This window comes from Rutidosis leptorrhynchoides, chromosome 1, assembly GCF_046630445.1.
Source record: "Rutidosis leptorrhynchoides isolate AG116_Rl617_1_P2 chromosome 1, CSIRO_AGI_Rlap_v1, whole genome shotgun sequence".
NCBI lineage: Eukaryota > Viridiplantae > Streptophyta > Magnoliopsida > Asterales > Asteraceae > Rutidosis > Rutidosis leptorrhynchoides.
The window spans coordinates 193,362,714-193,434,802 of NC_092333.1; positions in this window are offsets into that span (position 1 = coordinate 193,362,714).

Here is a 72,089-nt window from a genome sequence, read left to right on the forward strand (position 1 = left end):
ATCAAGCGAACCATTTGATTAAAACAAAGTGGTGGGATGATGTAGGGTCTGTAAATAAAAACTAATTGGATTGATGAGCTGTAAAGGCCCAAAAGAAGATAATAACCGAAAATATTAAAGAACAAGTTGTTGATTTATTGTTCTTCCTCTATATTGGCCGACACTTTGAAATTATGAGAACCCCATTTGATTTATGCGTGGTATAGTATGATTGCTTGAAAACGTGGACCTCTTTTCTGCACAGGAAACCGTAAAACTGCATATAATGATAGGAAGACAGTGATTTGTTTATGATAATGGTTGGTGAGGTATGGATGATGAAATAGTGAGGTGTGCAGGTTTTTCTTGCTAATTATTATTATTCCTGTTCGCAAATCGTGTTATTAGGTCAACCATAGGCCACGTATTATTTCTGTTGGACTACCTTATGTATTTCTGTTCGGCCAATTACTTAAATGGGTTGGCAAATAAACTTTATCCCTTGGGCCTTCTAAACCTAGGTTGGGCCAATATATAGATGGCCGAATGAGAGGGTGGCGAGGTTACATGAGGCGATGATTAGAATGATATACATGAATGTATGATCATGTTACCCGAATGATGACGAGGTTATGATTATGGTTATGATTGTGTTTATGATAAAAGAAAACAATAATGATGATGAGAGTAGATGGTGACGGGATATGATAACATAACAAATATAGTTATGAGTATGTTATTGGTGATGACGATTGATCACGATAATGATACATGATAATGATGATTAAGAATACCTGATTTATATTTAAGATGGTAAAAATTGATGATGAAGATTAAGGATGATATTACGATTAGGGTTATTAGGATTATGATTTTATGTGAGCTATGAAGAAGAAGGCAGCAGGTTTACTTGAGTTAAAATGATTTAGAGTAGTAATTATTTCAAAAAAGAAACAACAGATCAATGGTTTAGGTATGTTCGGGTTAGCGGGATGTCGCGGGTTCAAACCCGGACTTGGGCATTTTTCTTTTAAGGGCTACTTCTTTGAGGTAGTTTACTTATTACTCATTATTATTATATATATTATTATTATTATTATTATTATTATTATTATTATTATTATTATTATTATTATTATTATTATTATTATTATTATTATTATTATTATTATTATTGTTAGATTATTTATTATTATTAACAAAATTATATCATAATTATTATTAGTATCATTAAACGTTATTAGTATTATCATTACAAACAATTTTTTTATTATTAGTACTATCTTTATCATTAATATTAACACCATCATTTTTATTGTTATTAGAATTATCATAATTATTATTTTTATCATTATTATTATTATTACTATTAATATATCAAATGAAGATTTCTATATAAATATATATTTAAGATATAAAACCTAACCATATTAATACTTTTGTAATAAATATCTATATGAAGATAAATATATCTAATTAAGTTATTAATAAAACACATGATATAAAATAACAAATAAAATCACTAATAATATATATATATATATATATATATATATATATATATATATATATATATATATATATATATATATATATATATATATATATATATATGTGATGACCCAGAAATTTTCGACCAAATTTAAACTTAACCTTTATATGTTTCCGACACGATAAGCAGAATTTGTAATGTTGAATCTCAAAAAGTTTGGAACTACATTCATGTAATCAATTACCCTTTGACCGTGTTCGACGATTCATGAACAATTATGAGTATATAGATATGTATATATAATATATAATATTAACTGAAAATATTAACAAAGTATTAGATATATGATACTTTACATGAACGTATTTGTTTCGATATATTTATCGACAGAATTAAGAGATAATATCAAATGATTGAATTATCAGATACATTATGATATGATTACGGGCCTATGTTATGAGGTCCACTGTGATTTAAGAAATCTATTCTTTTTGACAACATTCGAAAAATGGTAAAGTGATTTATAAGTAAGAACAAGTGTGTCAATTAACGGAAACTAGACAAGGGTTAGTGGAAATTCCTGTTTAATTTACAAGGCATGTTTTATAATATTTTTCTCGTGACCTTGATAAGATAACTATGTTAACTTTCATTTTATTTAATATGAAAATAAGAACGTGGAGTGTAAATAACTTAGATGTTGGATATCGACAAGTTAAGTAACTCGACATTTTTCATTAAGATGATTTCATACGTTTATTTAACCTTTGGACTTTACCCCATGCTTCACCAACAGACTGTAATTTAAAAACTTGAAACCTATTATGAATATATATAATTCTACTTTTCTAAAATGTTTTATGATATAATGATTTCTATTATTTTAACCTTTTAACAAAATAATTCTTAAATATATTTAGTTTTGGAAAACAAAATTATCATATTTATTTGATTTAGTTTCAAAAGTACAAAAAACGTTTTCAGTTTAAAAAGAACTTTATTATTAAAACGTATATATCTTTTATAAATATCTAGAACTACTTTTGACAACTCATTACTTAACCAGTATGATAAAGATAACGATATTTATATTTTATTTTATTAAATATATATAACGATTTAAATTAATATTATATATATTTATACGCGTATTATACGTACATAGTTTTATACTTTTACTATATAATTTAACTTTACATTTACTTACTTTTACTTTACATTAACTTTAATAATTTATACTTTAATAATTTACTTTAATAATTCATACTTTAATAATTCACTTTAATAATTCATATTTTAATAATTCACTTTAATAATTCATACTTTAATAATTCACTTTAATAATTCATACTTTAATAATTCACTTTAATAATTTATACGTTAATAATTCACTTTAATAATTTAAAAATGTATTATAAATAGAATTCAATAGTTTTCATTATTTCATAGAAACTTGAAAATATATTTCTCTAAACTCTCTTAATCGAATTACATATATATATATTTTCTTTGTATTATTTCAAGATATTATTAGTATACATAAAATACTACGACGGAGTTATATTCAGACGATTTCAAAATAAGTTTTCAAACGGGATAGAGCTAAGGAAATTATGGTTTATAGCTATGGAGGTTATGGGTATTGATCGAGGGTATTGCTCGTGAGGTCAACCTAACGTTTATCATTTTTGTTGCGTCTACGTACTTTCCTGCAATATTGAATCATAATATTGATACGTTCGTGAATCCGAGACAAACCCTGCATTTGTTCAGTGCCGTGATATACATAATTGCTAGGAAATACAGTATTGTGAGTTTCATTTGCTCCCTTTTTAATTGCTTTTGCAATATATATATTTTTGGGCTGAGAATACATGCGCTGTTTTATAAATGTTTTACGAAATAGGCACAAGTACTAAAACTAACTCTATGTGGGTTTAAACGAGAAATATACCCTTAGCTTGGTAACATTAAACTACTTGTCTATGTACGGTAGGCGCGAATCCTAAAGATAGATCTATTGGGCCTGACAAACCCCATCCTGACTATGGGATGCTTTAGTACTTCGAGGTTATTTTAAACACACCTGATCTGGTGTACTTCAGAGGGTAAAACATGAACGTTAAGGCTTGTTACCGGGTGCCTACAACTTATAGAATACTTTTATACACTTGCGAGTGTACATATGTTTATAAATGGAAATCTTGTGGTCTATTAAAATATTGAAATGATTGTTATGATAAACCTGTGAACTCACCAACCTTTTGGTTGACACTTTTAAGCATGTTTATTCTCAGGTATGAAAGAAATCTTCCGCTGTGCATTAGCTCATTTTAAGGATATTACCTGGAGTCATTCATGACATACTTTGAAAGACGTTGCATTCGAGTCGTTGAGTTCATCAAGATTAATATTAAGTCAATTATAGTTGGATGTAATATGAAATGGTATGCATGCCGTCAATTTTTGATGTAAAGAAACTTTGTCTTTTAAGAACTAATGCAATGTTTGTAAAACGTATCATATAGAGGTCAAATACCTCGCGATGTAATCAACTATTGTGAATCGTTTATAATGTATATGAACAGGTCTTTTCAGTTGGTATCAGAGCGGTGGTCTTAGCGAACCAGGTCTTCCATTAGTGTGTATAACTGATAGTTGTTAAGATGCATTAGTGAGTCTGGACTTCGATCGTGTCTGCATGTCAAAAGTTTTTCTTATCGTTTTTAGTCGAAAATCATCTACTTACCATCCTTAGGAAATTATCTGCTTATCATTCTTAAGTCTAGACGCGTTTTCCTATATTTATTGCATAATAGTGTATAGACGAATTCTTATCTTAGCATATCTGTTACTGTGAACTTTGACTGACATCTTTCAAAGATTCCTCCGTAATTTATGGGATTTTGGTATTATATATACATATGTAAATTATGTATTGAAGAATACCAAATCTAAATTCTACAATCTATTTCATACAAAAAAATTCTTTCCCTGATCATACAAGATGCATCCCTCAACCAGTTCTAGTTCCTCGGATTCCGACAGCTATGTCAATATGGATTTCCACATGAGCTCCGAAAGCAGCGTGACCGGAATGGATCAACCAATTAGCCATCATCTATTCTGGATGAATTGGGGATGGGTTCGTAATCTACTTAACCATTGGAGACAAGAAGAAGGTGATCCCTTTCATCCACCACATTGCCCTCTTAGCAATGAACTTGAAGCACTTACCGGCGAACCTGTCCGAAACACCATTTTCTCTCTCATTTCCAGAGTATCTCGTCATGATTATATACTACACAAAATTCTAGATCTTATTTATCCGCTCGTCCGAACCGACAATCACCCCGGTGTAATAGAAGAAGTCAACGAGCTTCGCGCTCGGGTAGTGGGTTTGGAGAATATGGTGCAAAGGTTACAAACACCAGCAGCAGCACCAGCAGCATAACCAGTACCACCAGCAACAACATCAACAGTACCATTACCACCACCAACAACAACCGCATCGCAAACCTCAACTTCACAATCTGTCCCACGAGCATCGACGTCATACGCCATGTAGATACCAAGGAATACCACAACGATGAAGTATTGATTCGTAACTTCATTGGGGAAATATTCTACGACGATTATGTAATTTCTAAAGTTTAGAAATGATCTATCCTAGCCTTAACCATAAATCAAATGAGTTTAATTTAATATTAACTCATTAAATCTATATTACATCTGAAGAAATATACACATATATATTTCCATAAAGACTGTAATAAAATTCTTTTGTACAAAATATTAATTGTGAAATTTTTTTAACGGGTAGGTAATACCCGAGAGATATATAAACTCACAATTAATTTGTTACATTCTTCGAATCTGATTCAGCAAGTCATCCATTATACTCCCTACTTTCACAACAATATACATTCTTTTATAGAAATCAAAACAACCATACTCATTCAAAATCTAATTACATATTTTGATTTTGAAATCTCAGAATTTAATTCAAGATATAACCGAAATCATCACTCTTAGATTCTTACATCTTTCAAAACTATACTTTGACTTCAAAACTGTCCTAGAACCTCATTTCTATTCATGGAAGTCACAAAAATATTTGTATCATTCAAAATCTTAGAACATCATGTGTATATTAACAATTACAATATGTGTTCAAACACTTCGAAATTCCTAAAGACATACGAGATGATGATCCAACCACACATTACCCAATGCCGTGCACCTGAAAAGCTCTCGAAACCAAAGTTATAGTTTAACACGTATCCGTGTCAGATCCTTTGATATTTATTACCAAATATAATTTTTCAATCTCTTTTCAAAATAGACAGTTTTGTCATAGCTCCAGCAAATCACCTTCATTTGTTTATACGAATAAACCCTTCATCATGGTTACCGGGGAACCTTTCATATCTCGCCACATTAGCAGTAAACTTATCAACAACTTCATTAACCTTCGACTTAAGCCTCTCCGAAAAGCCACTATACTTATTCATTAAAACCCCATCATGTACTCACCTACATCCTGTAACAATAATTGTCACACCAATTACTGGGAATTAGCAATCAGTATTTTGAATTTCGCGACAATTTTACGTCAAAAGTTATATGTATACATATAACGTCTATCTCCTAGACTTACATACTTCGAATGTGAATTTTATGAAAAACATCCCAAACTATGAACTAGTTCTCCGAAATTGGAAAAATGCTAATGAAGCAGCAAAAACTGTAAACGACTTCAACAGTCAAAAGTTTGATGATAAAGAATAGTATGGTGGTAAAGCTGAGAAAAGGAGAAGGTTTGAAACTAGAAAATGGATTGAGCAGACCAAGAAGGAGGCTGTGGACAAATCACAAAGACTAAACCTGCCTTCAAAAGATCCAAATGATTCAGTGTCTACTGAAATCGTTAGCAAACACCTTACTTCTTATTCTAAACCTTCACAGACAAATCTTCTTCATCATCCATCTATGTTAAGAATTCTAAGATATTATCGTATCTTTTATTATAAATATCTTCGATATTCCTGAAGATATTTTCACAACTATTCTTATCCGAAATCTTTTATCTCTTCGCAATATCTGCGTTACAACATAAAAAGAAACTGTGTTAGTTTCTAAATTCTGAAGAAAAAAAATTCGAATTTAAAATAGGAATGTTTTTAAAGTAGTGTTGGGGACTGAAGCATGAGTTAGTATAATATAATGACACATGATCAACGTGATTATATTACAGTAAGTCATGGTGAGTTTCTAATGAAACGTGATGATTCACAGAACATACCGTCATCATGTACTATTTACACGACTCTTACATTCTACCCAATTTCCAAACATATTAAGAACATATCATCTTGATAGCTCTATATTTTCGGATATTCTGGTAATTTGCCAAATCAAGATCGTGCCATTATGATTTTCTTCTTGGAACATTAACTATGTTCATCCAAAAATTCATATCTACGAATTCTGGACCATTATCCGCTTAACATAAGGCCGGGAAGAGAAAACGAAAGCATGAAGCTCCGAAATATAATGGAGAATATAAAGCCCGATAACAACCCCAAAATTACAAACCGTGTATATCAATGCGTATAGCAATATAAAGACACGGGAGAATGAAAAACACAATAACCCCAAGGTAATGGTAGAAGAAAATAACTTCCTCTGGTGGTAGATGAAAAAGAAGAATGACAGATATGAAAGTTAAGAGTATATCAAGAATCAATATTGGATGAAGCATATTAACGAATGCTTTAAAGTATGAATTGGGGAGAAAGACTAGAAGGTGTGAGCTGTGGAAATAAAGAAACGAAGGGGGTGAATTTATAGTAAAATATCAGACAGAGAAATCGAGACAGATTATCGCATTTAATCAAAGAAGATCATGATTTCCTTAATCGCCGAAGAACCAAATCTTATTGCAAAGATTTTCTTTAAATCCCATGAATTCCGGAAATCAATCATAACTACGTCATCGGTTAAAACAAATATACGTTTACTCATTTCACTCTCTTGCGATAGCTTCACTTATACTCTTCGCGTAATAAAATTGTTTTATCTATATTACTCAATGATGATAAAACTCTATTTATCAACTCATATTTGTCATGAAAACATTTTTATAGGTAGCCATGACGACCTCGATCAAATTTTGGGACGAAATTTCTTTAACGGGTAGATACTGTGACGACCCGGAAATTTTCGACCAAATTTAAACTTAACCTTTATATGTTTCCGACACGATAAGCAGAATTTGTAATGTTGAATCTCAAAAAGTTTGGAACTACATTCATGTAATCAATTACCCTTTGACCGTGTTCGACGATTCACGAACAATTATGAGTATATAGATATGTATATATAATATATAATATTAACTAAAAACACTAACAAAGTATTAGATATATGATACTTTACATGAACGTATTTGTTTCGATATATTTATCGACAGAATTAAGAGATAATATCAAATGATTGAATTATCAGATACATTATGATATGATTACGGGCCTATGTTATGAGGTCCACTGTGATTTAAGAAATCTATTCTTTTTGACAACATTCGAAAAATGGTAAAGTGATTTATAAGTAAGAACAAATGTGTCAATTAACGGAAACTAGACAAGGGTTAGTGGAAATTCCTGTTTAATTTACAAGGCATGTTTTATAATATTTTTCTCGTGACCTTGATAAGATAACTATGTTAACTTTCATTTTATTTAATATGAAAATAAGAACGTGGAGTGTAAATAACTTAGATGTTGGATATCGACAAGTTAAGTAACTCGACATTTTTCATTAAAATGATTTCATACGTTTATTTAACCTTTGGACTTTACCCCATGCTTCACCAACAGACTGTAATTTAAAAACTTGAAACCTATTATGAATATATATAATTCTACTTTTCTAAAATGTTTTATGATATAACGATTTCTATTATTTTAACCTTTTAACAAAATGATTCTTAAATATATTTAGTTTTGGAAAACAAAATTATCATATTTATTTGATTTAGTTTCAAAAGTACAAAAAACGTTTTCAGTTTAAAAAGAACTTTATTATTAAAACGTATATATCTTTTATAAATATCTAGAACTACTTTTGACAACTCATTACTTAACCAGTATGATAAAGATAACGATATTTATATTTTATTTTATTAAATATATATAACGATTTAAATTAATATTATATATATTTATACGCGTATTATACGTACATAGTTTTATACTTTTACTATATACTTTAACTTTACATTTACTTACTTTTACTTTACATTAACTTTAATAATTTATACTTTAATAATTTACTTTAATAATTCATACTTTAATAATTCACTTTAATAATTCATACTTTAATAATTCACTTTAATAATTCATACTTTAATAATTCACTTTAATAATTTATACGTTAATAATTCACTTTAATAATTCAAAAATGTATTATAAATAGAATTCAATAGTTTTCATTATTTCATAGAAACTTGAAAATATATTTCTCTAAACTCTCTTAATTGAATTACATATATATATTTTCTTTGTATTATTTCAAGATATTATTAGTATACATAAAATACTACGACAGAGTTATATTCAGACAATTTCAAAATAAGTTTTCAAACGGGATAGAGCTAAGGAAATTATGGTTTATAGCTATGGAGGTTATGGGTATTGATCGAGGGTATTGCTCGTGAGGTCAACCTAACGTTTATCATTTTCGTTGCGTCTACGTACTTTCCTGCAATATTGAATCACAATATTGATACGTTCGTGAATCCGAGACAAACCCTGCATTTGTTCAGTGCCGTGATATACATAATTGCTACGAAATACAGTATTGTGAGTTTCATTTGCTCCCTTTTTAATTGCTTTTGCAATATATATATATTTTTGGGCTGAGAATACATGCGCTGTTTTATAAATGTTTTACGAAATAGGCACAAGTACTAAAACTAACTCTATGTGGGTTTAAACCAGAAATATACCCTTAGCTTGGTAACATTAAACTACTTGTCTATGTACGGTAGGCGCGAATCCTAAAGATAGATCTATTGAGCCTGACAAACCCCATCCTGACTATGGGATGCTTTAGTACTTCGAGGTTATTTTAAACACACCTGATCTGGTGTACTTCAGAGGGTAAAACATGAACGTTAAGGCTTGTTACCGGGTGCCTACAACTTATAGAATACTTTTATACACTTGCGAGTGTACATATGTTTATAAATGGAAATCTTGTGGTCTATTAAAATATTGAAATGATTGTTATGATAAACCTGTGAACTCACCAACCTTTTGGTTGACACTTTTAAGCATGTTTATTCTCAGGTATGAAAGAAATCTTTCGCTGTGCATTAGCTCATTTTAAGGATATTACCTGGAGTCATTCATGACATACTTTGAAAGACGTTGCATTCGAGTCGTTGAGTTCATCAAGATTAATATTAAGTCAATTATAGTTGGATGTAATATGAAATGGTATGCATGCCGTCAATTTTTGATGTAAATAAAGTTTGTCTTTTAAGAACGAATGCAATGTTTGTAAAACGTATCATATAGAGGTCAAATACCTCGCGATGTAATCAACTATTGTGAATCGTTTATAATGTATATGTACGGGTCCTTTCAATATATATATATATATATATATATATATATATATATACACACACACACACACACACACACACACACACATATATATATATATATATATATATATATATATATATATATATATATATATATATATATATATATATATATATATTTGTTCGATTACCATTACATATATTAATATACATGATTGAATAATAGGTTCGTGAATCCGAGGCCAACCTTGCATTGTTTAGTTTCGTCGTATGAATATTTTTGCTACAAAATATTGTAGTGTGAGTTCATTTGCTCCCTTTTACTCTTTACATTTTTGGGACTGAGAATACATGCGCTACTTTTACAAATGCTTTATTAAATGTTTTTGAAATACATTTTGAACTGCGAATACATGAAATGCTTTTATAAATGTTTGACGAGATAGACACAAGCAAAACATTCTTCGAATGAATTATGTGGACGTGATAATTGCCACCATTGATTTATGTGGACGTGATAATTGCCACAATTGATATGAATATTTTTCCTCTGATTATTATTGCTTGGTAACCTAAGAATTAGGGAACATCACTAATTTTGAGAATTAGTGCACGCCTAATTGATGAGAATCCAAAAGGTAGCTACCGGGTTTAACACCCCCACCCAGAATGTTCACTAGACGGAAGGGCTAGTGGGCGTGGTGTTTAGTACTTCGAAGTTTATTATTATTATACAGACGAGATGTTTTGTTTTGGGGATATTATTATGCACATTTGTAACAACCCAAACCATCCAACGACAAAACCACGTGAAAACAGCAAAATAAAAAAACAATTTCCTGAACAGCATGTTGCGCGGCGCGCCAAAGTGGACTGTCCAAAAAGTTCTTAAATGCGAAAATGTTTGACTAGTTCCCGACATTTTTAGCCAAAACGCTTTCAACCATGAATTCATATATATAAAACTAGCACGTTTAATTAATAAAATTAAGTTTACGGAGTGGGTCCGACATCGACCCATATTACCACCTTAAGTACCAAAAATACAATTTTCGACTTTAAGATTTTAATACAAAACAAAGCCGAGCATGGCGATCGGGAATACACTACCCAATCCTAAACAATCCAAAAGCAAGTCACTAAAGCAACTATGCAAGTCTTCTAGTCCTCGCTCTTACCCGAGCCACCATCCGCATGCAATCTATAAAAAGAGTCAACAACGAGAGGGTAAGCTAATGCTTAGTGAATGATAATATACTACATACATATATATGTATAAAATGAATACGCCACACAAAACAAATACCGCATACCGAAGCATCCAAGTATAAAGCATCTACACTAAGCATACCGTACGATCTAAGCAACGAGCTAAAGATACAACACAAAAGATAGTCCACCAACGACAAAGTAAACATCGCCAAATAGCTACACCCGGAGGGTTAGCTACAACACAACAACACATTAATATAATACAATAATAATAATACACAAGGTTAACCCCTTAACCTCAATCACACGAACATTGGCCGAACAACCCGAGCCTTGTGAATTCGCACAACCCGAAATTCACTTCTCAACCATAAGATGACCGAACAACCCGAGTCATCGTGAATCCGCACTACCCAAGATCCACTACCTCAATAAGGTGACCGAACAACCCGAGTCACCATGAATCCGCACTACCCGAGATTCATTTCTCATTACTAAAGCCCACGGTCACGGGATTATAAAATCCACCACATCGGGGTCATCCACAACACAACCATATCAACCCTTCGCCATTAGGGTTATAACAACCAAATCACAACCATGTGTGATAATGTGCACACAAAATGTGCACCTCGCCAAAGATGGTCAACCAAAACGCACAACCGTGCCAATTGGACTTATACACAAGTCCATCAAGTCCACCTATATGTGAAGTGAACTCTATAACCGAGAATCACTTCACCCGACCCGCACCCATCCTACACATACATATGCACATAGGATATTATCACTCACCTTGAAGTCTTGAAGAAAGCTTCCAAGTAATCCGCAACTCGTCAATGGAAAGTACTTATTCCATTATCACAAATATCACAACACAATTAGGATGGATTTACAAACCACCCAATTCGACCCTTAGTGCAATTTCGACCCAAATGCACTTCCAAGCACAAACCGTATCCGAACTAACCAATAATCACTAACACAAGTGAGAATGGTCATAATATGCTAAATAAACCCGAACTCAAGTGTTAAACACGTGTCATACCTATTTTGACACTTAAACCCTAATTTTGACCCATAAAGGTCAAAATCTCATCCTTTACAAGTTTGACACCAAAACACATTTAACTCGGTTTAATACTTCAACTTAATCCATTTTAAGTTTATAAACCTCATTAATTCGCCAATCGGGTCATAATTACCACCAAAACCTAATTTGACCCAAAGTCACAATTAGTCACCCAAATTACCCTAAATGGGTTCCAATACTTCCATAATCACTAATCCAAGTGATTAAACTCCAAACCAAAGCCTAATCAAGGCCAAAACGTCATCCAACCCAAAACCCGCCAAGTGACAAGAATAACTAGTCACCATAAACCCATTTCATCACCTAAGTGGGTTACTCAACAAATTAACTCAAAACCCTAAATTGAATATCAAGTTAAACAAATGAAATTCGGAGTTTGAGCTTACCAATACCACCACAACGTAGCTAGGAACTAGGAGAACAACTTTAAAACCCGAGACTTTGAACGATTCGAGCTTCTTCCTCACCAAAACCTTCAATCTCTCTCTAAGCCTCTCTCTCTCTCTCTCTAAGAATGGATGAAGATGATGAGTGGATGTGAATGGGATCCAAAACTGATCCAAACTAGCTCATAAGCCTCACAAATCCGGCCCCATGTGATTTTACCCTTTTACCCCTCATTAAAGCAATTAAAAATAAAGAGGGTTCTGTCAGCAGCAATCGGCGCGCCGCGCCAGAAGGTGGAGCGCCGCTCCAAATAACTGGAAATTGTGGTCGAGCCCAAAACAAGTTTCAGCAACTTGTTTTGGCCATAACTTTTCGACCGTAACTCCGTTTTTGATGAATCAAATATCGTTGGAAACGTAATAAGATATTCTATCCAATGGTAAGGCTTTGAAACATCAACTCAAACTTTATTTGGGGTTGAAAAGATACGTACACACCTTGTCACTTCGGACAACGTCCAGTTTCCTTCGACGTTCGAGCAAGCAACACGTACACTTCATACACGCATCATACACCATAAATACATTATGTAAAATCTATATTTGGGTCTTACAACTCTCCCCCACTTAAACTCGATCACGTCCTCGTGATCTTCTCCACTTAACCAATTCGGAACTACTCAACGGTCCTCAATTATAAGTCCCAATCCGACTTTTCAAAGCAATTCTTCCCAACGAATCGCCTTCCACAACTAAATTGTCACCCGCGATTTATCAAATCCACAATCCGAGCACTAACACCATGCTCATTCCCTAACACTGGGAAAAAACCCAACCAATCTCATACCGAGATATTAATTCCTTAGTGTACTATTACCGAGTACAACGCTAAAAGCAACCAAGTCTCAACCTAAAGTCAACAATCCGAAACGATGAAGACCGAACCAAACGAATCCTTGCGGATAACACCAATCACTAGACATCCTTTGTAGTGCGCTATACGACCAATACGCCACTACTGTAACATCATAATCCAACGGTTAGAAACCGATAGCGTCCAAAACGACTATGGCAACGCTAAACCCGAAGGTGTACAAAATCAACTCTCGTCACACCCGTGACAACATGTGAGCGAAACATGGCTATCGCATCACTAATCACACAACATGGTCCTCACGACCCCACTACCGGCGTATAAAACAACCAATAGATCAAACCACACGGTCCTCATGACCCCACCATCGGTGTATAAAACAACCAATAGATCACAACTCAACATGGCCGAAACAACCCGAGCCAAAACACATATGGAGGATGGTCGAAACAACCCGAACCTTAGTGAATTCGCACAACCCGAAATCCACCAACCCAATCCATATATCTCACAACAGAATGACCGCACAACCCGAGTCATCGTGAATACGCGCAAACCGATATTCACTACCACTGCCACATAGTGTAACCGAGGATGGCCGTACAACCCGAGCCTTAGTGAATCCGAACTACCCGACATTCACTACCTCAAACTATGAGACCAACCAACAGGGACAATCGTACTACCCGAAATATTGTGAATACGAACAACCCGATATTCACATCCCACAACACAACTCTCTTGATGAAGTCAGCGGAACCCGAAGGTCATGCTCCACCAATCTCAATACCGGATGAAGTCAGCGGACCCGAAGATCATGCTTCACCGATCTCAACACCACGCTCATGACGAAGTCAGCGGACCCTAAAGATCATGCTCCATCAATCACGTACTCCCATGATGAAGTCAGCGGACCCTAAAGATCATGCTCCATCAATCAACCATACCATAATGAAGTCAGCGGACCCGAAGATCATGCTTCATTAATCGTCAATCCCATGATGAAGTCAGCGGACTCCGAAAGTCATGCTTCATCAATCACATACCATAATCGAGCAAGAACCACCTATATCAAGCATAGGTACCGAACAAGAATTCTCCAAAAGAGAACCCGACACACACCTTCCTTAACCGAAGGATTTCACCTTGCTCACCAAACACGTCCATTATCTCTCAACGAGATTTACCACATTACCACCTCGGTGGTAATTCCAATCTAAACCATAAGTACAATTTATCCGAAATCGTACCCTACCACAAATCGACCAAAACTAGGTCTCGACAAAAATTTCCGGATCTACCAAAAGCATCATCCGAAATATCACACTAAAACTTCCTCGTGCGGGAGTGCGACTCCCCCACTTGGAACCACGTTCCTATCTCACAACTCGTACAACCGTACAATGATAACAAAGGTAGACTTTACCGACGATTGGGTACACACGACCCATCACTACACCTTGCTCCAACCTTGAGCATACAAAGGATTTCAATCAATCCTTAAACACTTCAAACGAAAAGTGTAGCACGATTACACAAACCATACCCTCGCAATTATCCAATTGCTTTAGTTTGTCAAGTTTCACTTAGTCACTCATGTACCTAAGGGTTTCTCCCGGGACCCTAAGTACAATGTAACCACAACACAATCGGAGTCGACACCACGCTAGTAGGTATAAAAGAGGCACCTAATGTCGCGTCATAAAGACTCCATTACCAACATACGTCAAGATTTTAAACACTCGATCTCAAAGGTTCCAATCACCCGACGAACCCCATGGTTCATCACTTCAACACAGAAGCGAACACGCGCTTAACAATCGAACACCAAATCCATTTCCGTGGCTTGGTAGTAACATTTCCCAAATACTAAGGAATGCTTGGTTGCACCAAGTCTTACGCCCTTCGTCCCAAAAATAAAACATCGTCACAGGGTACTTCCATTAGGAACGTCACTCTTAACAATAACATGCACAACACAATGCATCTAACAAATCCGAACCTAAACGCCACATAAATAAATATTTAAAAGACATATTTATTAAAACGAAACGTACCTCAACGTCTCCTTGCGGCATTCGCCGCCGCCAACTCGGGACAATCCGGCTTGCGATGTCCCTCTTTATGACAATAGTAGCACATTCCGTCATCACTTCTCGGCATTGTGCATTCCCACAACTTGTGACCCCTAACGCCACAATTGAAACACCTAGGCGCACGAGAATCCACCGCGCCCTTTACCACATTACTCGTACTCGCACTCGGACCCTTAGTCCTCTTACTCGGAGCACCATAAGAAATAACCCTTCTCTCACTTGAAGGTTCGGCCTTTTTCGATCGCGTATAAGACTCAAAACCTCTAGCCACCGCAAATAACTCCGCAAACGACTTCGCGTAACCCCAGCTAATTTTGCTTTTCAAGTCATCGCTCAAAGTTCGATAGAAATCCTCCATCAACAAACGATCGTTCCCCAAATATTCCGGGCAAAAACGAGCCTTCGACATAAAAGTCGTCTTTAAAGTATTCAAGTCCATAGAACCCTGTTGCAAATTTCGCAACTCACAACGCAATTCCGATAAATCGGCTGAAGTTCGGAACTCCTCGAAGAATTCCTCCTTAAATTCGTCCCATGATAATGCCATAAACGTCTCACCACCGACAAGATCAATCTTGCCATCCAACCAATCCTTCGCTCTACCTCGCAACAAACTAGTAGCGAGTCTCGTCTTTTTCTCGGGTGGGCATTCCATAGTACGAAAACACCCTTCGACATCCGAAACCCAAGTCGTACTCACCAAAGGATCCGGTTTCCCATCATACATAGGGGGTTTAGTCCTCATGAAGCTCTTAAGACAACGCTCCATTTCACCCCTATTTTGGAATTCGGAATACTTCCCATCCATTTCTTCTCGAAACGCCCTCATTTGCTCCGCAACGGCGGCCGTAACTCTAGCGTTAAATTCCGTGTCGTTCGTCTCGGTCTCGTTTCGCGTCGTCATTCTAAAGAATGCAAAACGATTAGTCCACGCACGTATAAAACGACACGCACAACACCCTCCCATCTTGCTAAACACTCGTCGTACATCACTTGTTAGACACGATTTGCACCCATAATAAGGTCTGCAAGTTCTTATTACGCACGCACGCCGCATCGACTCGTTAGTACAACGACCGCCTTGCTCGATGCTATAAACAAACACAAACAAAATTCTACGCGATAGAAGCACACGCGAGAATTACACCACAACACAAATAATATATTAATAATATCCAGATTACTAATATAAACGTTAGTCGACCTATAAACAAGGCACTAACTAAACCCGTTCCTGACCCGTAATCCTACAAGTCCCGCAACAAATTACGCGCACACAAAAGTCTAAGTCTAGGCACCTATCTCAAGTCACCTAAATCCCTTAGACCATGCTCTGATACCACTTGTAACAACCCAAACCATCCAACGACAAAACCACGTGAAAACAGCAAAATAAAAAAACAATTTCCTGAACAGCATGTTGCGCGGCGCGCCATATAGGCCGCGCGGCGCGCCAAAGTGGACTGTCCAAAAAGTTCTTAAATGCGAAAATGTTTGACTAGTTCCCGACATTTTTAGCCAAAACGCTTTTAACCGCATGTTCAATATATGAAAACTAGCACGTTTAATTAATAAAATTAAGTTTACGGAGTGGGTCCGACATCGACCCATATTACCACCTTAAGTACCAAAAATACAATTTTCGACTTTAAGATTTTAATACAAAACAAAGCCGAGCATGGCGATCGGGAATACACTACCCAATCCTAAACAATCCAAAAGCAAGTCACTAAAGCAACTATGCAAGTCTTCTAGTCCTCGCGCTTACCCGAGCCACCATCCGCATGCAATCTATAAAAAGAGTCAACAACGAGAGGGTAAGCTAATGCTTAGTGAATGATAATATACTACATACATATATATGTATAAAATGAATACGCCACACAAAACAAATACCGCATACCGAAGCATCCAAGTATAAAGCATCTACACTAAGCATACCGTACGATCTAAGCAACGAGCTAAAGATACAACACAAAAGATAGTCCACCAACGACAAAGTAAACATCGCCAAATAGCTACACCCGGAGGGTTAGCTACAACACAACAACACATTAATATAATACAATAATAATAATACACAAGGTTAACCCCTTAACCTCAATCACACGAACATTGGCCGAACAACCCGAGCCTTGTGAATTCGCACAACCCGAAATTCACTTCTCAACCATAAGATGACCGAACAACCCGAGTCATCGTGAATCCGCACTACCCGAGATCCACTACCTCAATAAGGTGACCGAACAACCCGAGTCACCATGAATCCGCACTACCCGAGATTCATTTCTCATTACTAAAGCCCACGGTCACGGGATTATAAAATCCACCACATCAGGGTCATCCACAACACAACCATATCAACCCTTCGCCATTAGGGTTATAACAACCAAATCACAACCATGTGTGATAATGTGCACACAAAATGTGCACCTCGCCAAAGATGGTCAACCAAAACGCACAACCGTGCCAATTGGACTTATACACAAGTCCATCAAGTCCACCTATATGTGAAGTGAGCTCTATAACCGAGAATCACTTCACCCAACCCGGACCCATCCTACACATACATATGCACATAGGATATTATCACTCACCTTGAAGTCTTGAAAAAAGCTTCCAAGTAATCCGCAACTCGTCAATGGAAAGTACCTATTCCATTATCACAAATATCACAACAAAATTAGGATGGATTTACAAACCACCCAATTCGACCCTTAGTGCAATTTCGACCCAAATGCACTTCCAAGCACAAACCGTATCCGAACTAACCAATAATCACTAACACAAGTGAGAATGGTCATAATATACTAAATAAACCCGAACTCAAGTGTTAAACACGTGTCATACCCATTTTGACACTTAAACCCTAATTTTGACCCATAAAGGTCAAAATCTCATCCTTTACAAGTTTGACACCAAAACACATTTAACTCGGTTTAATACTTCAACTTAATCCATTTTAAGTTTATAAACCTCATTAATTCGCCAATCGGGTCATAATTACCACCAAAACCTAATTTGACCCAAAGTCACAATTAGTCACCCAAATTACCCTAAATGGGTTCCAATACTTCCATAATCACTAATCCAAGTGATTAAACTCCAAACCAAAGCCTAATCAAGGCCAAAACGTCATCCAACCCAAAACCCGCCAAGTGACAAGAATAACTAGTCACCATAAACCCATTTCATCACCTAAGTGGGTTACTCAACAAATTAACTCAAAACCCTAAATTGAATATCAAGTTAAACAAATGAAATTCGGAGTTTGAGCTTACCAATACCACCACAACGTAGCTAGGAACGAGGAGAACAACTTTAAAACCCGAGACTTTGAACGATTCGAGCTTCTTCCTCACCAAAACCTTCAATCTCTCTCTAAGCCTCTCTCTCTCTCTCTAAGAATGGATGAAGATGATGAGTGGATGTGAATGGGATCCAAAACTGATCCAAACTAGCTCATAAGCCTCACAAATCCGGCCCCATGTGATTTTACTCTTTTACCCCTCATTAAAGCAATTAAAAATAAAGAGGGTTCTGTCAGCAGCAATCGGCGCGCCGCGCTAGAAGGTGGAGCGCCGCTCCAAATAACTGGAAATTGTGGTCGAGCCCAAAACAGGTTTCAGCAACTTGTTTTGGCCATAACTTTTCGACCGTAACTCCGTTTTTGATGAATCAAATATCGTTGGAAACGTAATAAGATATTCTATCCAATGGTAAGGCTTTGAAACATCAACTCAAACTTTATTTGGGGTTGAAAAGATACGTACACACCTTGTCACTTCGGACAACGTCCAGTTTCCTTCGACGTTCGAGCAAGCAACACGTACACTTCATACACGCATCATACACCATAAATACATTATGTACAATCTATATTTGGGTCTTACAACTCTCCCCCACTTAAACTCGATCACGTCCTCGTGATCTTCTCCAATTAACCAATTCGGAACTACTCAACGGTCCTCAATTATAAGTCCCAATCCGACTTTTCTAAGCAATTCTTCCCAACGAATCGCCTTCCACAACTAAATTGTCACCCGCGATTTATCAAATCCACAATCCGAGCACTAACACCATGCTCATTCCCTAACACTGGGAAAAAACCCAACCAATCTCATACCGAGATATTAATTCCTTAGTGTACTATTACCGAGTACAACGCTAAAAGCAACCAAGTCTCAACCTAAAGTCAACAATCCGAAACGATGAAGACCAAACCAAACGAATCCTTGCGGATAACACCAATCACTAGACATCCTTTGTAGTGCACTATACGACCAATACGCCACTACTGTAACATCATAATCCAACGGTTAGAAACCGATAGCGTCCAAAACGACTATGGCAACGCTAAACCCGAAGGTGTACAAAATCAACTCTCGTCACACCCGTGACAACATGTGAGCGAAACACGGCTATCGCATCACTAATCACACAACATGGTCCTCACGACCCCACTACCGGCGTATAAAACAACCAATAGATCAAACCACACGGTCCTCATGACCCCACCATCGGTGTATAAAACAACCAATAGATCACAACTCAACATGGCCGAAACAACCCGAGCCAAAACACATATGGAGGATGGTCGAAACAACCCGAACGTTAGTGAATTCGCACAACCCGAAATCCACCAACCCAATCCATATATCTCACAACAGAATGACCGCACAACCCGAGTCATCGTGAATACGCGCAAACCGATATTCACTACCACTGCCACATAGTGTAACCGAGGATGGCCGTACAACCCGAGCCTTAGTGAATCCGAACTACCCGACATTCACTACCTCAAACTATGAGCCCAACCAACAGGGACAATCGTACTACCCGAAATATTGTGAATACGAACAACCCGATATTCACGTCCCACAACACAACTCTCTTGATGAAGTCAGCGGACCCCGAAGGTCATGCTCCACCAATCTCAATACCGGATGAAGTCAGCAGACCCGAAGATCATGCTTCACCGATCTCAACACCACGCTCATGACGAAGTCAGCGGACCCTAAAGATCATGCTCCATCAATCACGTACTCCCATGATGAAGTTAGCGGACCCTAAAGATCATGCTCCATCAATCAACCATACCATAATGAAGTCAGCGGACCCGAAGATCATGCTTCATTAATCGTCAATCCCATGATGAAGTCAGCGGACTCCGAAAGTCATGCTTCATCAATCACATACCATAATCGAGCAAGAACCACCTATATCAAGCATAGGTACCGAACAAGAATTCTCCAAAAGAGAACCCGACACACACCTTCCTTAACCGAAGGATTTCACCTTGCTCACCAAACACGTCCATTATCTCTCAACGAGATTTACCACATTACCACCTCGGTGGTAATTCCAATCCAAACCATAAGTACAATTTATCCGAAATCGTACCCTACCACAAATCGACCAAAACTAGGTCTCGACAAAAATTTCCGGATCTACCAAAAGCATCATCCGAAATATCACACTAAAACTTCCTCGTGCGGGAGTGCGACTCCCCCACTTGGAACCACGTTCCTATCTCACAACTCGTACAACCGTACAATGCTAACAAAGGTAGACTTTACCGACGATTGGGTACACACGACCCATCACTACACCTTGCTCCAACCTTGAGCATACAAAGGATTTCAATCAATCCTTAAACACTTCGAACGAAAAGTGTAGCACGATTACACAAACCATACCCTCGCAATTATCCAATTGCTTTAGTTTGTCAAGTTTCACTTAGTCACTCATGTACCTAAGGGTTTCTCCCGGGACCCTAAGTACAATGTAACCACAACACAATCGGAGTCGACACCACGCTAGTAGGTATAAAAGAGGCACCTAATGTCGCGTCATAAAGACTCCATTACCAACATACGTCAAGATTTTAAACACTCGATCTCAAAGGTTCCAATCACCCGACGAACCCCATGGTTCATCACTTCAACACAGAAGCGAACACGCGCTTAACAATCGAACACCAAATCCATTTCCGTGGCTTGGTAGTAACATTTCCCAAATACTAAGGAATGCTTGGTTGCACCAAGTCTTACGCCCTTCGTCCCAAAAATAAAACATCGTCACAGGGTACTTCCATTAGGAACGTCACTCTTAACAATAACATGCACAACACAATGCATCTAACAAATCCGAACCTAAACGCCACATAAATAAATATTTAAAAGACATATTTATTAAAACGAAACGTACCTCAACGTCTCCTTGCGGCATTCGCCGCCGCCAACTCGGGACAATCCGGCTTGCGATGTCCCTCTTTATGACAATAGTAGCACATTCCGTCATCACTTCTCGGCATTGTGCATTCCCACAACTTGTGACCCCTAACGCCACAATTGAAACACCTAGGCGCACGAGAATCCACCGCGCCCTTTACCACATTACTCGTACTCGCACTCGGACCCTTAGTCCTCTTACTCGGAGCACCATAAGAAATAACCCTTCTCTCACTTGAAGGTTCGGCCTTTTTCGATCGCGTATAAGACTCGAAGCCTCTAGCCACCGCAAATAACTCCGCAAACGACTTCGCGTAACCCCGGCTAATTTTGCTTTTCAAGTCATCGCTCAAAGTTCGATAGAAATCCTCCATCAACAAACGATCGTTCCCCAAATATTCCGGGCAAAAACGAGCCTTCGACATAAAAGTCGTCTTTAAAGTATTCAAGTCCATAGAACCCTGTTGCAAATTTCGCAACTCACAACGCAATTCCGATAAATCGGCTGAAGTTCGGAACTCCTCGAAGAATTCCTCCTTAAATTCGTCCCATGATAATGCCATAAACGTCTCACCACCGATAAGATCAATCTTGCCATCCAACCAATCCTTCGCTCTACCTCGCAACAAACTAGTAGCGAGTCTCGTCTTTTTCTCGGGTGGGCATTCCATAGTACGAAAACACCCTTCGACATCCGAAACCCAAGTCGTACTCACCAAAGGATCCGGTTTCCCATCATACATAGGGGGTTTAGTCCTCATGAAGCTCTTAAGACAACGCTCCATTTCACCCCTATTTTGGAATTCGGAATACTTCCCATCCATTTCTTCTCGAAACGCCCTCATTTGCTCCGCAACGGCGGCCGTAACTCTAGCGTTAAATTCCGTGTCGTTCGTCTCGGTCTCGTTTCGCGTCGTCATTCTAAAGAATGCAAAACGATTAGTCCACGCACGTATAAAACGACACGCACAACACCCTCCCATCTTGCTAAACACTCGTCGTACATCACTTGTTAGACACGATTTGCACCCGTAATAAGGTCTGCAAGTTCTTATTACGCACGCACGCCGCATCGACTCGTTAGTACAATGACCGCCTCGCTCGATGCTATAAACAAACACAAACAAAATTCTACGCGATAGAAGCACACGCGAGAATTACACCACAACACAAATAATATATTAATAATATCCGCATTACTAATATAAACGTTAGTCGACCTATAAACAAGGCACTAACTAAACCCGTTCCTGACCCGTAATCCTACAAGTCCCGCAACAAATTACGCGCACACAAAAGTCTAAGTCTAGGCACCTATCTCAAGTCACCTAAATCCCTTAGACCATGCTCTGATACCACTTGTAACAACCCAAACCATCCAACGACAAAACCACGTGAAAACAGCAAAATAAAAAAACAATTTCCTGAACAGCATGTTGCGCGGCGCGCCATATAGGCCGCGCGGCGCGCCAAAGTGGACTGTCCAAAAAGTTCTTAAATGCGAAAATGTTTGACTAGTTCCCGACATTTTTAGCCAAAACGCTTTTAACCGCATGTTCAATATATGAAAACTAGCACGTTTAATTAATAAAATTAAGTTTACGGAGTGGGTCCGACATCGACCCATATTACCACCTTAAGTACCAAAAATACAATTTTCGACTTTAAGATTTTAATACAAAACAAAGCCGAGCATGGCGATCGGGAATACACTACCCAATCCTAAACAATCCAAAAGCAAGTCACTAAAGCAACTATGCAAGTCTTCTAGTCCTCGCGCTTACCCGAGCCACCATCCGCATGCAATCTATAAAAAGAGTCAACAACGAGAGGGTAAGCTAATGCTTAGTGAATGATAATATACTACATACATATATATGTATAAAATGAATACGCCACACAAAACAAATACCGCATACCGAAGCATCCAAGTATAAAGCATCTACACTAAGCATACCGTACGATCTAAGCAACGAGCTAAAGATACAACACAAAAGATAGTCCACCAACGACAAAGTAAACATCGCCAAATTGCTACACCCGGAGGGTTAGCTACAACACAACAACACATTAATATAATACAATAATAATAATAATACACAAGGTTAACCCCTTAACCTCAATCACACGAACATTGGCCGAACAACCCGAGCCTTGTGAATTCGCACAACCCGAAATTCACTTCTCAACCATAAGATGACCGAACAACCCGAGTCATCGTGAATCCACACTACCCGAGATCCACTACCTCAATAAGGTGACCGAACAACCCGAGTCACCATGAATCCGCACTACCCGAGATACATTTCTCATTACTAAAGCCCACGGTCACGGGATTATAAAATCCACCACATCAGGGTCATCCACAACACAACCATATCAACCCTTCGCCATTAGGGTTATAACAACCAAATCACAACCATGTGTGATAATGTGCACACAAAATGTGCACCTCGCCAAAGATGGTCAACCAAAACGCACAACCGTGCCAATTGGACTTATACACAAGTCCATCAAGTCCACCTATATGTGAAGTGAGCTCTATAACCGAGAATCACTTCACCCGACCCGCACCCATCCTACACATACATATGCACATAGGATATTATCACTCACCTTGAAGTCTTGAAGAAAGCTTCCAAGTAATCCGCAACTCGTCAATCGAAAGTACCTATTCCATTATCACAAATATCACAACACAATTAGGATGGATTTACAAACCACCCAATTTGACCCTTAGTGCAATTTCGACCCAAATGCACTTCCAAGCACAAACCGTATCCGAACTAACCAATAATCACTAACACAAGTGAGAACGGTCATAATATGCTAAATAAACCCGAACTCAAGTGTTAAACACGTGTCATACCCATTTTGACACTTAAACCCTAATTTTGACCCATAAAGGTCAAAATCTCATCCTTTACAAGTTTGACACCAAAACACATTTAACTCGGTTTAATACTTCAACTTAATCCATTTTAAGTTTATAAACCTCATTAATTCGCCAATCGGGTCATAATTACCACCAAAACCTAATTTGACCCAAAGTCACAATTAGTCACCCAAATTACCCTAAATGGGTTCCAATACTTCCATAATCACTAATCCAAGTGATTAAACTCCAAACCAAAGCCTAATCAAGGCCAAAACGTCATCCAACCCAAAACCCGCCAAGTGACAAGAATAACTAGTCACCATAAACCCATTTCATCACCTAAGTGGGTTACTCAACAAATTAACTCAAAACCCTAAATTGAATATCAAGTTAAACAAATGAAATTCGGAGTTTGAGCTTACCAATACTACCACAACGTAGCTAGGAACGAGGAGAACAACTTTAAAACCCGAGACTTTGAACGATTCGAGCTTCTTCCTCACCAAAACCTTCAATCTCTCTCTAAGCCTCTCTCTCTCTCTAAGAATGGATGAAGATGATGAGTGGATGTGAATGGGATCCAAAACTGATCCAAACTAGCTCATAAGCCTCACAAATCCGGCCCCATGTGATTTTACCCTTTTACCCCTCATTAAAGCAATTAAAAATAAAGAGGATTCTGTCAGCAGCAATCGGCGCGCCACGCCAGAAGGTGGAGCGCCGCTCCAAATAACTGGAAATTGTGGTCGAGCCCAAAACAGGTTTCAGCAACTTGTTTTGGCCATAACTTTTCGACCGTAACTCCGTTTTTGATGAATCAAATATCGTTGGAAACGTAATAAGATATTCTATCCAATGGTAAGGCTTTGAAACATCAACTCAAACTTTATTTGGGGTTGAAAAGATACGTACACACCTTGTCACTTCGGACAACGTCCAGTTTCCTTCGACGTTCGAGCAAGCAACACGTACACTTCATACACGCATCATACACCATAAATACATTATGTACAATCTATATTTGGGTCTTACAACATTATATGTTAAGGTCGGTTACCAAGCCAAACAATGAATGAAAAGTAAATGTTATGTATTGAGAGAATGATTTTATACACAGGTTATGTGTATGATATTTTTGTACATGAGATATGTGTACGGTTACTAAGATTTATGAAAATGGTTTTGTACACGAGATAGGTGTACTGTATTTAAATCTTGTGGTCTATCAAAATGATGAATTTTATTGTTTACGATAAACTTATGAACTCACCAACCTTTTGGTTGACACTTTAAAGCATGTTTATTCTCAGGTATGAAAGAAATCTTCCGCTGTGCATTTGCTCATATTACATAGAGTCGTTCATGGCATATAGAGGTCAGAACCTCGCAATGGGACCAACTGTTGAAGACTTCGTACAGATGGATTAGGACGGGTCACTACACAACATATATGATTTAGGGTTTTCTGCTTCATTCTCTCAATTGTTAATCATCTTGAGTTAGCATTTAGATTGATTCTGTATTGTCTTCATCTTCATAAACATTCTGTTTATTGAAGATTTGTGTGTTGATTTGTGAGAGTTTTCTGTATTATTCTGTAATCGATTATTAATGTTGAAGATTGATTAAATCTGATTATTATTAGTTGATTGATTCGTTTATATTCTTGTGAATCTGTGTTTCTTTACATGATATCAGAGCGGCAAGGTGTTATTTCGTTCGATCTGGTATCCGATTGATTTAACTTCTCAGATCTGCAAAATTAGGGTTTCTGGTCTTCCATTGATTCTTTCAAGATTTGTTGAAAGATCTGTTGTTTCTACTATGTTTGGGTTCAAATACATCGTTTGGATTCTGTTTTGGGCTGGATTTGTGGTTATACAGAAGAACTCGTTAAGAAACTCAAAATTAGGGTTTCTTCTTCTTGTCTTCCACTGCAATCTTGTGTTCAAAGGGGAGTCTCGTGTTTATTCGTGTTTTTATTTACTCTGACTTGATCTCTACGCCCAACTCTTGATCTAGATCCTTGAGATCTATGAAAACCTGATTTGTTTACTTTTCTTTACAGGTGTCTGAACCGTGGATTTGTTGCGTTGTTGTGTGCTATTTGTTTAAGTTTATTATTCTAACTGCTTTATCTGTGTATTTGAATCTTATTTTCTGTGATTATTATTCTTTGTGTTTTCTGTGCTATTTGATTGTTTTTAATCATGTTTGGATATGATATTGATGTACTACATCTAAAACACTGATTAACAAGCTTGATTTTAATGATCCCTTGTATCTTCATTCAAGTGACACCACAATTGGAACACATTTTATTTCTATTAAACTAAAAGGAGCAGAAACTATAACATCTGGAGTAGATCCATGTTATTGACTTTGTGAGCAAAAAATAAAAATGGTTTTATAGATGGAACAGTTAAAAAAGATGAAGAAGATGAAGTCTTGGCTAATCAGTGGGATAGATGTAACAATGTTGTTTTGTCATGGATCCTTAGTTCCATGTCAGAAGAACTTTATAGTGGACAAATTTTTTCAACTATGCTTATGTTGTTTGGAAAGAATTACAAGAGACATATGATAAAATTGATGGGTCTATTGTGTTTAATCTGCATAATAAAATAACTACAATAAAACAAAACGGACAATCAATTTCTGACTATTATCATACATTAAACTCTTTATGGAAACAATATGATGCATTAGTTAAGTTACCTAAGTGTATATGTGATGCTGCTGCAGAATTTTCACAAAATAATAAACTGCAAAAACTTATGCAGTTTCTAATGGGTCTTGATGAAGCTTATATGTCTACTAGAAGTAATATTCTGTCTAAAGAACTGTTCCTGATGTTAAAGGGGCTTATGCTATTATTTCTAGAGAAGAGTCTCTTAGGGAGTGTCCTATTAAAGAATCTGGTAAAGGAAATGTGTCTGCTTTTGTTGCTCAAACTGGAAAGAATTATAATAACAAATAACAATAGCAACACTAGGTTTGGTAATTACAACAACAGATTTAATAATCAATCTAATAAATTTCCTTTACCAGGTAATAAGATTGGACATATTATTGATAGATGTTTTGAAATTGTTGGATATCCCCTGGATATAAAAGACCTTCTAATTCTAATCCTGGTACTAATTCTGGCTCTTCGAGAAATTTCTCTTCAAATAATTCTATTTCAGATAAATCTACTTCAACACCTAGTTCTTATGGTTTAGCTCCTTTCAGTCTCACAAATGAACAAATGGTCAAGTTAATGAGCTTGTTAAGTGATAATAATTCTACTGGTCAACCTGAGGTGCAGTCATGTATGGCTGGTAGGTTTTATAATTATAATGTGTTTTTTAATAAGAATTTTAAGAGAATTTTTAATTTCAATAGTGATGTTAATTCCAATCAAGGTTGGATTATTGATTCTTGAGCAAATCATCATATGACTGTGTCTGAAAAAGTTTTACATGATATTGTTGACATTTCTAATCTAAATTTAGAAGTTTATCACCCTAATGGTACTGAAGCAAGAATTAATAAAGTTGGAAATTTAAATTTAACTGATACTGTAACTTTGTATGATGTTCTTATTGTCCCAGGATATTGTGTTAGTCTTTTATCTATTAGTAGACTTGCCAAGGATAATAAAGTTAAGGTTACTTTTGATAACTCTAAATGCTATATAAAGGATTACAATGTAAAGATGATAAAGGGACTGGTAGTGAAAGTGGTGGTCTGTGTTTGTTTGATTTACCTAAAGGTGATTATGTATTTAGTTGTTATAGTGCTATCTCTAATGAGTCTTTTGTTATTTGGCATAATAGACTAGGTCATCCTTCTGATCCCATTTTACATGTTTTGACAAATAAATTAAATATAGGGAATGCTGTTGATGACCTACCACATGAAACATGCCATAAGACAAAGCAAATTAGAGAACCTTTTCCTCTAAGTAAACATAAAAGTCAAAGTGTTGGTGATCTTGTTCAGTTGGATCTTTGGGGTCCTTATAGAGTTACAAGTAAGGATGGCTATAGATATTTCCTTACTGTTGTAGATGATTAAAACCAAAGATCAGGTCATAGATCAGATTAAAATTTTCACAAATATGTTAAAACTCAGTTTAACAAAGTTGTAAAAGGTTTTAGAAGTGACAATAGAACAGAATTTGTTAATAATCAAATGCATATCTTGTGTTCTGAAAATGGTATTGTTCATCAAACTTCATGTGCATACACACCTCAACAAAATGGAATTGTTGAGAGGAAAGATAGATATCTTTTAGATGTTGCAAGATCCCTTATATTTCAGGGAGGGATACCTTTATATATGTGGGTTGAATGTGTTCTAACTGCTACTTATATTATTAATAGATTACCAACTAAGGTGTTAGTAGGAATGTATCCATATGAAATTTTTTTTGGTGTTGAGCCAAATTTCTCCCATTTTAAGAGCTTTGGGTGTTTATGTTTTGCAAAGATTTTAAATGTTATTGATAAATTTTCTGAAAGATCTAAAAAATGTGTTTTTATGGGATATTCAAATGAGAAAAAAGGTTATAAGTTGTGGAGTTTGGACAGTAAAGTTATGTTTTTCTCAAGAGATGTTAGATTTTATGAAGATATTTTTCCTTTTAAACTTTTAAACAAACAAAATACAATTAACTCAGATTTAAACCAAACAAACCTTTTTGATCTATTTTATCCTGAAAATTCTAATGCTCAAAGTTCTTCAAGTCCCAATGATGAAGGGAGATCTCTTAATCCCAGTGTTCATGATGTTGCGATATCATCTCCACAAAATCATTCTCCTTTGAGAAGTGATACAAGTGTTGACGATGATGGAACTCATGATGCATCTGGTAATGGTGATATCAGTCATCAAATCTCTGAGGGCAATTCTCAAAATGAAAATTCTATTTTTGAACCTTCTTCAGCAAGTAGACATGTTCCTGTTGACACAATTTCTCTTAGAAGATCTGAAAGATACTGTTCTGCCCAAGAAGTTTAATGATTTTGTTATGAATTCTAAGGTTAAATATAGTTTGCATAATGTGGTTAATTATTCATATTTGTCTAAAGATAATTTTTTTTTCACATCTAGTTTAGATAAAAGTGTAGAACCTAAACTCTTTCATGAGGCTGCACAAGATCGTAGATGGGTTAGCGCAATGAATGATGAAATGGAAGCTTCGCTTAGGAATAATACTTGGATACCGACTGATCTTCCTGAAGGGAGAAATCCTATTGGTTGTAGGTGGATTTATAAAATCAAATATAAGTCTATTGGAGAGATCGAAAGATTTAAGGCTAGGTTAGTGGCTAAAGGTTATAGTCAGAGAGAAGGAATTGACTTTGATGAGACTTTTTCTCCTGTTGTGAAAATGGTTACCGTTAGGTGTTTAATTACTTTATCTATTCAAAATGATTGGAAGTATTTTCAACTTGATGTTAATAATGTTTTTTATATGGAGATTTGTATGAAAAGGTTTACATGGAACTTCCTGAGGGTTATTATTCTAAAAATGAAACTAAAGTTTGTTAATTAATAAAGACTTTGTATGGTTTAAAGCAAGCCAAGACAATGAAATGAAAAATTAACTCAAGCTTTAAAGGAAAATTATTGTGTTCAAAGTATAAGTGACTATTCTTTATTTGTTAAAAGTAAGGATGGTCTCTTTCTTGCATTGTAGATGATATTGTTATCACAGGTAATAATGAATATGAAATTGATAAATTTAAAAAATATCTTAAAACAAAGTTTCTTATTAAAGATTTAGGAGTGTTAAAGTATTTTTTTAGGTATTGAAGTGTTAAGGAATGATCAAGGTGTTTGTATGTCTCAGAGAAAATACTGCATTGAACTTATAAATGAATTTAGGCTTTTAGGTAGTAAACCAGTGTCTACTCCAATGGATTTTAATCATAAGCTTAACACTAAACCTAATGATCATGATAAACTTTTATCTAATATCACTGAATATCAAAAGTTAGTTGGAAAGCTTTTTATCTAACATCTACTAGACCTGATATTGCTTTTACAGTACAGTGTTTAGGTAGATTTATGCATGCTCCTCAAATGTCTCATTTAAATTTAGCTTTCAGAATTTTGAGATATATCAAAGGGTCTCCAGGTAAAGGTGTGTTGATTTCCAAGAATGAACCTATTTCACTACTACGTTTCGGCTCATTTAGAGCCCTTCATTGAGACGTTTTCACTGCATAACGTGTAGTGACCCGAACTTTTCCATGTTTATATATATATTAATTGAGATTGATATTTACATGATTAAATGTTTCCAACATGTTAAGCAATCAAACTTGTTAAGACTTGATTAATTGAAATATGTTTCATATAGACAATTGACCACCCAAGTTGACCGGTGATTCACGAACGTTAAAATTTGTAAAAACTATATGATGACATATATATGGATATATATATATAGTTACCATGATACTATGATAAGTAAACATATCATTAAGTATATTAACAATGAACTACATATGTAAAAACAAGACTACTAACTTAATGATTTTTAAACGAGACATATATGTAACGATTATCGTTGTAAAGACATTTAATGTATATATATCATATTAAGAGATATTCATACATGATAATATCATGATAATATAATAATTTAAAATCTCATTTGATATTATAAACATTGGGTTAACAACATTTAACAAGATCGTTAACCTAAAGGTTTCAAAACAACACTTACATGTAACGACTAACGATGACTTAACGACTCAGTTAAAATGTATATACATGTAGTGTTTTAATATGTATTTATACACTTTTGAAAGACTTCAATACACTTATCAAAATACTTCTACTTAACAAAAATGCTTACAATTACATCCTCGTTCAGTTTCATCAACAATTCTACTCGTATGCACCCGTATTCGTACTCGTACAATACACAGCTTTTAGATGTATGTACTATTGGTATATACACTCCAATGATTAGCTCTTAGCAATCCATGTGAGTCACCTAACACATGTGGGAACCATCATTTGGCAACTAGCATGAAATATCACATAAAATTACAAAAATATGAGTAATCATTCATGACTTATTTACATGAAAACAAAATTACATATCCTTTATATCTAATCCATACACCAACGACCAAAAAAACCTACAAACACTTTCATTCTTCAATTATCTTCATCTAATTGATCTCTCTAAAGTTCTATCTTCAAGTTCTAAGTGTTCTTCATATATTCTACAAGTTCTAGTTACATAAAATCAAGAATACTTTCAAGTTTGCTAGCTCACTTCCAATCTTGTAAGGTGATCATCCAACCTTAAGAAATCTTTGTTTCTTACAGTAGGTTATCATTCTAATACAAGGTAATAATCATATTCAAACTTTGGTTCAATTTCTATAACTATAACAATCTTATTTCAAGTGATGATCTTACTTGAACTTGTTTTCGTGTCATGATTCTGCTTCAAGAACTTCGAGCCATCCAAGGATCCGTTGAAGCTAGATCCATTTTTCTATTTTCCAGTAGGTTTATCCAAGAAACTTAAGGTAGTAATGATGTTCATAACATCATTCGATTCATACATATAAAGCTATCTTATTCGAAGGTTTAAACTTGTAATCACTAGAACATAGTTTAGTTAATTCTAAACTTGTTCGCAAACAAAAGTTAATCCTTCTAACTTGACTTTTAAAATCAACTAAACACATGTTCTATATCTATATGATATGCTAACTTAATGATTTAAAACCTGGAGACACAAAAAACACCGTAAAACTGGATTTACGCCGTCGTAGTAACACCGCGGGCTGTTTTGGGTTAGTTAATTAAAAACTATGATAAACTTTGATTTAAAAGTTGTTATTCTGAGAAAATGATTTTTATTATGAACATGAAACTATATCCAAAAATTATGGTTAAACTCAAAGTGGAAGTATGTTTTATAAAATGGTCATCTAGACGTCGTTCTTTCGACTGAAATGACTACCTTTACAAAAACGACTTGTAACTTATTTTTCCGACTATAAACCTATACTTTTTCTGTTTAGATTCATAAAATAGAGTTCAATATGAAACCATAGTGATATTTGATTCACTCAAAACGGATTTAAAATGAAGAAGTTATGGGTAAAACAAGATTGGATAATTTTTCTCATTTTAGCTACGTGAAAATTGGTAACAGATCTATTCCAACCATAACTTAATCAACTTGTATTGTATATTATGTAATCTTGAGATACCATAGACACGTATACAATATTTCGACCTATCATGTCGACACATCTATATATATTTCGGAACAACCATAGACACTCTATATGTGAATGTTGGAGTTAGCTATACAGGGTTGAGGTTGATTCCAAAATATATATAGTTTGAGTTGTGATCAATACTGAGATACGTATACACTGGGTCGTGGATTGATTCAAGATAATATTTATCGATTTATTTCTGTACATCTAACTGTGGACAACTAGTTGTAGGTTACTAACGAGGACAGCTGACTTAATAAACTTAAAACATCAAAATATATTAAAAGTGTTGTAAATATATTTTGAACATACTTTAATATATATGTATATATTGTTATAGGTTCGTGAATCAACAGTGGCCAAGTCTTACTTCTCGACGAAGTAAAAAATCTGTGAAAGTGAGTTATAGTCCCACTTTTAAAATCTAATATTTTTGGGATGAGAATACATGCAGGTTTTATAAATGATTTACAAAATAGACACAAGTACGTGAAACTACATTCTATGGTTGAATTATTGAAATCGAATATGACCCTTTTTATTAAGTCTGGTAATCTAAGAATTAGGGAACAGACACCCTAATTGACGCGAATCCTAAAGATAGATCTATTGGGCCTAACAAACCCCATCCAAAGTACCGGATGCTTTAGTACTTCGAAATTTATATCATATCCGAAGGGTGTCCTGGAATGATGGGGATATTCTTATATGCATCTTGTTAATGTCGGTTACCAGGTATTCACCATATGAATGATTTTTATCTCTATGTATGGGATGTGTATTGAAATATGAAATCTTGTGGTCTATTGTTACGATTTGATATATATAGGTTAAACCTATAACTCACCAACATTTTTGTTGACGTTTAAAGCATGTTTATTCTCAGGTGAATATTAAGAGCTTCCGCTGTTGAATACTAAAATAAGGACAAGATTTGGAGTCCATGTTTGTATGATATTGTGTAAAAACTGCATTCAAGAAACTGATTTCGATGTAACATATTTGTATTGTAAACCATTATGTAATGGTCGTGTGTAAACAGGATATTTTAGATTATCATTATTTGATAATCTACGTAAAGCTTTTTAAACCTTTATTTATGAAATAAAGGTTATGGTTTGTTTTAAAAATGAATGCAGTCTTTGAAAAACGTCTCATATAGAGGTCAAAACCTCGCAACGAAATCAATTAATATGGAACGTTTTTAATCAATAAGAACGGGACATTTCAGTTGGTATCCGAGCGTTGGTCTTAGAGAACTAGAATTTTGCATTAGTGTGTCTTATCGAGTTTGTTAGGATGCATTAGTGAGTCTGGACTTCGACCGTGTTTACTTGAAAAATGATTGCTTAACAAATTTTGTTGGAAACTATATATTTTTAACATGTGAATATTATGTGATATATTAATCTCTTAACGCGTTTGATATTATGTGATAGATGTCTACCTCTAGAACAAGTCCCATTGACTCACCTAATAATAATGAAGAGTCAAATGTAAATTGGAATGATTCGTGGACTGATTCACAAGTTCCCGAAGAGGAACCAGAAGAAGAGTCGGAACCGGAAGAAGAATCAGAACCGGATGAAGAAATAGAACCGGTGGGGGAAATAATAAAACGGTTAAGTAAAAGAAAATCCTCAACCAACCTACCAAGGTTAATTATGGTCAATGGTGTTTCCGCTAAGGAAGCAAAATATTGGGAGGATTACCAATTCTCCGATGAATCGGATTCTGACGAGAATTCCGATGATGTTATAGAAATTACCCCAACTGAATTTAAAAAGGCAAAAGAAAATAATAAGGGAAAGGGCATAAAAATAGAGAAATCTAATTCCAACCCCGATGAACTTTATATGTATCGTCAACCCCCGAAGTCCTTAAGTTGTAACAATGACCCGGGAACCTCTAAACCACCAGGTTTTTCTAAACCAATGTGTAAAACGATGGCTCGTATTAGGGGAACATCATATATCCCTAGAAACTTGGCAAAAAGAACCAAAACCGAAGAAGAAGAAACAAGCGAGTCGGAATAAGATAGTTGTATTCGTGTGGCGTAATATATGTAATATAGTGTGCTTATGCTTTATGATATATGTAAAAATTGCTTGTATTAATAAGTATTTTTTTTATGAATCTAACTCTTGTCTATTTTACAGTATAAAAACACAAAATGGATAGACAACCCAATATTTTAAGAGACCTACCCGGAGACATGATTGATGAAATCTTGTCTAGAGTCGGTCAGAATTCTTCGGCACAACTATTTAAGGCGAGATCAGTTTGTAAGACATTCGAAGAACGTTCCAAGAATGCCTTGGTTTATAAAATGCTTTCGTTCGAAAGATGGGGGATATCACATTGGGAAATCCATAAGTTACGATGTGTTTACTTTGACGCATATATTGCGGGGAACCCAAATGCTATTTTACGCAATGGGTTAAGAAATTATTTTGACTCAAAATATTCGAATATTGGACTTCGTGATTTAGAAAAAGCGGCTAACATGCAACATAAAGAAGCATGTTATGCTTACGAATTAGTAATGTTCGCTTCTCACCAAAGTGAGAACAAGAACATCGGGCTACAACTATTAAACAAAACGTTCCCACAAGTGACGGAGTCGGTAATTGGGGTAAGAAATGAGGTTTTTAGATTGTTACGGGACTGTTGGACATTACGTAACCCTCGTCCCTTTGACAACGTTACAACACGCTGTCTTATCAACGGCCATAACGGTTATGTTCCACAAGACCAAGGATGGGAAGTAATCCTAATAAAACCAGAATGCATGACTTGTTTCTGGACGTATGAATTACGTGTCTTTATTGCCTTTGCTGAACGACTTGTGTACTAGCTAGAATTATCTTCACAACCATCTTGTATCTAATTTATTGTGTGCTATATTTCATGCTATATGTAAAATAAGCGGTATTGTAAGTTTGTAAAATATTGTGTAAAAGTTTGAACGCGAAATATTATTATAATCAGTTTTTCATATAGAATTGTAGTAGTTGAATTGTATATTAGCTACTAAGTATGAACTTAACGGGTAGGTACTACCCGAATTTAAACTTATAAAACGCTAATATGAAGAAAAAGCTTTTATAAATGAGTTCATATTATGCTACGAAATACTATTAACTACTCTTAATATTCTGTATGATTAACTAGTTCCATTTGACTATTTTGAAGGAAATGGCACCGACTACTCGACACACCGTGAATATGAATGAAGAGGAATTCCGTACTTTTCTAGCTTCAAACATAGCCGCAGTACAGGCTGCGCTACATACCAACAATAACCTTGGATCTAGCAGTACAGGAAATCGTGTAGGATGCACCTACAAAGAATTCACTGCCTGCAAACCTTTGGAATTTGATGGAACCGAAGGACCGATCAGATTGAAACGGTGGACCGAGAAGGTCGAATCGGTGTTTGCCATAAGTAAGTGTACTGAAGAGGACAAAGTGAAGTACGCTACACATACCTTCACAGGTTCTGCGTTAACATGGTGGAATACCTATCTAGAGCAAGTGGGACAAGACGATGCGTACGCACTACCGTGGTCAGCATTCAAGCACTTGATGAACGAGAAATACCGTCCCAGAACCGAGGTCAATAAGCTCAAGACAGAACTTAGAGTGTTACGAACCCAAGGATTTGATATTACCACGTACGAAAGACGATTCACAGAATTATGCCTATTGTGTTCGGGAGCATTCGAAGATGAGGAAGAGAAGATCAACGCGTTTGTGAAAGGATTACCGGAAAGAATCCAAGAAGATATAAGTTCACACGAGCCCACCTCCATACAACAGGCATGTAGAATGGCTCACAAACTAGTGAACCAGATTGAAGAAAGAATTAAAGAACAGACTACTGAAGAGGCCAATGTGAAGCAAGTCAAAAGAAAGTGGGAGGAAAACGGTGATAAGAATCACCAATACAACAACAACAGCAATTACAACAATAATCGCAACAATTATCCCAACAATCGCAACATCAATCGCAACTACAACAAACGGCCCAACAACAACAACAACAACAACAACAACAACAACAACAACAACAACAGCAACTACAACAATCATCCCAACAACAATAATAACCGTAACAACAACAACAACAACAATCAGAAGCAGCTATGCCAAAGGTGTGAAAAGTATCACTCGGGGTTCTGCACCAAATTTTGCAACAAGTGTAAAAGAAATGGTCATAGCGCGGCGAAGTGTGAGGTCTACGGACCAGGGGTTAATAGAACGAAAGGAACAAATGGTGTCAGAACGAGTAATGGCGGAGCAAGTAGTGTCGGAGCAAGTTATGCCAATGTAGTTTGTTATAAATGTGGAAAACCGGGCCACATTATTAGAAATTGCCCGAACCAGGAGAACACGAATGGACAAGGCCGCGGAAGAGTTTTCAATATTAATGCGGCAGAGGCACAGGAAGACCCGGAGCTTGTTACGGGTACGTTTCTTATTGACAATAAATCTGCTTACGCTTTATTTGATTCGGGTGCAGATAGAAGCTATATGAGTAGAGATTTTTGTGCTAAATTAAGTTGTCCATTGACGCCTTTGGATAGTAAATTTTTACTCGATTTAGTAAATGGTAAATTAATTTCAGCAGATAATATATGTCGGAATCGAGAAATTAAACTGGTTTGCGAAACATTTAAGATTGACTTGATACCAGTAGAATTAGGGAGTTTTGATGTGATAATCGGTATGGACTGGTTGAAAGAAGTGAAAGCAGAGATCGTTTGTTACAAAAATGCAATTCGCATTATACGAGAAAAAGGAAAACCCTTAATGGTGTACGGAGAAAAGGGCAACACGAAGCTACATCTTATTAGTAATTTGAAGGCACAAAAACTAATAAGAAAAGGTTGCTATGCTGTTCTAGCACACGTCGAGAAAGTACAAACTGAAGAAAAGAGCATCAATGATGTCCCGTCGCAAAAGAATTTCCCGATGTATTTCTGAAAGAATTACCGGGATTACCCCCACATCGATCCGTTGAATTTCAAATAGATCTTGTACCAGGAGCTGCACCAATAGCTCGTGCTCCTTATAGACTCGCACCCAGCGAGATGAAAGAACTGCAAAGCCAATTACAAGAACTTTTAGAGCATGGTTTCATTCGACCAAGCACATCACCGTGGGGAGCTCCTGTTTTGTTTGTCAAGAAGAAAGATGGTACATTCAGGTGGTGTATCGACTACCGAGAGTTGAACAAACTTACCATCAAGAACCGCTAACCACTACCGAGAGTTGAACAAACTTACCATCAAGAACCGCTACCCACTACCGAGAATCGACGACTTATTTGATCAACTACAAGGCTCGTCTGTTTATTCAAAGATTGACTTACGTTCCGGGTATCATCAAATGCGGGTGAAAGAAGATGATATTCCAAAGACTGCTTTCAGAACACGTTACGGTCATTACGAGTTTATGGTCATTCCATTTGGTTTAACTAATGCACCAGCTGTGTTCATGGACCTTATGAACCGAGTGTGTGGACCATACCTTGACAAGTTTATCATTGTTTTCATTGATGACATACTTATTTACTCAAAGAATGACCAAGAACACGGTAAACATTTGAGAAAGGTGTTAGAAGTATTGAGGAAGGAAGAATTGTATGCTAAATTTTCAAAGTGTGTATTTTGGTTGGAAGAAGTTCAATTCCTCGGTCACATAGTGAACAAAAAAGGTATTAAGGTGGATCCGGCAAAGATAGAAACTGTTGAAAAGTGGGAAATCCCGAAAACTCCAAAACACATACGCCAGTTTTTAGGACTAGCTGGTTACTACAGAAGGTTCATCCAAGACTTTTCCAGAATAGGAAAACCCTTGACTGCATTAACGCATAAAGGGAAGAAATTTGAATGGAAGGATGAACAAGAGAAAGCGTTTCAGTTATTGAAGAAAAAGCTAACTACGGCACCTATATTGTCATTGCCTGAAGGGAATGATGATTTTGTGATTTATTATGACGCATCAAAGCAAGGTCTCGGTTGTGTATTAATGCAACGAACGAAGGTGATTGCTTATGCGTCTAGACAATTGAAGATTCACGAGCAAAATTATACGACCCATGATTTGGAATTAGGCGCGGTTGTTTTTGCATTAAAGACTTGGGGTCAAAAGTATTATATATACCGACCACAAAAGTCTTCAACACATATTTAATCAGAAACAACTGAATATGAGGCAGCGTAGGTGGATTGAATTATTGAATGATTACGACTTTGAGATTCGTTACCACCCGGGAAAGGCAAATGTGGTAGCCGATGCCTTGAGCAGGAAGGACAGAGAACCCATTCGAGTAAAATCTATGAATATAATGATTCATAATAACCTTACTACTCAAATAAAGGAGGCACAACAAGGAGTTTTAAAAGAGGGAAATTTAAAGGATGAAATACCCAAAGGATCGGAGAAGCATCTTAATATTCGGGAAGACGGAACCTGGTATAGGGCTGAAAGGATTTGGGTACCAAAATTTGGTAATATGAGAGAAATGGTACTTAGAGAAGCTCATAAAACCAGATACTCAATACATCCTGGAACGGGAAAGATGTACAAGGATCTCAAGAAACATTTTTGGTGACCGGGTATGAAAGCCGATATTGCTAAATACGTAGGAGAATGTTTGACGTGTTCTAAGGTCAAAGCTGAGCATCAGAAACCATCAGGTCTACTTCAACAACCCGAAATCTCGGAATGGAAATGGGAAAACATTTCCATGGATTTCATCACTAAATTGCCAAGGACTGCAAGTGGTTTTGATACTATTTGGGTAATAGTTGATCGTCTCACCGAATCAGCACACTTCCTGCCAATAAGAGAATATGACAAGATGGAGAAGTTAACACGACTGTATTTGAAGGAAGTCGTCTCCAGACATGGAATACCAATCTCTATTATCTCTGATAGGGATGGCAGATTTATTTCAAGATTCTGGCAGACATTACAGCAAGCATTAGGAACTCGTCTAGACATGAGTACTGCCTATCATCCACAAACTGATGGGCAGAGCGAAAGGACGATACAAACGCTTGAAGACATGCTACGAGCATGTGTTATTAATTTCGGAAACAGTTGGGATCGACATCTACCGTTAGCAGAATTTTCCTACAACAACAGCTACCATTCAAGCATTGAGATGGCACCGTTTGAAGCACTTTATGGTAGAAAGTGCAGGTCTCCAATTTGTTGGAGTGAAGTGGGGGATAGACAGATTACGGGTCCGGAGATTATACAAGAAACTACCGAGAAGATCATCCAAATTCAACAACGGTTGAAAACCGCCCAAAGTCGACAAAAGTGCTACGCTGACATTAAAAGAAAAGATATAGAATTTGAAATTGGAGAGATGGTCATGCTTAAAGTTGCACCTTGGAAAGGCGTTGTTCGATTTGGTAAACGAGGGAAATTAAATCCAAGGTATATTGGACCATTCAAGATTATTGATCGTGTCGGACCAGTAGCTTACCGACTTGAGTTACCTCAACAACTCGCGGCTGTACATAACACTTTCCACGTCTCGAATTTGAAGAAATGTTTTGCTAAAGAAGATCTCACTATTCTGTTAGATGAATTCCAAATCAACGAAAAACTTCAATTCATCGAAGAACCCGTCGAAATAATGGATCGTGAGGTTAAAAGACTTAAGCAAAACAAGATACCAATTGTTAAGGTTCGATGGAATGCTCGTAGAGGACCCGAGTTCACCTGGGAGCGTGAAGATCAGATGAAGAAGAGATACCCGCATCTATTTCCAGAAGATTCGTCAACAGCTTAAAATTTCGGGATGAAATTTATTTAACGGGTAGGTACTGTAGTGACCCGAACTTTTCCATGTTTATATATATTAATTGAGATTGATATTTACATGATTAAATGTTTCCAACATGTTAAGCAATCAAACTTGTTAAGACTTGATTAATTGAAATATGTTTCATATAGACAATTGACCACCCAAGTTGACCGGTGATTCACGAACGTTAAAATTTGTAAAAACTATATGATGACATATATATGGATATATATATAGTTAACATGATACTATGATAAGTAAACATATCATTAAGTATATTAACAATGAACTACATATGTAAAAACAAGACTACTAACTTAATGATTTTTAAACGAGACATATATGTAACGATTATCGTTGTAATGATATTTAATGTATATATATCATATTAAGAGATATTCATACATGATAATATCATGATAATATAATAATTTAAAATCTCATTTGATATTATAAATATTGGGTTAACAACATTTAACAAGATCGTTAACCTAAAGGTTTCAAAACAACACTTACATGTAACGACTAACGATGACTTAACGACTCAGTTAAAATGTATATACATGTAGTGTTTTAATATGTATTTATACACTTTTGAAAGACTTCAATACACTTATCAAAATACTTCTACTTAACAAAAATGCTTACAATTACATCCTCGTTCAGTTTCATCAACAATTCTACTCGTATGCACCCGTATTCGTACTCGTACAATACACAGCTTTTAGATGTATGTACTATTGGTATATACACTCCAATTATCAGCTCTTAGCAGCCCATGTGAGTCACCTAACACATGTGGGAACCATCATTTGGCAACTAGCATGAAATATCTCATAAAATTACAAAAATATGAGTAATCATTCATGACTTATTTACATGAAAACAAAATTATATATCCTTTATATCTAATCCATACACCAACGACCAAAAATACCTACAAACACTTTCATTCTTCAATTCTCTTCATCTAATTGATCTCTCTCAAGTTCTATCTTCAAGTTCTAAGTGTTCTTAATATATTCTACAAGTTCTAGTTACATAAAATCAAGAATACTTTCAAGTTTGCTAGCTCACTTCCAATCTTGTAAGGTGATCATCCAACCTTAAGAAATCTTTGTTTCTTACAGTAGTTTATAATTCTAATACAAGGTAATAATCATATTCAAACTTTGGTTCAATTTCTATAACTATAACAATCTTATTTCAAGTGATGATCTTACTTGAACTTGTTTTCGTGTCATGATTCTGCTTCAAGAACTTCGAGCCATCCAAGGATCCGTTGAAGCTAGATCCATTTTTCTATTTTCCAGTAGGTTTATCCAAGAAACTTAAGGTAGTAATGATATTCATAACATCATTCGATTCATACATATAAAGCTATCTTATTCGAAGGTTTAAACTTGTAATCACTAGAACATAGTTTAGTTAATTCTAAACTTGTTCGCAAACAAAAGTTAATCCTTCTAACTTGACTTTTAAAATCAACTAAACACATGTTCTATATCTATATGATATGCTAACTTAATGATTTAAAACCTGGAGACACAAAAAACACCGTAAAACTGGATTTACGCCGTCGTAGTAACACCGCGTGCTGTTTTGGGTTAGTTAATTAAAAACTATGATAAACTTTGATTTAAAAGTTGTTATTCTGAGAAAATGATTTTTATTATGAACATGAAACTATATCCAAAAATTATGGTTAAACTCAAAGTGAAAGTATGTTTTCTAAAATGGTCATCTAGACGTCGTTCTTTCGACTGAAATGACTACCTTTACAAAAATGACTTGTAACTTATTTTTCCGACTATAAACCTATATTTTTCTGTTTAGATTCATAAAATAGAGTTCAATATGAAACCATAGCAATTTGATTCACTCAAAACGGATTTAAAATGAAGAAGTTATGGGTAAAACAAGATTGGATAATTTTTCTCATTTTAGCTACGTGAAAATTGGTAACAAATCTATTCCAACCATAACTTAATCAACTTGTATTGTATATTATGTAATCTTGAGATACCATAGACACGTATACAATGTTTCGACCTATCATGTCGACACATCTATATATATTTCGGAACAACCATAGACACTCTATATGTGAATGTTGGAGTTAGCTATACAGGGTTGAGGTTGATTCCAAAATATATATAGTTTGAGTTGTAATCAATACTGAGATACGTATACACTGGGTCGTGGATTGATTCAAGATAATATTTATCGATTTATTTCTGTACATCTAACTGTGGACAACTAGTTGTAGGTTACTAACGAGGACAGCTGACTTAATAAACTTAAAACATCAAAATATATTAAAAGTGTTGTAAATATATTTTGAACATACTTTAATATATATGTATATATTGTTATAGGTTCGTGAATCAACAGTGGCCAAGTCTTACTTCTCGACGAAGTAAAAAATCTGTGAAAGTGAGTTATAGTCCCACTTTTAAAATCTAATATTTTTGGGATGAGAATACATGCAGGTTTTATAAATGATTTACAAAATAGACACAAGTACGTGAAACTACATTCTATGGTTGAATTATTGAAATCGAATATGCCCCTTTTTATTAAGTCTGGTAATCTAAGAATTAGGGAACAGACACCCTAATTGACGCGAATCCTAAAGATAGATCTATTGGGCCTAACAAACCCCATCCAAAGTATCGGATGCTTTAGTACTTCGAAATTTATATCATATCCGAAGGGTGTCCCGGAATGATGGGGATATTCTTATATATGCATCTTGTTAATGTCGGTTACCAGGTATTCACCATATAAATGATTTTTATCTCTATGTATGGGATGTGCATTGAAATATGAAATCTTGTGGTCTATTGTTACGATTTGATATATATAGGTTAAACCTATAACTCACCAACATTTTTGTTGACGTTTAAAGCATGTTTATTCTCAGGTGAATATTAAGAGCTTCCGCTGTTGCATACTAAAATAAGGACAAGATTTGGAGTCCATGTTTGTATGATAATGTGTAAAAACTGCATTCAAGAAACTGATTTCGATGTAACATATTTGTATTGTAAACCATTATGTAATGGTCGTGTGTAAACAGGATATTTTAGATTATCATTATTTGATAATCTACGTAAAGCTTTTTAAACCTTTATTTATGAAATAAAGGTTATGGTTTGTTTTAAAAATGAATGCAGTCTTTGAAAAACGTCTCATATAGAGGTCAAAACCTCGCAACGAAATCAATTAATATGGAACGTTTTTAATCAATAAGAACGGGACATTTCATAACGCGTCTAATTTATTAAACAGAACACGTCTAATTAAGGTTTTTACAAAAAAAAAATACGAAACACGTCTAAATAATAGTAGCAACACGTCTAATTAGAAACCTACAACACGTCTAATTGGTAACCACGTCTAATAACTTTTACCAGGAACACCTCTAATTGACAACACGTCTAACAAGTATTTCATGGAACACGTCTAATTAACAACACGTCTAATAACTTTTACCAGGAACACGTCTGAATGCAAAAACAACACGTCTAATTGGAAACACGTCTAATAATTTTTGCCAGGAACACGTCTAATAAATTACAAAAAACACGTCTAATTAGTTTGCAACAAACGCCTTTTAACAGGAACATTTCTAAATAAGTTTAAATAAGTTAACAGGTTATATAAGTTAACGAGCTCCGTTTAATCAACCTAACCCTTATAGTTCTGTTAACATAAGTTAACAGAACACGTCTAATTTAGAGGTGTTATTAAGTCTTTTAAGCGGGCTTGTTCCCTCTAAATCACTTTAAACTTTTTAACCTTACCTCTTCCTAATTCCTATTCCTAATTATCCTTATCCTTATATACTATATACCATTTCTCACCATGATTTTGGCTAATCCCATGATAGAAACGCATTTGTATAAGCAGTCACCCATTTGAAAAAAAAAAACTAAATTCAATTTCTCTTTCTTTCAAAATGATCGATTCATTCATCTCTTAATTTTCTCCTCTGTAATATTTATATTTGATTGATTTAGGATTTATGGGTAGAACGTCCTTTATCACTGATATACCATTACATTCTGATGTTGATGATGACAAGCCCAATGTCGGCGATAATGTTGTTAAGGTACTACAAACCCTAATTTATTCTTTCAATTGCGTTGATTCTTCCTTTATATGTGCGTTGATGTTTGTGTAACATTTTATTGATAGAAAGTACTACGCATGACACTTATTTGAATCCAATTGAATTATCGAATGAATTAGGGTTCATATAATCAATGAATTAGGGTTCATATAATTTACTTTTGTCAGGGTTCATATAATCAGTAAATTAGGTTTCATATATGGGAGAAATCAGAAAACCTATTTGAATTTTTTACACTATTTTCCATTAATCAAAATTTTGATGCCTAATACTTTAATTATTCACAAGATGATTATTCATAGCCTAAAATTAGGTAAATTAAGGTAGTTTCTTTATGAATTGATTTTTATTGGGTTTTTTGAATTGATTCTTCTTATCTGCTATTTTCGTAAATAAAATGATTTTGAAACCTACCTTTAAGCTAAAACTTAAACTATGAATCAAATGAATTCAAAATGATTCTATGTATCTTCAAACTATTTAGGGAAGTATTTATACATTCGAGAAACATATATGTTTCTCACATGTATCAGTTTCACGATGACTGCATTAATGTGTAAATATAAATCATACTTGGGCAGGCTTTGTTGGATTATCAGTAGCATGGCACTTGCTAGAAGTACATACTCTATGTCTATCTGTGTATATATGTATATGTAGTTGGGAGTTGTGATAGTGGTAAAATTTGAATTTAAGAATCCTAGGTGCTATTCAAGTAATTTAAGAAGAATATATGTAGTGTTCATATATATATTGATGACATGATAAGTTTTGATTTTGTTATGTGTATGTGTGTGTTGGGGTCCACTTTTGCAGCACAGTCCTACAAGATTACATGTTTGCGTCGATGTTCTTGATGAAGTTGGAATTGGTGGTGGTGCTTTTGAAGTGGCTGGATAACTTCTTCGGTAGTGTTTGACCTATTTTTGATTTGCAATGTATGCCTCTGCAATTTTTGGTCATTCGTTTATTTTCTTACCAACTTGCTACATTGATTTATTTGCCTTTGATACTAACTTGAGTGAATTTCATATCAATTACTATGAGGATACCAAGGAAATTAAGCTATATGTGCCTACATGTTAACCTTCTGTTATTCTTTGGAAACTTGATGATCTTTTAGTCAGTGCACAATTGCTCATCCTTAAATATGCAGACTTTAAGTGTAATGACATATGTTTATTTGGGCTGGCTTTTAGTGTTGTTGTTGAAAAAAGTATGTGGCAAGCTTGGTTAATATAAGTGGTCTGCCTTTTAGTGCTCCTGTTACACGAAATTTGTTGCGAATGTTGGTTGACATTGTTTGTCTCCATTACTTGCATTGGAATGCTTATATATTTGTTGATTGATTTTACCTTTTGCTATCCTTTGATTGTGGCATCACTTATGATACATTATCAATGAAAGCTCACATTTGCTGAGTTGCTCAGTCTACTACGTTCGATTGATAAATCTGCTGAGAATGTTCGTGTTTCACCTGAAAAAGCCATGATTGAAACAGGTAAGTTGTGCTATGTTTTTTAGCTCTTTTTGATTGGTATCAATTACCAGCAACTTACTTGTAGAGTATTGAATTAAGTTACACTTTGTCTCATAACAATCGAGCTAGACGATATTATTGAAAGATGGCATTGGTCGTGTCCTATTTGATCTCATCTCAGGTAGATCATCACAATTTCAGTTATAATCTCAATTACAACAGTTACAATCTCAGACACTCATCATTTTAGCATACCAATTTTGTATTAATTAATTTAAATTTTGTTGGCAGAGGGAGGCAAGAGGCACGAAGAGGAATGACATGTTAGATGAATGCTCAAAGAACCAGCTATAACGACCTTATATTAATATTTTTTTAGTTTATAATTTCCTCCATTGTAATTTAAATTTATAGTTTTTTTGGTAAATACTTTATATATATATATATATATATATATATATATATATATATATATATATATATATATATATATATATATATATATATAATTTGGCTTTGTGGAAAATTAATTTGTTATATTATGTGCATTTGGTATTTGGCGGATATTATTTGAAATATTTGAGAGGAGAAATATCTGGTAGTTGGCATGTATTATTTAAAATATATGATTTTAACCATGGTTAACATTTACTGGAACACGTCTAATTGCAACTAACGGAACACGTCTAATTGCAACTAACGGAACACGTCTAAAAGACATAACGGAACAACCTAATCTAACGATTTGACAACACGTCTACTTGCGAGATTTTAGAGCGGTTCCTTGAATTGCACTATATGTCACCACTCAATTGAAGTCGTCACATGTAGACGTGTTGTTCAACACATCTAAAAAGGTTTTTCCACACATCTAATTGTGCCGGAATGTAGCAGTGTTTCTATAACAGCTTATGTAGATGCAGACTGGGGTAAGTGTCTTCTATCTAGAAAATCTGTCACTGGTTTCTGTGTTTTCTTTTGTGGTACTTTGGTATCTTGGAAAAGTAAGCAACAAGCTACTGTATCCAAATCATCTACAGAATCTGAATACATAGCTATGGCAGCTGTAACTTGTGAAATTTTGTTGATCATTAATATTTTAACAGATTTAAATGTTAATAATCTTCTTCCTGTAAATCTACATTGTGATAATAAGTCTGCTATTCAAATAGCAGCCAGTCTTGTTTTTTATGAGAGAACAAAACATTTTGAAATAGATTTACATGTTGTCAGAGATAAATGTTCTAGTGGAGCAATTAAAATTATTAACATAGAGTCTGCTAAACAATTAGCAGATATTTTTACAAAAGGATTGGGTGTTAGTTCACACAAATTTATTTGTGATAATCTAAAGCTTATTGACTTGTTTCAGAAATTAGATTGAGGGGGGATATTAAAATATATATCCTTGATAATCTTCAATCTAATTTCTTATGATATTTGTTATTTGTTCTTATTCTTTATGAGGAGAATGTGCAGGTCAAAGCTTATGCCTACTATGATGAGTGGTTGTTGTTGTAAAGAGTGTAGATCAAGCTTTTGAGGTTGATGCAGTCTTATAGTTGCAGTTTTTAATTTATGTGGCTGAAGTGATAAAAACACAACTTGTGTTTATGACATCAAGTACTTATTTGGGCTTAAGTTTGAAGAAACGAAGTCAAGGGAACAAAGTGCAATATTTTCATCCAGAAAATATATAAGCCTGCTTCCGCTTAATTTATTGATTATCTCACATATATTCATCTGATTTTTCTGCTTAATCTATTGTCTTCATCTTCATAAACATTCTGTTTATTGAAGATTTTTGTGTTGATTTGTGAGAGTTTTCTGTATTATTCTGTAATCGATTGTTAATGTTGAAGATTGATTAAATCTGATTATTATTAGTTGATTGATTCATTTATATTCTTGTGAATCTGTGTTAAGATGGGATTGAAGTTACTGTAACAAATGAAGCTGGAGTTGAATACATGTGGGGTTTGAAAACAGAATATGAAAAGAAGCAACCCAATTTGTATGTTTCTGGTGGATGGTATGCATTTAAGCGTGAAAATAATCTCAATGCAGGTGCTGAAGTGGAAATCACTTTCAAAGCAAGTGAAGGAAAGTTTATAATGAAGACGGTTTAAGAGAAGGTTGCACATTAGATTGACTTAATCTCTAAATGCTTATGTATCACTACTTTTGTTACACGTTAACAATTATGTTTTGGCTATATTATGGTTATGACTTGTAGTTATTTATGAATATTTTGTTGGTGTCGTTGGAGTTTGTTGGGATGAAAAATGTTTAGACGTGTATTAACATTAATTTAGTTTGTAAATGGTTTAATGGTATTCCCAACTATTAGATTCTGTGTTTGATTTGATGATAAATTAAATGCCGATTACTTTTTAATGAGTAATTGAATTTTCATTTTCTCCAAAAGTTTAATTCATAACAAAAGTTTAAGTTTTTTTAGTTGTAAACATGAAATAGATAAAAAACACCCTCTTTATAGTGGTAATTGAATAAACATTTTGTTCAAGGCTTTAGGCGATTTTTTTTTTCCGAAAACGGGTAGTTGATAGATTTTGTTGAATAAAGAAATTGTTGTAGGTGAAAGATCTTTATCGGAAGCGTAAAAGATTTACTTCATTTATTATTTTACCGCCACTTTATACCGGGTCGGATTATCATTAGGTAAACGGATCAATACACTATTATTTTAACAACACTTTTATTTCGAGCCCATTAGTACTACATGGCCAAAATATTTTATCATCGTTTAGTGTGTAAACACCTTAACATTTACCTTTTCAATTGAAATCCGATCATCTTCAACCTAAAAACAACTTCTTTCCAACCGGTCAAATCGAATATGTAAGTTTTAATCATTCTTTATCTTTACAATATTCAGTAAATGTTAATTTCAATTTTATATTGTTTGTGAAGTATAATTATTCTTTAGCTATAATCTATATTTACACTTACGAAGGCAGTTAGGTTTAATGTTTTTGTTTTCTTTAGAAAAATTCTTATGATGTAATTCTGTGTTACTGCATTTACTATTGAATTAAACTCTTTGTAAAACCCCTAAACTTTATATATTAACAATATAATACTAATGTTCAACATGAATTCAGAGACTATACTCCCTTCTAAAGTTCGTTTACCTCCGTTTATTACTATAGTAGAATCTGAAGAAGCCACTACTCAGGTCTCAATCTAATATATTTTACTTATAAAATTAATAAAATCATTAACATGATCTGACATTTTTTTGTATACTATTCATAAACAAATTTGGTTGAACGTAGGGGTTTCCGGAACAATGGGTTAACTCTCAGTACAAAAATTACATTCTTAAAGGACCCGTGTTTATTCGCACATCCAATGGTTACTATGCTGCTTTTGGCATAGATTGGACTGGTGATAAACTTTGTTTCGGTTCTGGATGGTCCACAATTATGGCAGACTTAAAGTTGGAACCGAACGACATACTTTGTTTCACAGTAGTTGATGCATACACTTTTGAACTCATCCTGTTTGGAAGAGATGATTGTCAAAAAAATGTTCCAGCTTCACAAGATCCTATGTTTATACAATGTTTATTGGATGAAGATTGCAAAGAAATGGTTCTTTCTATTTTAAGCTTACTATAATAATGTTTATATATCGGAATCTATTTATGTTTTTTGTAAAAATAAATAGCAAATCATTAACTTTTTGGATGTTAATTAATTTCATATGTTAATTACAGGACTTCCTCCAAAATGGATTCTAAATCAACCATCAAAATATCCACTGCAACATGTTATGTCGATAAACACAGTTTCTGGTTTTTGTCAAAGGATAAGTCTTACTACTCACGGAAAGAAAGTATCTTTCACTTTTGGTTGGTCCAACATTCTTCATCAACTTGACATTCATCCTCTCGACTTGCTAATTTTCAAGAGAATTGATATGAGTACTTTTGAGCTATCCGTCTACTGTCCAAAATGTATTGAAAGGAGCACGACGGCATCTGTACATGAACAATACCGCGATTATATTGGTGCTGATTTGAAAGCAAATGTTGATAATTACAATCAACAAATTAAATCGACCAGTGTCTAATAGTATTCCAGTCGAAGTGCAGGGTACATCAAAGAATGTTCCACTCAATCCCATTCCAACATCCATTGAAACTCCTCAATTTACAATTCCAATTAAGAAGGAAAATTGTTTGGTAATTTCCTAATATACCTTTGTTACTTATCATATTAAATTTTTTTTGTTATTTGACTTCTATATTTTTTTGTATATTAATATTCCTTACAAAATTTAGATATTTAAGTATTAGTCATATATGAAGATTATATATTGTCAAATTAAATTATGTATGTATTGATTATATATTGTCGTATATAACACAGAGGATTCCTGAAGAGTTGTATTGTATTGTCTGACCGTACTTTCTAATCGTTCGACCGTAAATGTGATCAATCTTGATGGAAGTTCATGCGAATAGAAGTTTGTAGCTGAAGGAAGTAAAAAAAAAAAAAAAAAAAAACAGAAAGTATGCTGTTTCAGCAGGGTGGAGCAATTTTCAAAAAAAAAAAAAAAAAAAAAAAAAAAAAAAAAAAAAAACAATTTGAATGATGGAGATCAGTGCATTGTGACATACAATCATTATCAGCAAACTTTTACTGTGAAGGATATTAAAAGCTTGCCACAGGCTTAATTTGGATGATGGATTACAATGAATATATTTTTTGTTCACTGATTTTATCATGTTTAAACATGTAGAACAATTTGCTTCAAACTATGTATTGTTCCACCGTTATTGCAGGATACATCACTTTTGTTTAAATACCAATATATTGACGTTGGAGTTTGTTCGGATGAACAATGTTTTGACGTGTATTATTTGATTTTATGTTATCATACTTTATGGCGTTAACATTAATTTAGTTTGTAAATGGTTTAATGCTATTCCCAACTATTAGATTCTGTGTTTGATTTAATGCTAAATTAAATGCCGATTACTTTTAAACCAGTAGTTTAACCCTTTACATTTAACATACATAGTAGTTCATAGATATCATACAAATGAAAATTATTTAAAACATTACTTCAATTAAGTCTATAAGTGTTACAAGACTTCTATGTATACCCCATTTTTTGTTGTAGCTATATACTCCTTATCATCATCCAATAAACCTAATTCGTAGCAAGCATCTCTGTAGCTATATAATACGTGACCATTTACTGTCAGGATATCTTGATAGGAAGTTGGACCTTTAAGCTTATTGAGTAGAATTCTAAGATAAAACAGATCATCAGACGCTGATCCGAATACAGTTTTTTGTGTTTTGCTATTGTATACGCAAAAAAATTATACGGTCATTGTCGTAAGTATGGTTGTGGGTTGAATTTATAAATTATAAAGAATACACATGACCAAAACGTTGATAATATTTATTCATACAAATATTTATAACAAAAGTTTAAGTGTTTTTGTTTTAAACATAAAATAGATAAAAAAAAAAAAAACACGCTCTTGGTAGTGGTAATTGAATAAACATTTTGTCCAACGCTTTAGCCGATTTTCCTTGCGAAAACGGGTAAATCCATAGAAGACACAAAGGTTTGGTTTTTTTTTCGACTTCTCTTGTTTCAATGTCCATTAGTACTTGCGTTTTGCCAAATTGCATAATAGATAGTAGTTTAAAGCAAACATGAGTAACATAATTATACAATCATTTAGGACATAAGTTTGCTTAAGCTTAACCAAAAAAACACCAACAAACATTTTTCAACGACTAAGAATCATTCGTCCACGTGATCTTTTCACCCTTTTTGTCACATTTTTTAACACAAACATTGATTTACTCAACATGTAAACGACTTCACATTCATCACCTATCCAAGCTTGTTTATTTTGAGAAAATCACTCCAGCCACTAGAAACGCACAACTTTGAACGTTTTTCATGAATGAACCACCACTTAACTTTAACACCTTCTGCGTTAACAATGTCCAAAGAACCACCAGCTTCAACTCCAGAAATGTTATAGAACTCATGTGGAACACGCTATATAAAAGCAAACGAAAACTACATCATTATAAAAGATTGATATGGAATGCTATTGAAATGTTTGTGTCAAATATAGAAATTCAAATGTAAATAAATAATATGAATAAAAATATCTTTAATGAAATTGATTTTAACAATATCATTAAAAGTAAAAAGGGGAAGAAGCATGCAAAGCATTTTGATTTGAATATTTTAAACTTGATGATACGATCCTCCACATTCAATGTTGAAGGACCTGCATTGGGCAGACATTGTTGTACAACAGAAGTAGAGACTGGATTCATAGGTGTGGTTGATGGTTTCTGAGGCTTTGTTCAAAGGTAGCTTATAAATTGAAAATTAGCATTGTCTACAAGCTTGAAGATTAAAATGCTTAACTACTGGAGGTTCATTTTTTCGACAAACGTTTTCCACCCGGTGGTAAACATTAAGTGACCAACATTAGAACTGATCATTATCATCCGAATGTATACTGGTACTGTTGTTGATGAACACTTCAGAAGGAGGAACTATCATATGATATGCCATGTCCGCCCACTTTAAAGGTAATAGCTGCATACCAAATGAAGAAAATGTAGATAATATGATTTAGGTTGATTAATTAATTAACTAAATGTAAATCTAAATGTTATTGATAAAGATACCATTTTTGGGTCATGACAATCTAGCAACCATTTGATGAACATTGGCGGTCGATTTTCTGGAAAATGAATTTCAACCAAATCGATTAAAACACACAATTCAAGTGTTTTCTTATCAATTACTGTGAATCGTAGAATGTTTTTCATGGTAATGTTAAGATCTTGAACAATTTGATTCCACCCAGCTGAAAATATAAGATCTTCTCCTATCCACTTCAGTTTAACTTGACATTGATAACCGGCTAAAAAGTCACGTTTTTACCCTTCAATATTGACTCCCAAAACCATAAAGTTCCAAACTTTGTTGTCAAAGTTATCTCTTTTTTGGTTAAATTTGAAGATTAAGTAATTACGAAGACGATGCAAAAAGAATCAAGAGAATCAGAGGTAAAACGAAGATTCTAGAGCGAAAACGGTGAAAGGCGAGAAACCAAGTTACGATCCAGTAAAATCAGCAAACCAAGGCAGGCCAAACGGCTTACCAAATGGCCTGCCTTAAGGGAAAACGGCCTGCCATATGGCCCAGGAAAACGGGCATCAAAAACGGCTGACCAGTGCAAACCCGCTTTCCAAACGGCCTGCCAAACGGCTTGCCAGCCGTTTGCAGGCCAAATCTACTTCTATTGAAAGGCTTTTTCTCATCCATTTTCAACACACCTCTCTTCACTCTCTCACTACAATACACTTTTTCTCACTAGAGCTTTCAAGGCCTTCTCACCTTCGAGCGGGAAATTAAGTACCCGGAGGCGAACACTGAAGATTGTACTAGGAGTGGTCTAGAGGATGTTAGCACTTGTATGTAAGACCTAAATATTTATTGTACATAATGTATTTATGGTGTACGATGCGTGTATGAAGTGTACGTGTTGCTTGCTCGAACGCCGAAGGAAACTGGACGTTGTCTGAAGTGGCAAGGTGTGTACGTATCTTTTCAACCCCAAATAAAGTTTGTGTTGATGTTTCAAAGCCTTACCATTGGAAAGGAAATCTTATTACGTTTCCAACGATATTTGATTCATCGAAAACGGAGCTACGGTCAAAAAGTTATGGCCAATACAAGTTTCTGAAAATTGACCTGTAGGTTGGAGCGGCGCTCCACCTTTCGGCGCGGCGCGCCGAACCCGTCTGATGCAATTTTCAGCCTTTTTTAAAGGTTTAAATGAAGGGTACTTTGGTCTTTTCACTTGGGGTCGGTTTGGGGGTCATCAAAGCTGATCTAGAACTCCATTGGAGCTCATTTCTCACCCACACAAACACTCTCATCCACATATGGAGAGAGAGGAAGAGTTCTAGAGTGAGAGAGCTTGAATTGGAGAAGAAGGAGCTTGAATTGATCAAAGTCTCGGGTTTTAAAGTTGTTCATCTCGCTCCTAGCTACGTTTTGGTAGTATTGGTAAGTTCTAACTCCGAATTACATTTGTTAGATTTGATATTCAAGTTAGGGTTTGAGTTTGATTTGTAGTGAAACCCTCTTAGATGATGAAATGGGTTTATGGTGACTAGTTATTCTTGTCACTTGGCGGGTTTTGGGTTGGTTGACAATTTGGCCTTGATTAGGCTTTAATCTTGAGTTTAATCACTAGGTTTAGTGATTATGGAAGTGTTGGAATCACTTTAGGTGAATTTGGGTTGACTAATTTTGACTTGATTCAAAATTAGGGTTTGGTGATGATTATGACCCAATTGTCGATTTAATAAGGTTTATAAACTTAAAATGGATTAAGTTGAAGTATAAAACTGAGTTAAATATGTTTTGGTGTCAAAACTCGATAATGGCGCGATGTTGACTCCTTTGGGTCAAAATTAGGGTTTAAGTGCCATTTTGGGCAAGATAGGTGTTTAACACCTATGATTGGGTCTAATTGGCGTATTAGAACCATTCTCACTTGTGTTAGTGATTATTGGTTAGTTTGGGCACGGTTTGTGCTTGGAAGTGCATTTGGGTCGAAATTGCACTAGTTGTCAATTTGGGTTGATTTGTAAATCCACCCTAATTGTGTTGTTGTGTTTGTGATAATGGAATAGGTACATTCCATCGGTGTGTTGCGGATTATTCGGTGGCATTTCTTCAAGGCGACAAGGTGAGTGGAATATTTATACATGTATGTATGTGGTTTATTTACTCGTACGCGATGTGGGCCTTTGGTGCCACATCGTGAGTAGTGGGCGTTATGTCACAAGACGGTGACATATTTGTTGGTATGATGGGATGGGAACTACAAGTCGGTAGTGTCTCGACAGGTTATTCACAAGTCGGTGACACCTCATAGTGGTTCACGGGGCGGTGACCCTTAGTAGTTAGTTGGTGTTTCACAAGTCGGTGTCACCATAAGTCGGGGAAGTGATTCACGAGTCGGTGACACTTCATAGTGTTCACAAGCCGGTGACACTAGGTGGTGCTTCACAAGTCGGTGATGCCACATGGAGGTTCACAAGTCGGTGACCCATATGTATTGATGGGGGTTCACAAGTCGGTGATACCCTTGGGTGATTCACAAGTCGGTGACACCCTATAGTGTTCACAAGTCGGTGACACTTAGTGGCGCTTCACAAGTCGGTGATGTCACATGGCGTTCACAAGTCGGTGACCCATAGATATTGGTGGGTAGTTCACGAGTCGGTCACACCCTTTGATGAGTCACAAGTCGGTGACAACATACGAGTGAGACTCGACGTTATTGGTCGTCTACAAGTCGGTAGTGCCATAGCGGGGAACGGTTTGTTATATTTATGCATTATTGTGATTTAGTATATTATTGTGGCGATTTATATACTAACGTTGTTGCTAGTCGTATGTTTGGTGTTGCTAGCTCGTTTATGCATTTTGTTTGCATAGTATTGTAAGTGGATGCGTGTAGGTAAATTACATATGTATATGTATAAGTATTGCATTCACTAAGCGTTAGCTTACCCTCTCGTTGTTGACTTTTTTATAGATTGCATGGATGCGGAGGCTCGGGTAAGCGGAGACTAGTGGACTTGCGTAGTTGCTTTAGAAGGCTTGCTTTTGGATTGATTAGGATTGGGTAGCGTATCCCCAATCGCCATGCTCGGCCTTTATTTTGTATTACAAATCATGTGGTTGAAAACTTGTATTTTCGTACGAAAGTCGTAAAACGGCCGATGTGGGCCCGGTCCTCGTAAAACTTATTTTATGAATGGAACATGTTAGTTTTTCATATATGAATATGTTGTGAATAGCGTTTTGTCTAAATACGTCGGGAAGTGGTCAAACATTTTAGCATTTCAAGACTTTTTGGACAGGCCACTTTGGCGCGCCGCACAAGGTTATGGCGCGCCGCGCCACCTGCTGAACAAAGAAATTTTTTTTTATTTTGGTAAATTTCACGTGGTCGATTGTATATCGGGTTGGGTTGTTACAAGTGGTATCAGAGCATGGTCTAAGGGATTTAGGTGACTTGAGATAGGTGCCTAGACTTAGACTTTTGTGTGTGCTAAATTTGTTGCGGGACTTGTAGGATTACGGGTCGGAATGGGTTTAGTTAGTGCCTTGTTTATAGGTTGACTAACATTTATATTAGTAATGCGGATATTATTAATATGCTATTGTGCTGTGATAATGATTCTTGTGTTATGTTTTGTTTGTGTTTGCGGTTGCATATATCATCAAGAGAGGCGGTCGTTGTACTAACGAGTTGATAAGACGTGTATGCGTAATAAGGACTTGCAAACCTTATTACGGGTGCAAATCGTGTCTAGCAACTGATGTACGACGAGTGTTTAGCAAGATGGGGTGGTATTGTGTGTGTGCTTTATATGTTCGTGATCTAATCGCTTTGTATTCCTTAGAATGGCAACGGGAAATGGGATCGAGACGAACGACACTGAGTTTAATCCTAGAGTTACACGTATGTTAGGCGATTGTAGTAGTATTCGGATGTTAGAGCGTGTTCGCTTTCGTGTTGAAGTTGATGATCCACGAGGTTCGTCGGGTCGATGAAACCCCTGAGATCAAGTGTTTGATCTAGATGAATGTTGGTAATGGAGTCTACGGGACGCAACGTTAGGTGCCTCTTTCATACCTACTAGCGTGGTATTCGACTCCGATGGTGTTACGGTTACATTGAGCATAGGGTACCGGCAAGAAAACCCTTAGGTGTTTGAGTGGCGGTGTGAAAGTTACAAGCGATAGCAACTCGATGATTGCTAGAGTAATACCCGTACGGTTCGGTAAGTGCTTTGGTTGAAGTAGCAAAGGATAATCCAAAATCCTTCGTATGCTCAAGGTTGGAGCAAGGTTTGTTGACGTGCGTATTAAGAGATGCAAGACGGGTGAACCTCGTCTTTCTTTTAGGAGTTATGATAATGCGATTGGCGCATTAGTTGTCGGATTAGTGGTCACTCTTTCCGTGAGAGTGAGCATGTGTTTATCGTCGGGAGCAATTGTTGGAGACGAATTCGTGAGAATTCGAGGACTATGACCAATGAGGATATTGGTTGTGTATGTTGATGAGTGGCCATTCCATGGGATGCTATTATTTCGACGATGTGTTTACGGAATGGAGTTCTAGGTGGGGGAGTTTATACTCTCGCACGAAGGTATTCTAGTGTGATGTAGTGACTAGCTAGGTCGAGTTAGTCCATTGCAGTTTGACTAACCGACTCGGGTTAATCAATTAGATGTTAGGTGTTGATCTAGGCGGGTTAACCAAGCGAGTTTGACTAACCGAGTCGGGTTAATCAATTAGATGTTAGGTGTTGACCGAGGCGGGTTAACCAAGCGAGTTTGACTAACCGAGTCGGGTTAATCAATTAGATGTTAGGTGTTGACCGAGGCGGGTTAACCAAGTGAGTTTGACTAACCGGGTCGGGTTAATCAATTAGATGATAGGCATTGACCGAGTCGGGTTGACCTAGGGTATTTGACTAACCGAGTCGGGTTAATCAATTTGATGTTAGGTATTGACCGAATGCGTTTGACTAACTAAGTTGGGTTAATCATTTGTCGTTAGAGGTTTGACCGAGGCGGGTTAACCAAGCGAGTTTGACTAACCGAGTCGGGTTAATCAATTAGATGTTAGGTGTTGACCGAGGCGGGTTAACCAATTGAGTTTGACTAACCGGGTCGGGTTAATCAATTAGATGTTAGGTGTTGACCGAGTCGGGTTGACCAAGTAAGTTTGACTTAACCAAGTCGGGTTAATCAATTAGATGATAGGTGTTGATCGAGGCGGGTTGACCAAGTGTGTTTGACTAACGAGTTCGGGTTAATTGTTTTGGTGTGGAGGCTTAACCAAGTCGGGTGTAACCATGAGGTGATTAGAGGGTTACTTGTATTGTTCTCCATAATGGTTAGCGTAGAAATGGTATGCCGTTCGAGAGACGTTTACGTTGACCAAGTATGTGTGCAAGAAGAGTCACAGATGTTGACTATCTTTGATGTGTGTAGTTTTCGGCCAGTCTTCATGATTGTTGGATGTGTGATCTATTGGTGGTTTTATACGCCGAGAGTGGGGTTGTGAGGACCACGTCGTGGGATTAGTGAGGCGATAGCCATGTTTCGCTCACATGTTGTTACGGGTGTAACAATAGTCGATTTTGTACACCTTAGGTTTAGCGTAGCCATAGTCATTTTGGGCGCTTTTGGTTTTAGTCGTTGCTTATGATGTTAGGATAGTGGCGTAATGGTTGTATTGCGCACTACAAAGGATGTTTAGTGGAAAGTGTAATCCGTAAGGATTCATGTGGTTCGATCTTCAACGTTCGGATCGTTGACTTTAGGTTGAAACTTGGTCACTTTTAGCGTTATCCTCGGTAAAGGTACGCTAAGGAATTGATATCTCGGTACGAGATTGGTTGAGTTTTTCCTGATATGGGGAAAAGAGCAGGTTTTAGTGCTCGGATGGTGGTTTTGATAAATCGCGGGTGACGATTTTAGTTGTTAAAGGTGATTCATTGGGAAGAATTGTCTCGGAAAGTTCGGATTGGAACTTAGGATTGAGGGCCGTTGAGTAGTTTCGGATTGGTTAAGTGGAGAAGATCACAAGGACGTGATCGAGTTTAAGTGGGGGAGAGTTGTAAGACCCAAATATTTATTGTACATAATGTATTTATGGTGTACGATGCGTGTATAAAGTGTACGTGTTGCTTGCTCGAACGCCGAAGGAAACTGGACGTTGTCTGAAGTGGCAAGGTGTGTACGTATCTTTTCAACCCCAAATAAAGTTTGTGTTGATGTTTCAAAGCGTTACCATTGGAAAGGAAATCTTATTACGTTTCCAACGATATTTGATTCATCGAAAACGGAGCTACGGTCAAAAAGTTATGGCCAAAACAAGTTTCTGAAAACTGACCTGTAGGTTGGAGCGGCGCTCCACCTTTCGGCGAGGTGCGCCGAACCCGTCTGATGCAATTTTCAGCCTTTTTTAAAGGTTTAAATGAAGGGTACTTTGGTCTTTTCACTTGGGGTCGGTTTGGGGTCATCAAAGCTGATCTAGAACTCCATTGGAGCTCATTTCTCACCCACACAAACACTCTCATCCACATATGGAGAGAGAGGAAGAGTTCTAGAGTGAGAGAGCTTGAATTGGAGAAGAAGGAGCTTGAATTGATCAAAGTCTCGGGTTTTAAAGTTGTTCATCTCGCTCCTAGCTACGTTTTGGTAGTATTGGTAAGTTCTAACTCCGAATTACATTTGTTAGATTTGATATTCAAGTTAGGGTTTGAGTTTGATTTGTAGTGAAACCCTCTTTGATGATGAAATGGGTTTATGGTGACTAGTTATTCTTGTCACTTGGCGGGTTTTGGGTTGGTTGACGATTTGGCCTTGATTAGGCTTTAATCTTGAGTTTAATCACTAGGTTTAGTGATTATGGAAGTGTTGGAATCACTTTAGGTGAATTTGGGCTGACTAATTTTGACTTGAGTCAAAATTAGGGTTTGGTGATGATTATGATCCAATTGTCGATTTAATAAGGTTTATAAACTTAAAATAGATTAAGTTGAAGTATAAAACCGAGTTAAATATGTTTTGGTGTCAAAACTCGCTAATGGCGCGATGTTGACTCCTTTGGGTCAAAATTAGGGTTTAAGTGCCATTTTGGGCAAGATAGGTGTTTAACACCTATGATTGGGTCTAATTGGCGTATTAAGACCATTCTCACTTGTGTTAGTGATTATTGGTTAGTTTGGGCACGGTTTGTGCTTGGAAGTGCATTTGGGTCGAAATTGCACTAGTTGCCAATTTGGGTTGATTTGTAAATCCACCCTAATTGTGTTGTTGTGTTTGTGATAATGGAATAGGTACATTCCATCGGTGTGTTGCGGATTATTCGGTGGCATTTCTTCAAGGCGACAAGGTGAGTGGAATATTTATACACGTATGTATGTGGTTTATTTACTCGTACGCGATGTGGGCCTTTGGTGCCACATCGTGAGTAGTGGGCGTTATGTCACAAGACGGTGACATATTTGTTGGTATGATGGGATGGGAACTACAAGTCGATAGTGTCTCGACAGGTTATTCACAAGTCGGTGACACCTCATAGTGGTTCACGGGGCGGTGACCCTTAGTAGTTAGTTGGTGTTTCACAAGTCGGTGTCACCATAAGTCGGGGAAGTGATTCACGAGTCGGTGACACTTCATGGTGTTCACAAGCCGGTGACACTAGGTGGTGCTTCACAAGTCGGTGATGCCACATGGAGGTTCACAAGTAGGTGACCCATATGTATTGATGGGGGTTCACAAGTCGGTGATACCCTTGGGTGATTCACAAGTCGGTAACACCCTATAGTGTTCACAAGTCGGTGACACTTAGTGGCGCTTCACAAGTCGGTGATGTCACATGGCGTTCACAAGTCGGTGACCCATAGATATTGGTGGGTAGTTCACGAGTCGGTGACACCCTTTGATGAGTCACAAGTCGGTGACAACATACGAGTGAGACTCGACGTTATTGGTCGTCTACAAGTCGGTAGTGCCATAGCGGGGAACGGTTTGTTATATTTATGCATTATTGTGATTTAGTATATTATTGTGGCGATTTATATACTAACGTTGTTGCTAGTCGTATGTTTGGTGTTGCTAGCTCGTTTATGCATTTTGTTTGCATAGTATTGTAAGTGGATGCGTGTAGGTAAATTACATATGTATATGTATAAGTATTGCAATCACTAAGCGTTAGCTTATCCTCTCGTTGTTGACTTTTTTATAGATTGCATGGATGCGGAGGCTCGGGTAAGCGGGGACTAGTGGACTTGCGTAGTTGCTTTAGAAGGCTTGCTTTTGGATTGATTAGGATTGGGTAGCGTATCCCCAATCGCCATGCTCGGCCTTTATTTTGTATTACAAATCAAGTGGTTGAAAACTTGTATTTTCGTACGAAAGTCGTAAAACGACCGATGTGGGCCCGGTCCTCGTAAAACTTATTTTATGAATGGAACATGTTAGTTTTTCATATATGAATATGTTGTGAATAGCGTTTTGTCTAAATACGTCGGGAAATGGTCAAACATTTTAGCATTTCAAGACTTTTTGGACAGGCCACTTTGGCGCGCCGCGCAAGGTTATGGCGCGCCGCGCCACCTGCTGAACAAAGAATTTTTTTTTATTTTGGTAAATTTCACATGGTCGATTGTATATCGGGTTGGGTTGTTACATTGTAATGGTCCAGATCTCGTCTGTAAAAGGTGAATGATTTCCTTAATTTAATAAAGTTATCTTGTTACTTTAAGTTACTTTCATCTTATATGCTTATCTATCTGTTGCAAATGTTTATTATATGTTGAATATCTTATCTGAAACTTATGCTATTGTTATGCTGAGACCTTGACGGTTTAGAAGTCTAATTTACGGATCACCCTTTCCACTTATTCACGTGGTTATAACCTAGTATTAGGACCTGATAAACCCTATGATACGTATATATGCTTAACATCATAATAGGGATATAGTACCTACATACGGTTAATCAGTTATCCGTCAAAGAAGAGCTGCCCATTTAGTTTGTGATTAGAGTAGGCAATATAGAGTTCAGTGAACACTGGCTTAATCAAAAGCATGATTCGCGTCAGAAGCAATGTTCTTGAGATGTTGTAAGATGATCCGGGGTTGGGTAAGTGATCGCAAAGGAGAGACCTTTAATCTAATTAGCAGTACCTTAGAATACCTAAGATTGCACATCTGTTAATGTTAAGGCATAGCTTAGTGTTAAGTGGTGGAATGTTACTATAATTAGACCAACTAGGATTAAGAAAAGCTGAAACTTTCCTTTAGGGATATACCACTTTATTCATGTACCTAGGTTTCTGTCCACAAGGTCGTTTAAACCCTCTAAGGTTGAAGTTGGGAGTTGGGATATCCGTCTTAGCCAGAATCTTCAAAGCCTAAACTCTTAGTGAAAAATCGATTAGGTTCATAGCCCAGTCAATTGAAGTTTAGTGTTTATTCTAGAAAGTTAAACTCTTGTAATAGTCCCCCATCAGTAGTCTATTCTTCATACCTATCCCTTTTTTATCTTTCTAGTTTATATTACCTTTAGTTAATCTTAATCTATCACCACTTGTCACTAGGGTTAACTATTTAGGCATTTTTATCCCACATTACTGAGCAAACATATAAAAATATGAACCTGAGTTATACTTTCCACTTACTCGTTAAAAAGAAAACAAGTAGGTGAACTATAGCTAGGAAACCCGGCTAAATATAAATAATAAAACCATTACTCTCTTTTGGTAACTAATTCTGAAGTTTTGCGACCTAACGACACCGTACAAATAAAACCGTCCGTTTTGGCCATATCATAAGTAAGAGTAAGTTTTTGGCACCACTGTCGGGGACTTATTTTCTGTTTGTAAAGGTAACCGTTGATTCTGTCAGGTTATCTGAGATTCTTGAGTGGTGTCTAAGAAAGACAATTATACACGGACTTGGTTGTTGGATTTTCTGAACAGTCTCCAATTATATTGGAAGTAAAAGGATCATGCCTCTCCGTTGTTGGCCTGGTCACTTGTTTCACAGATAAATTGATAAAGAACACACATGCTTAACAAAGAGGGAGTCTGTCGGTATAGGATTTAAGTCGCCATTATAGTAAACCCTTTTAAACTATAAAAATAAAATATTAATTATGATATTAATTTCTGTAGATTCTAATTCAAACTTAACCGATTACAAAGAAAGTGCGAAAGGCAGTTACTCTCCCACAACTTCGGAAACCGGAGAAGTTTTTCTTTCTAAACATAAAAATGAAACGAATCTAAACCCTAATGAGTCTCGTCAAGAATTAATTCTTGATCATTGTAGTCCAAGAAGCCGGATAACTTCATCCGAATTAGAGATTTCATTGCTTTTGGATAAGTTTTTCTCAAATGAACCAGGATTCGACCCTCTTCATGATCCAAAAGGGAGGTTCAGTCTTAATGAACTACTCATTATGGAAGATAAAATACGGAAGAATACCCAACAATTTTCAAATACCCGGACTTGTTTGAATATGTTCCTAAAGAGAAACGACACGTTGATGAGTCAACAACTCTATTTACTGGAAATCTGTTAAATCCTAGCAGAAGGTTAGACTTCTATAGAGAACTCGTTAGGAACCTCTATTCCTCGGATTTTCCGTTTTCGAAATTCCAAATAAATCTACTAAAAGAGCTGCGTAATCAAGTTCGTTCTCTTCACAAACTGTTAAAGGAATGTGGGGATGATATTTTTGTCAAGTATCGGGATTCAGAAATCGACCTAAAATTTGATTTAGAATCATTTTTCAGTTTTCTACCCCATATCGACGATAAGGAGTTTTCTCGAATTCATATCAACCGTTATGTTGCCGCAATGATTTCTGAATTAGAATTTTGGATTGAAAGCAAAAAACCTAACCCTATTTCAAAATATGGAGATCGAGATTTCTTCAACTTTGATCCGGCCTCATTTCTCTTAATGGAAGTTTTTTCGGATTCAACCGAGGAAAGAATACATCAGAATTTCTTCGCAAAAAGAAAGGAAATATATTCTGAACTCGTGCAGATCCTCACTATGTAAAAATTTCCATTTACAACTCCGTAAAGAATGATTATTCGAGAAATATTTGAAAACTTTAAATTTACTATCGGTGATCCTGACTGCGCGGAAGATGTTTTATTTCAAGACACAGTGTCAAAACTTCTTTTCGAACTTAATTACCGAGATACTGGACCAAGGAATGGAATTTCAAACGTTAAGAAAGTTAGAAGGGCTTTGGTTAAACTTATGGACGACATCAGAGATTTACAAAACCGTAAGCGTAAAATGCTAAGTGTTTTGGATATATTTTCAGTACACTCCACTGATTTACTCTGGATGGTCAAAAAAGCTTTAAATTTATCTTTCTTTCCGCGTTATTTTTGGAACTTAGTTGTGAAACCTGTGTAATTAGTGTTATTAATCAAATAAGAATCTTTATTTTACTTTGTCCGTTTATCTTTTTCTTTTTAAAATTTAGTTTACTTAGTAAAAATAACCGGATCAAAATCCGAAGCAAAATTTTATAAATCCCTTATTAATTTTATGATAAATTTAAAATTTTAAAATATGAAAAAATCGCGAGTCGGGTCCGGGAAATAAACCCGCGTGCCACACGGGCCCATTCTTGTTTCCTTTTTCTTCTTTCTTTTTTCCTTTTCCTCTTTCTTTTCTCTTCTTCTTTTTCTTCTTCCCTTCCTGTGGCCGACGACTAGCATCATCACCACCATCACCATTTCTTGACCAAATTAAATGATCCGAAGCACTAATCTAAGTCTCTCGTGCCTTCTAAACTCATTCCCGCTGTCACGGTTAAAAATCAAGTTTTTGCTTAAAGTCAAATTTTTGACTTTTGTAAAAATTCATATTTATGCCCAATTTTGATTCCCTATATGCTTAGTTAGACAATGTGATTGATATTTGTTAGTTTTTAGATCCGATTGAGGTATTTTAGTTCACTTTTAGATTACGATTCGTGAATTTGACTTTTAGGCTAGAAATTCGTGAAATTTTTGGAAATTTGATATTTTGCTAGCTCATTTAGGCTTAGTGATTCATCTAGTACACTTAGAAACTAGTTTTGGAAGAATTTAGGATTGTTTGATTGAAAATTGATGTTTTGATAAAAATGTACGAAATTAGGCTTTAGGTTTTTCCTAACGTTAAAACGTTTTTAAAACTTAAGATAACTTGAAAACTAGTCTAAATTAAGATATCATTAACTTACAAATAAAATTGGAACATAGTCTTTGATTTTTCTTATTTTGTTCGTTTTGAACAAAATGAATATTTTTCGATAAAAATGGTCTTAAACGTTGACTTAAGGACGTTATAGGCAAAGTTTGATGTTTAAAAATATTTCAGGTAATTAAAAATGGTCATTAGAATCATTGTATACTTAAAAATCATCTTACTTTGATCAAAATTGCTTATTACGACTAACTCACTATAATTATTATTTTTAGCATTATTTGTTGCAATCACGGGTACGCTCTGAATTTTGCTTAGAAATAAGTTTATAGTAAGTTTAGATATTGTTTGCTGTAATTTTGGCTATAATTGACAATAACATGGATATGGAAAGTGCCATTTTTAAAGCCCTCATTTCGATTTTTTTCGAAAAATATAAGCATTTTTCATTTCTAAGTGTTATTATATGTATTATTATTTTGGAACATAACGTTCATTGTTTAACTCCTGCAGATGGCTAACTATCATCCAGAAGAATACGAGTCGCCCCACTCCATTCACGGGCAAGATAACCCAGGAGAATACGAGCCGTTTATGTGTAATTGGATAAATAGGCAAAGAGTCACAACAAGTATATCAACTGGGAAATAATGGAACAGTGCGGGTGGGGATATGAGTTGAGAAGAATCTTAAGTTTACGGCAAATGGAAAAACTCACAGCGCCTGGCAAAAGCTGTTTGAGATTAATGTGTAACATCCCGCATTTTTCCGTTTACTTTCCGTTTATTTATTTAAAGTCCGTTATAGAATTATAACATCTTCCGTTAATACACGTTTTAAAATATTCCGTTTAGGTAATCCGTTTGGTTAATGCACGCACTCGCTTCAAACTTGAGGGAGCAATGTTGTCATTTGACCAAACTCATGACTAGGTCAAAGTGTCAACATCCATCTCCTCCATTCATTATCCATTTATTTTTTTTCCTTTTTCTTAATACTTTCATCTTTTCTCTCAAAACTCCAAATCAAAGATTCATCATCCATTTTCAATCTAGCAATCAAACATCAAAACAAATTACATATTTGGAATCCTTGCATCTTCCTCTTCAATTCTATACCGATTTCATCAAGTTTGGGTAACTTTCTAAAATTACTAGATTCTTTGTTCTTGATGTTTTTAACTTATAAAAGTGTTAATTAGAGTCCATGGCTTAAGTCTAACATGAATATATGATTTGTACGCCCGTTCTTGTTATTTTGATGTAACTAGCTTAAACTTGAAATGGGTGTGTTTGATCTTGAGATTGGGTTGCTTAAATATTGTTAGATATTAAAAGTGCATGTATTAAATGTGTTACTAGCATCACTAGCTTCAATTTGATGTGTGGGTTGATTAAGAACACTTCATTTAAATGATTACTAATTTTGTGATTTTGAGTTAGGGTTTGATAGAAGTAAAATGGAATTTAAATGCATTGAATGCTTTGCAAGGTTAATTGTAAGTATTTATTAGCATTGTATGCATGATTACCTACAAAACGGCGTATTATATGTGTGCATTTAATTCCCGAATCATCAAAGTGCATTTATGAACTTGAAAGCATTTATGGTGGGCATTTAATGAGCTTTCAACTTGGATTTGATTATTGTAAATGATGATTTTGGTTGATGAAATGTGTTTAGTTTTGTTCCTCGTTAAATTACCTTTCCAACGGTGTATGGCATGCATTTTGAATGTTTTCGGTTCATGAGATATGTTTGTTTGATGTTTGGTTCGAGACTTAACAAAATATCAGCAAACAGCACCTTTTAGGTAGTAATGCGCGCTGCGCATTATCGCGCGCCGCGCAATTTGGATGATGCAGATGCTTGACCCTGGAATTATTTCTGACCTGGTTTCACGCTTTAATGCGCGCCACGCACTCCTGCGCGCGCCGCGCACTCCTGCGCGCGCCGCGCACATCCCCTGTCCCAAATTTTTATCAATTTTATTTCATTTCTTCGCTTACTCGCAACTTCGATTAACATGTGTTTTGGCCATCATGCTTATATATGATTTCTCATCATAGGAAATTTGTCGGATACCCGACTCGACCCCGTTGACTTTGGCTCGACCAAAGTTGACTTTTATTCAAACTTAACCAAATACTTATGCGATCGTTCTAACGTACATTTATACTTGTATATTGCATGAAACTTGACAATTTGACTCACATGCTATATTAATCGAGTCGTAACGAGCCATAGGACTAATTGAACACTTTGATTGACCGTGTTTATCGATATTGATACAAACCTATTTGTTTAGGTCAAGACTAGCATTCGTTCTTGCACACGTTACTTTGTGAAGTACATTTTACTATTCGTGAAACCAAGGTGAGATCATAGTCCCATATTTCAACAACTTTTATGCTTTTAAATCATGGGATGAGAAACATATACGTATCATACTTTTATGCTTTGAAAACAAGTACGAAAACAAACATTCCACAGCGAGTTTGAACAAAAAGCCTCAATTCAATTATCATTAGTTACACTTGTAGCGTGTAAACGTGAATTTATGTTATGTGATCACATTGGGCTTGACGAGCCCTCATTCGAACGGTTCGCTATCGTTAGCGGATGAATTATATTTTCGAGTATAGTGTATGTTCTAACACTACGTAACAGGGCACAAAACAGTTAAGTCTTGATAATTGGGTGCTCGCGAACATACTTTTAGAATACAAACGATTTGGATAATCAACTATATTTAATCTTTTAGTTCAAAAACAACGTTACTATTACACCTATGATTTCACCAACGTTTTTCGTTGACAGTTTTCTATATGTTTTCTCAGGTCCTTGAACGCTAGGTGATACATGCTTCCGCACATTATTTTTGATACTTGCTTGGATGTCGAGTATACATGCATACGTGGGGCGTCTTTTGACTTAACTTAATTTGTGTCGCATAGGTTTCAATTGTACTTAAAACGTTGTAACATGTTTGGACGTTGAACTATTTTGTAAACTTTGAAACATCTTTATAATTGAAATGAATGCGACATATTTTGGTCAAACGTTGTTTTAAAGAATTATGACCACGTAACGGGACCTAAGTAGAGGGCGCCGCCAATGACGATTTTGTCGGGTCGCTACAGATGGTATCAGAGCATTGGTTGTAGGGATTTAGAGTTCATTGGTGTCAACCCCAAGTCATAGGGTACATTAGTGAGTCTAGACTACAACCGGCATATAGACTTGAAGTAGGAATTACTTGATTACTTGTGCATTTATACTCGAACTCTTCTATTCATATCTAACTTTTATTCCATCTAAATCCCACGTTGTTTAATTTGATTGACACGCCACCTTGACTTAGTGAAATAATGTCGAATGCACATATGAATTAGGGTAATATAATTTCCGGGATTATATTACGGTGACTCATATGAACGTTTCGACATTATGACATAAAGAATTTAAGGCGATTCAAGGAAAATTTTCTCTTTATCCTCATTCCATATCACGGTTAGTATTATTAAGAATACTAATCAACGATATTCATGTGTTTTGAAGGAACAATGCCTCCTCACCGTGTACCACGCCATGAAACACCCAAACAAGCTCTCCAACGGATGATAGCCACCGCCTTAGATGCGGCCATGGCCGGTCACTCATCCAACAACAATAACAATAACAACAACCACAACAACAACAACAATAGAGCCGGTAATTGAAACGAGGGATGCTCCTATAAAGCTTTCATGGGGTGCAAACCTTACACTTTCGATGGAACCGGAGGACCGGTTGTGCTCACCCGATGGTTTGAGCAAACGGAAGCCGTCTTTAGCATAAGCGGTTGTCGGGACCAAGACAAGGTCAAGTACTCCACTCACACTTTCGCCGGTGTCGCGCTCACTTGGTGGAACACCTATGTACAATCGGTGGGTACCGATGAAGCTCACGCCCTCTCTTGGGCCGATTTAAGGGAAAAGATGATCATCGAATATTTTCCTCGTGGAGAAACCCGAAGGCTCGAACAAGAGCTAAGAACTTTAAAAATGGTCGGAAACGATCTCAAGGCCTACAATCAACGATTTTCTGAACTAGCCTTGATGTGCCCAAACCTTGTGAACCCCGAGTCTTTAAGGGTTGAACTTTACATGGATGGACTCCGAAAGAGCATCAAACACAGGGTAATGTCATCCAAACCAACTAATCATCAAGAAGCTTTGAATATGGCCCGCAAATTGATTGAAACGGTTGCTGAAGTCGTAGTACCGGCACCTAAGGCCGAGGATAAATCGGGTGGCAACAAAAGAAAATGGGAAGCCACTCCATCAAGCAACTACCACAACAACACCTTCACCAAAAAACCTTTCACCTTCGATGACAAAAAAGGTTATGTCAGGAATAAACCATTTTGCAACAAGTGCCACAAACATCATTATGGTGAATGTGGTAAGCCATTTTGCAACAATTGTCAAAGGAGCGGCCATGTGTCCAACGATTATAGAAACGCCGCTCCCGTTGCTCAAAAGGGGCCCAATGCACCAAGACCGGGTGTTTGTTATGAATGTGGCCAACCGGGTCATTATAGGAATGCGTACCCGAAGAAGAAAGCAAACCCCAATACACGCAGCTGAGCTTTCAACATCAATACTGAGGAAGCCCGAGATGACAATGAACTAGTCACAGGTACGTTTCTTCTCAACAATTCTTATGTCTCTTGTTTATTCGATTCGGGTGCCGATAAGAGTTTTGTATCCGAGACTTTGACTCATTATTTTTGCACTCCACCATGCCCACTAGATAATACTTATACCATTGAAGTGGCCAACGGAAAACTATTGAGTGCCGACAAATTTTATCAGGGGTGTACGTTAAACTTAATGGGTAAAGAGTTTGAAATTGACTTGATACCTATAGAACTAGGCAGCTTCGATGTAATCATTAGTATGGATTGGTTAGCCAAAATGAAATCTCACATCCTTTGTGATCTTAAAGCGATTCAAATTCATATCGAGAATGGTGAACCCTTGGTTGTCTATGGCGATAAGAGTTACTTAACCTCGTTTCGTGCCTTAAAGTTGAAAAATACCTTCGTAAAGGTTGTTTCGCGATTCTAGCCCACGTTAAGAAAGTCGAGACCGATGAGAAGTATATCGATGATGTGCCAATTGTTAGTGACTTTTCCGATGTTTTCCCCGACGAATTGTCGGGTCTTCCACCTCATCGACTGGTTGAATTTCAAATCGATCTTATTCCGGGAGCCGTACCCATAGCACGTGCACCGTATAGACTTGCTCCATCCGAAATGCAAGAATTACAAAGTCAAATTCAAGTTATCCAACCTAGCCATTCACCATGGGGCGCTCCGATTTTATTCGTTAAGAAGAAAGATGGATCCCTACGAATGTGTATCGACTATCGTGAACTAAATAAATTGACGGTTAAGAACCGATATCCTCTTCCACGCATTGATGACCTCTTTGATCAACTACAAGGATCTCGTGTATATTCGAAAATTGATCTCCGCTCGGGTTATCATCAATTAAGGGTTAAGGGGGAAGATGTCTCCAAAACCGCTTTTCGGACTCGTTATGGTAGTTATGAATTTCTTGTAATGCCATTTGGTCTCTCTAATGCACCAGCGGTGTTCATGGATCTTATGAACCGTGTGTGCAAACCATACATCGACAAATTCATTATTGTGTTCATCGATGATAATTTGGTCTATTTTAAAAGCGAAGAAGAACACGAACAACACATTCGACTCGTGCTCAAACTCTTGAGATAAGAACAACTCTATGCCAAATTCACCAAGTGTGAATTTTGGTTGAAGGAAGTTCAATTTCTTGGTCATGTTGTAAGTGATCAAGGTATTAAAGTCGATCCCGCAAAAATCGAAGCCATTAGTAAATGGGAGACTCCTACTACTCCTACTCACACTCATCAATTCTTGGGTCTCACCGAGTACTATCGTAGATTCATCGAAAACTTCTCTTTGGTTGCACGTCCTCTAACCGCGTTAACTCACAAAGGAAAGAAATTCATTTGGGCGACCGAGCAAGTATCCGCGTTCCAAATCTTGAAGACAAAGCTAACCACCGCTCTTATCTTGTTTCTTCCCGAAGGCAATGATGATTTTGTTGTATATTGCGATGCCTCGAAACATGGTTTCGGGTGTGTATTGATGCAACGAAAGAAAGTCATTGCTTATGCCTCTCGACAATTGAAAATTCATGAACGGAACTATACGACACATTATCTCGAACTCGGAGCCGTTTTGCACTTAAAATGTGAAGACACTATCTTTATGGAACCAAGAGTACTATTTTCACCTATCACAAAAGCCTTCAACACATCTTCGATAAAAAACAACTAAACATGAGACAACGCCGGTGGATTGAAACTTTAAACGATTATGATTGTGAGCTTCGTTACCATCCCGGGAAGGCAAACGTAGTAGCCGATGCCTTAAGTTTTAAGGAAAGAGCGGTGTCTCTTCTTGTCCGAGCTTTAAACATCACCATTCACATCAACCTCAATAGTAAAATTCGTGTAGCCCAAGATGAGGCTCTCAAGGATGAAAACATCTCTCTCAAACACTTGAACGTCCTCACCTCTAGATTCGAAGTTAAGGAGACCGGACTTCGATATTTTGCCGGAAGAATTTGGGTGCCTAGTTATG